A 71,145-nucleotide genomic window follows, 5' to 3' on the forward strand; every position below is an offset into this window, starting at 1 on the left:
CCCATTCAGGTCCTCCTCCTCCAACTCAGGTTCCTCCCATTCAGTCCTCCTCCTCCAACTCAGGTTCCTCCCATTCAGTCCTCCTCCTCCTACTCAGGTTCCTCCCATTCAGGTCCTCCTCCTCCAACTCAGGTTCCTCCCATTCAGGTCCTCCTCCTCCAACTCAGGTTCCTCCCATTCAGGTCCTCCTCCTCCAACTCAGGTTCCACCCATTCAGGTCCTCCTCCTCCAACTCAGGTTCCTCCCATTCAGGTCCTCCTCCTCCTACTCAGGTTCCTCCCATTCAGGTCCTCCTCCTCCAACTCAGGTTCCTCCCATTCAGGCCCCCATTTATAGAGCAAAACCAAGATCAGATCGGCAAGTAAAAATAATTGACAGAACAGCCACTGATGAAGCGTTTAGATTCATTAGCTAAGATTGCATCCTACTTAGACTTTCATCTCTCCAGACGAGTGGAAAGCTTACTAAACACTTATTCTTATAGCAGTTCAACCTGTAGCAATCCAATGAAGGCTCCTATATAAATTTAATAATTAAGGTCCCAAGAAAGCTGACTGGGTTATTTATGTATGCAACCACAGCAGCTAGAACTTTATTTGCACAGAAGTGGAAAGAGGGAGGATTGGCTTATGAAACTGGGGGAATCTGCTGAAATGGTGAAATTACCTGCTAAACTAAGAGGACATGAGGATGAATCTTTTCAGGAAGAATGGAGACCATTGATATCTTATTTGTCAAACTATCATCCATACATGAAGTCAAAGGCAGGATTTGAAATATAAGCAGCGGATGACTGAAATACGACATTGGGGCTTTGATAATAAAAACATGTTTTTTAAAACATCTGATAAAAAGAAGTAATAAAAACAAACATAGAGAATGGGGGGTGGGGAGTCAAGAAGAAATTGTGTGGGGTTTTTTGTTTTAAACTGTATGCGAAGACAAGTGATTGGAATATCTGTGGAGACTTAATAATATATATTTTTTTAATGTAGTAAAGAAAGCATTCACCCAGATTCTTAGTAAGTTGAGGTAATTTGATTCTGTTTTATTATTTTAACTTTTGGAAGGCCTCCTCCTCCAACTCAGTTTCCTCCCATTCAGGTCCTCCTCCTCCAACTCAGGTTCCTCCCATTCAGGTCCTCCTCCTCCAACTCAGGTTCCTCCCATTCAGGTCCTCCTCCTCCAACTCAGGTTCCTCCCATTCAGGTCCTCCTCCTCCAACTCAGGTTCCTCCCATTCAGGTCCTCCTCCTCCTACTCAGGTTCCTCCCATTCAGGTCCTCCTCCTCCTCCTCCTACTCAGGTTCCTCCCATTCAGGTCCTCCTCCTCCAACTCAGGTTCCTCCCATTCAGGTCCTCCTCCTCCTACTCAGGTTCCTCCCATTCAGGTCCTCCTCCTCCAACTCAGGTTCCTCCCATTCAGGTCCTCCTCCTCCAACTCAGGTTCCTCCCATTCAGGTCCTCCTCCTCCTACTCAGGTTCCTCCCATTCAGGTCCTCCTCCTCCTACTCAGGTTCCTCCCATTCAGGTCCTCCTCCTCCTCCTCCTACTCAGGTTCCTCCCATTCAGGTCCTCCTCCTCCTCCTCCTCCTCCTCCTCAGGTTCCTCCCATTCAGGCCCCATTTATAGAGCAAAACCAAGATCAGATGGGAAGTGAAAATAATTGGCAGAACAGCCACTAATGAAGCATTTAGAATAGGTTAATTAGCCAAGATTGCACCCTACTTAAACTTTCAACACTTCAAATTGGTGGAAAGCTTACTAAGTTCTCAGTCTTATAGCAATTAAACCTGTAGAATTCCAATGAAGGGTGCAATATAAAATTAATTAGTAAAGGTCCTAAGAAAGCTGACTAGTTTATGTATGTATGCAACCACAGCAGCTAGAACTTTATATGCACAGAAATGGAAAGAGTTCCCCACCAAGGAGGAATGGCTTATGAAACTGGGGGAATATGCTGAAATGGTGAAATTACCTGCTAAAATTACCATCCAAAATGACCATCCAAAATGATGGATTGTTTAAGGAAGAATGGAGATCAGGGATATATTATCTGTCAAACCATCATCCATACATGAAGTCAAAGGCAGAGGATTATTGAAATACGACATCGGGGCTTACATAATAAAAGCATATATATTTTAAAACATCTGATAAAAAGGAGTAATAAAAACAAACATCGAGAAAGGAGAGGTGGGGAGTCAAGAAGAAATTATGTATTTATTTTTACCAGTTGTATAAGAAGAAAGGTGTTTTGGAATATCTATGGAGACTTTATTAAATTTATTGTTATAAAAAATATATTTTCGTTAAGGATCCACCCAGATTCTTAGGAAGTTGAGGTAATTTGAGTCTGTTTTATTATTTTAACTTTTTGTATGTTCTGAAGTAAGTTTGTAAACTTTTTATGATTGTTACATAAAGCGCTTTGGGAGTTATTGGCCTAACCCTGTGGTACGTGGATTTTATGCAAGAGATGAAATGAGTAAGTAAGAAAGAAGTAAATATTAATAAATAAATGGATAAAGAATAATAAAACTGCTAGAATGCTAGCCTGGTGCCACGGGCTTGGCGCCTCAATGTGCCTGCTCTTTCTTACATATATTGCCCCCACCTCACTGAACCACCCTTAAAACCAATGCTAACTATCCCAGAGTATTCTGTAGGGGACCTGGGTGTGGGGGATAACCAGTGAGCTGGAGTCTCAAGCAGATGTTTTTCAAATAACAATAAAGATTTATTTTAAAACAAGGTAGTATAATACAAGTGGAGAAACTTAGGTTACTTCAATAATAATACGCTAGTTCAATTCATTTTCACAGGTTTCAGCTTGCTAGTTTGGTCCTTTCTAAGGCGGTACTTTCCTTCAGTTAAAGATAAAGGGACCCCTAACAGTTATGTCCAGTCGCGGACGACTCTGGGGTTGCGGCGCTCATCTCGCTTGGCCGAGGGAACCAGCATTTGTCCGCAGATCATGTGGCCAGCATGTCTGGGTCATGTGGCCAGCATGACTAAGCTGCTTCTGGCGAACCAGAGCAGCGCACGGAAACGCCGTTTACCTTCCCACCGGAGTGGTACCTATTTATCTACTTGCACTCTGATGTTCTTTCAAACTGCTAGGTTGGCAGGAGCAGGGACCGAGCAGCGGGAGCTCACCCCGTCGTGGGGATTCGAACCACCGACCTGGGCAAGCCCTAGGCTCTGTGGTTTAGACCACAGCACCACCCGCGTCCCTCTTTTCCTTCAGTTACCCACCCCTTTAACAAATCCAGCTCCTGAGGGACTTTCAGTAACAGTCTTAAGGGTTCACCACACGCACCCTTCCTTCACTGGGTTTTGGAAGTCTCTTCTTTCCTCAGAAGAGTCTCTCCCCTCCAGACGAGTTTGAGACCTAAGTAGATCTCAGCTCCTACTTCTGTCTCAGCCTCAGTCTCCCAGCAAGATCTGGTCCTATTACTCCCGCAGGACACTACACTCAGACACTACACTCAGTCCTTCACTGTACAGTGGAGTGGACCTTTTCTCCAGAACCAACTCTGCCTCCTCAACCCTCGTTGTATTTCAACCTCACTCCTATCCTATCTCCCTACCTAACTCCCAACCTCCTTCCTCAACCAGCTCAACTCAACCAACCACACCACCCTCAACAGCCCAACTCCCTGTCTCACTCCAACGTCTCTCTTTTTAAACTCTCCCTCCTGGAACTTCAGCCAATCAGAGGCTGCCGTTCTTTCACCATTTCCTGGCAGGAGATAAAAGTAAAAAAGAAATACTTATGGAACCAACTTTTCCGTCACACCTGGCTTCTGCACATGCAATTGTTTACAAGTAGAGAAGTTTCTGCTCAAAGTCAAGGAGCAAGTTGGCTCCATGTGCAACAGAAGCTCTCCTTCCGCAGAACATGTCGAAGGGGAAGGGAGAGTCAAAAGTTCAGAGCAACCTTTCTCCCCTCCACCAACCCCAGAGAGCTTCCCTCTGTTGGAGAAGCCTTTCAAAGATGGGGTGGAAATTCACTTGAAATGGCTTCAAAGCCACCAAGGTGCTACTTCCCTTCCAGGGGAGAACCAGAAGAGAGCGGCAGGAATCAAGCAGCCCAGACCCACCCAAAGTGGCCAGACGGTGGGCTTGAGAAAACCCTCCCCATCGCAGGCTCCACCAGTCTCTGTTTCTAGCAGCCTCCAGGAAACAAGATCCCACCACCATGTATCCCGTTCACAGTACTGAGGATGGCATTTCTCAGCATTCTTCATTTATTCATTTTTATTTATTCATATTTATTCCTTTATTTATTGATGTACTGAATCTATATACCGCTCTCTCCCTGGAGGTCTCAGGGCGGTTCACAGAACAAAATCAAAATATAAAACCACAACATATATAATCAAAATAAAAACAACACCCCAATAATGTCCCCCCCGAACCCCCACATTTTAAAAGGGCTTAGGATGCCCGGGATTCAAGGCTGGGACTCCTTCATCTGGCTGTTGTCCATCCCTGACCTTCCCACCTCTTCTTAAAAACCTCCAATGAATCATAGAATGGGAGACTTGGAAAGGGACCCCAAGGTCCTCTAGTCCAACCCTCTGCAATGCTAAATCATCCCTAACAGATGGCCATCCAAACTCTGCTTCAAAACCTCCAAGGAAGGAGAGTCCATGGTCAGATCCAGCTCCTTCTTTGGTCCTTGGGAGCAAAGTTCAGGCCAAACTTCCAACTCCCAAACACACCCCTTGACTTCTGTGCACCATGTTTTTCTCCAGCTCTGCACCTGCTGCTTGAGCCATTCAAGACTCCAGAAAGTTTTTGTGATGAAACTTATTCCACTTGGAATAATAAAAATTATAGTCTTCTCATCTTCTGAAAGCTCAGGAGATATTTCTGTAGATTGCATGAGCCTCGGAAAGCAACATGACAATATTAATTGCACTGTGTCTGGGGGGGAAAAGTTGGTGCAGAGAATATTTCCTGTGATGGAGACAGACCGAGTGAAGATGCAGAGCTGGAGAAAGAGGGAGGTGCCTGCCTTGTGCTTCCAAGCTCTGAAGGTAGAGTTGAAAGCCACCCAGATTGGGAAAGCCCACCCAGTCTGGCCTTGCAAGAGTCTTTGGGTTCTTCTGCTTTGCCTCCTTGGCAGGTAAGAGGAGGAGGAGGCAGAGCCAGAATGAGATCCCTGCTCCTTCTGTTGCTGCTTCTGCTGCTCATGGTGTCCTTTGGAGTCTGCAAGAACCACAAGGCGAAATGCCCCTTGAATCTGGTCAGGGATCAAACGGATGCTCGCAATTACTACCGGCCTGGACACTTTTTCATCAGTGGGATCATCTCTCCAAAACGCTTTGTTGAGGAAACGCCATACAACTTTTCTCAGACACCCTTCGCCAGGACTGAAGTGTATGCACTTATATGCAGATGGTTTCATGGTCCTCCACTCCTTATAATGGTTCCTGTTTATCAAGGAAATAGCCCCTTTCTCAGGGCTGGGGAGCCAAGGGCTGGTGTTGCAGGACTACCCTGCCCTGACCATTGGGCTTGCTGTTGGAGGAGCTGGGAGCTGGGGAGGGGTGTCTAGTAAAAGATTCTAGTAAAGGGAGGTGTGCTCATTCGTGTAGTTTCTGATCCAGAATATGGACAAAATTATAATTTTACCACACAGTCAAACCTGCAAGCCACCAGGCCCCATATGTAAGTAAAAGGGGACTGAGGTATTTGGTGCTTCTCTTCTGTCAATAAAATGGTCTCTTACCTACCTATAGTCTAGCCCCTTGGAAGAAGCCAAAGACCACTGCAAGAAAAGCAGCCTTTGCAGCAACTTCCCAGTATATCACAATTTTTGAGGGCCCCCTTCATTTCTTACTCATAAAACCACAGTAGAATAGAATCATAGAGTGGTAGAGATGGAAGGGACCCGGAGGAATCTCACCTGAAGCATCCATGACACATGGTCACCTTCGGAGGGAGTCCGTTCCACTGTTGAACAGCTCTGTGTGCTTCAAAGGTGCTGTAATGGAGCAGAGATTTCCAAATTCTTCCTCTATGCTAGACAGGAAAAGATTTGATGTCAATGCAGAAGGATGGAAAAACAAAGAAACAAACAAATATTAATCTTTGTGGATCATATAATGTCCCCACCCCCATTCATACGAATGCCAGTTGCACTCTGTTTAAAGGGTTCATTTATTGCAGGGAGGCAGCTAGGTTCTACTGGCACATGTTGTCTTTCCTGTTCACCATTCAAGAGATCAACCAGGATCTCAGGCTCTTACCCAACATCACCCTGGGCTACAACATCTATGAGAACTATTTTGATGCAAGGATGACTTCGGACGCCATGCTAGAGCTGCTTGCAGGCAGTGGATGCAATATTCCCAATTATCACTGTGGAGAACAGAATCAGCTGCTGGCTGTTCTTGAAAGAAGCAACACTTTCATCTCAAGAGTGATTTCAGCCTTGTCAGGCATCTACAAAATCCCACAGGTAAGTAGTGGGAGAGCATGGAAGCACAGAGAATTCCAACTGTGTAAAATTCTATTTTCTCTTGGGAGGGGTCAAGTGAGGATATTTTTCAAAATGGGAAAATCCTGAGCTATGGATTCAACATCCCTTTTTCAAAACTGAGCCTTTACCAACTTGGCACCTCCAGATGTTTCCGACTAAAACTCCCATCAGCCTCAGCCAGCAGAGATTTAGATATCAGGCAATTCAGATGATTAAATACCCATTATGCTGAAAGTAAAATAAATTGCTGATCTTTGCTTTGCTTGCTAGATCAGTTATGGCTTCACTTCCCAGGTTCTCGAAGGTAAAACCCTGTTCCCTTTTGTCTACCGGATGAGTCCCAAAGAGGAAAGTCAGTACCAGGGGATTGTTGAATTGCTCCTGCATTTTGGATGGACGTGGATTGGCCTCTTCACTCCAGACAATGACAGTGGAGAAAGATTTGTGAGCGCTGTGAAACCTCTGCTGCTCAGCAAAGGGATCTGCATTGCTTTATCAAAAAGAGTACCAGAAAATGATCTAAATCAATTTATCAGGCCTGGGGAACCTTTTTTCCTATGGAGACAAGTTGGGGTATTTGTTTCCTATATAACCAATTCACAGACTATCGTAATCCTCATGGCAATACACTTTATCTATGAGAAGGAAATAGGGGCAAAAGTCTGGATCACAACATCTTTGCTAGAAATCAGAAATGGCTTTTACATCCCTCCAAATTTATTCCAGCACCTCCATGGTTCTCTGTCCTTTGCAATTCAGACCGGAATAAGGAGCAGCAAAGGTGACAAATTGCAGTTCAATCTTAGGGATTATTTCAATCAAGCATTTCAGTGTTCATATTCAAAGCATTTGTTGTCCGTGAAAGGCAGGATAAGATGCAAAGAGGAGGAGAAACTGGAGCCATTATCCCAAGGGGTGCATGAGAGAGCCCTGTCTCTAGACAGCTATGGCACTTACATCCATGTTCAAGCTGTGGCTCAGGCCTTGCATGCTTCGCTTTCCTCGAGATCCCAGAGGAGGCTGATGGTGGAGGAAGGAGAGCAATGGGGACCCCAAAGGCTACAGCCGTGGCAGGTATTTCCTTCCCCTTTTTGCAAACTGCACTCCACACAGATGCTGATCTTGACTGGGGATAGACCTGCAACATATCATAATTACTATTAGTATTAGTAATAGTAGCAGACCGCCCAACATTTCTCTGATGAAAATAGGGACATACCATCTGTCCCTATACAGATACTGTTGATACCTAGGGCTTTTTTACTGGGGGGTCGGGACTCACTCAAACTCAGTTCTGGCACCTCTCAGGCGGGTACCATTGCCATTCTCAGAGGGAGGTGTTCATGGTGATTTCCGGCACCCTTTTTGCTAGAAATATATCACTGTTTATACCCCACACATCTTTTTGGCTTGCCTCAGCACTCTGGGCAGCTCCCAAAATAAAGAAATTCATACTAAAATATAAAACATATTAAAATTCCCGATACAGAATTGGACGGCTTGTGGGTTGGATAACTCCACATCTGCCAACTTTTCTCCAATGAAGAAAAGGAAAAGTGGGGAATTTCGGGATCAAATGAAAAACTGACTCTAATCCAGGGACATCCCTGGAAAATTGGGGCACTTGCAGGGTCTGTAGTAATAAAAATGGCTGAATAGGAATTCCAGTCTACATGAGATACACCCAGGCCCCAAATCATAAGAGATTGAAGTGAGTAGGACTGAGATATCCATCTTGGCTTCCAGGTTTCTCAGTGCTGGTGCTTTCCCCTGTCATTCCAGCTTCACCCTTTCTTGAGAGAAATCCAGTGTTTGAATACTTCCAGAGGCAGGCTGTGCTTGGATGAGAACTGGGAGCTGCCAGCAGACTTTGATATTGTGAACTGGGTGATCTCTCCCAATAAGTCTTGTGTCGTTATTGGGAATATAAGGAGAGAGACGTCTGCTAGCATAAAGTTCACCATTAACCCAGAAGCCATTGAGTGGCCCAAGAAATTCAACAAGGTAGGGGGAATCACAGAGAGGGGAGGCTAGGAGATCCTGAATATGCTTTTCCTTGAACAACTGCTGCAAAATGACTATATCAGGTTGACCAATGATGTATTGACCGTCCAATAACAGCTGCAACGGCCACTCCTTCTTTCCACAGCAGCTGAGATAGGTGGGAAATTTGGGATGCTCACAGAAAGCATAGAGCCCAGAGGTCCTCAGAGAAGACACCATTCACAGTTGTTGGTGAAAGATGATAATTTAAAAAAACAACAACCCTATTGTAATATAAGGTTAACGTTAAGAAATGGCATGTAAACTAGAAATAACTAGGGAAATAGATCAGCGACAAGAGGAAACCTTGCATCCCTCAAGAACAGAGTGAGGGAAACCAATATTTGGAAAAGTCATATTAAATTTATCTAAATTAGTGGTTGAGAGATTATCAGAATCCTGAAAATTGGGGAAATCACATTTCAGACTCCATTGCTATCTTCTTTGAAGATTTTTTAAGCAGGGAAGCAGGTAAACGGAGAAGAGGAATCAGAGTTCTGTGGCGCAAACCTCAGTTGTCCTGAACGAAGAACAAGATATTCTGGTCACCCCAATGGTCAGTGGGGGGTTGAAAGGACCCTGATGAGGGGTCAAAGGCTGCAGTCCAGAGATCAGTTTCAATTCACCCTATGAGTGAATTACATACCCACAAATACTCCTAACTGTTCCTCTTTGTTGCACCTTCTTGTCTTTCTGGTTAGGCCGTACCTCGTTCCAGGTGTACAGAAAGATGTCGACCTGGATATGCCAAGGTGGTTCTGGAAGGAAAGCCCGTTTGCTGCTATGCTTGTGCTCGGTGTGCGGAAGGGACCTTCTCCGCCCAGGAAGGTGGGTGACTCCAAGGGGAAGGTATTTGTCAGGGAACTGCCATCGGAGCCAGAGCGAGAGGGAGGGCTCCAGAGGGATTCTGGAGAGCGTCCCGGGAGGGAGAGAAGCAGCCCATCTTCTGGGGAAGGAAATCAGCGTAGCACCAGTGGAGAAGGGGGGCAGATTGGGGAATCGGCGAGGTGGCTCCATGACTCCTCGCCAGAGACCTGCAGGGAGAGCATGGGTCCTCCGCTGCCAACACCCTCCCTGCGCAGAAGGCTTCCGCGCAGGGAGAGTAGGCGGAGACTAGGTGTCAAAGAGCTTCTTTGCTGGAAGAAGTTCAAGAAACGCCCACTGACGGATTCTGCCAGCGATTGAGACAGCCACAGGTGAGTGGCTCTCCGGACAGAAAGGGTTCACTCAGACAACTCAGCAAGGTGTGGCGCCGATTTATGCACGAGCAACCCCTAGAACCATTACAGTATTCCGAGAGAGAGTAAACACTGGGCAGTAATCCAGTCTCACACACTTTTTGTGAGAATTCTGCAGATATTGGGGCTCCTTCCTCAACTTCTTTAGGATTAATCAACTTTATTACATCCAGGAAGTGAGTTGATAGGAATGACCATGAGGAAGACATCTCTGGGGTTGAAAGTGGGCAGCTGTGAGAGGAATGCCCATAAAGCATTCCTTTTTTATTTTTCATACCAAGTCACCCCAAAAAGGAAATCATGTTGACATTTATAAAGAGTAATGGACAGGTGATGCAAACCAGCAAATTTTTAATAGCAAAAGCACAATAAAAAATGAACAATACTTCATATGAAAATTATTACAATATAATCAATGGACTGTTTTGATCTCACTACTATGAACATTGCATGGAAGCAACAGAAAACTGCATTTCAAATGTCAAGTTAAAGAGCTGTTTCTTCAGGATTAGGCAGGATCCAAACAATGCAGTTAACAGAAGTGGAGTGCTCATTGCTACTCAGTTTATCCTACCTCACAATTTTTGCTTTACCTCATTTAGCATTCTTATTTCCTGAGGTCCACCACAGAGTTTTTCAAAACGTAGCAGAGCACAGATCCTTAGGGATGTAACTGATGCTGCAGCCACTCTTTTTCCACTTCCTCAGATGCAGAACATTGCACCAAATGTTCAGAAGATCAGTATCCAAACAAGGACAGAAATCAATGTGCCCCCAAGATTATCATCTTCCTGGCTTATGAAGAATATTTGGGAATGGTGTTAGCTTCCATTGCCCTCTTCTTGTCCTTAACAGCAGGCATTGTGTTGGGAATCTTCATTAAATACAAGGACACTCCCATAGTCAAAGCCAACAACCGGGACCTCTCCTACATCCTCCTCGTCTCCCTCCTGCTTTCCTTTTTGTCCTCCTTCCTCTTCATCGGGCGCCCAAGGAAAGAGACCTGCCTTCTCCGACAAACGGCCTTCAGCATCATCTTCTCAGCTGCTGTTTCTTCTGTCTTGGCAAAGACCATCACGGTGGTGCTGGCCTTTCTGGCCACAAAGCCCGGGAACAGGGTGAGGAGATGGCTGGGCAAGAGTCTGGCCAACTCCATTGTCATCTCCTGTTCTGGGGGGCAAGTTCTCATCTGCACCATCTGGCTGGGCTCTTCTCCCCCATTCCCAGAGCCCGACATGCTCTCCCAGGTGGAAGAGATCATCCTGCAATGCAACGAAGGGTCTGTGGCCATGTTTTACGTTGCCCTCGGCTACATGGGCTTCTTGGCTGCCACCTGCTTCACGGTGGCTTTCCTAGCCAGGAAGCTGCCTGGCTCCTTCAACGAAGCCAAGCTGATCACCTTCAGCATGCTGGTCTTCTGCAGCGTTTGGGTCTCTTTTGTGCCCACCTACCTGAGCACCAAGGGCAAGTACATGGTGGCCGTGCAGATCTTCTCTATGGTGGCCTCCAGTGCTGGGCTTCTGGGCTGCATCTTCCTTCCCAAGTGCTACATGATTGTGCTGAGGCCTGATCTGAACACAAAGGAGCACCTGACAACCAGAAATTAAGGGAACACCTGATTCTAAAAATAGTCCATGTTCCTGTTGCCTAGAAGTGCATAAAGGAAACACAGCTACTCCTCCATGTTGCTCCTTCTCCATCTCTGAAAGAGATTGTGTTCCTTCTTAGCCCAGGTTTTAGGAAGTCCTGTTGACATGAACCGTAAGATGGGAGGAAATGTTTTGCTACCTTGCTTTGCCAAGGACTACAATGAGTCCTGATCTACTGCCCTTAGTTTGTAAAGTTTTATCATTTAATCATTTTTTGCTTTCAGAAGTTATATTTATCTGACAACCAGATAGGCTGGAGGGAGAGAGGAGTTAGGTCTTTGAGTGTGATTCCTTTGTCCTAACTACCTATTAACCATATCAATTCTGATATTCCACAATACTGTTTGGTTATGCCAGTTCTATGTATTCAATTTTCTATGCTCCATTTCCCGCATTTATGCGCTATCATTCATAAGCTCACTTCACATCATTTTGTTCTCCTAAGCTTTGTATATCAATAAACTGAGAAATTCATTTAAGTTCTCTTCTGTGGTTCGTTGGTTTAATTTCTGTATTGTGTAAGCTCTGCTCCCTGTTCCAGAGAATAGCAACGGACCTTAGCCAAGCCTTGACTGGGATCCAGTGAACTTTATTGCATTGACCAGGGTTAGGAATAGGGTTAGGGGCGGGCGAGGCAGGCGGGAAGAGAGGGGAGCGGGAACTCCGGCGCTCATGGGAGTGGCAGGCTGCCTATGCCAATCTGGGCGAGTCATTGTGAAAGGAGGTGGGGAGAGTAGAGCTGGGGAAGGCAATGGGTCACAAAAGGCAGCAGTGGAAAGCGGGGAGAGGTGGGGCGGGGTTTAGTGGAGAGTGGTCACGCCCACTAGGCTGGGCAAGGCAAAGCTGGGAGGAGCCTCTGGCTTGACTTATTTCATTATTATTACTAATATTAATTAGTAATGAAATATTAATTTGGGGGAATGTATTATAATATCATATAATTAATATAATATAATATAATTATATTATTATACAGGGTGATTCATAATAAAATATACAGTTTCAACACCCTATAAAAAAGAATATAATATATTTCATGTTACCTGTGACAGAATTGTAGGGGAATGTTTAAAGTATTTTAGAAACAGTCAGAGATGTTCTATGTGTGCACCCTTTGTCACACGACACACATCACAATCGAAAATGCCGTTGCACAACAAACTCCATTTTGCTGAATTCAAGAACCCAAAACGCCTTCTCCACTGCAGACGCCGCCATTTCGCCTGACTAGTCACGTGACACGCGCACTCTCACCTCCATCACTTCCCTCAGTCGCGGAAGACAAACTGTATCAGTACATCTACCTCACGGTTCGCAGCTGTTTTCCGTGTCGGCGCCTGTCTTACAGGATCTGGAAAATGTATATTTCATTATGAATCACCCTGTATTATATTATTTCGGTGTCCAATCACAGCATTACTATAGGATTTTTCATTTCAATCAATCAAATCTTTATTACGGTAGTAGACCAGCATCAGTAGGGTGGGGTACAGTCATTTCCAAACTGTAAAACGTAAAGCTAAAAAGTATTAAAACACAAAGTATACATAAAAGTCTAAAAGAAGCGAAAAGAGGGGTTTCGGAGCATTAAACAGATGTGGAAGAGCATAAAAGGTTCGTATATAAAAGACTCTGGCCCTCCATTTCCAGGGCACTCTGAGATGAGTGTTCATTCAATCTAGTGTCACAACAACCACCATTTCTTTCTACCCCACCATCTGGCTTGGTTTCCCCAGCCACTCAGGGCGGCTCCCAATAGAATATGAAAAACACGATAAATACATCCAACATTGCAAACTTCCCTGAACAGGGCTACCTTCAGGTGTCTTCTAAAAGTCAGGTAGTCGTTTCTTTCCTTGACATCGGCTGGGAGGGCGCCACCACCAAGAAGGCCCTCTGCCTGGTTCCCTCTTTGTGGCGCAGGTCATCATCCGATGAATTGGGAGCGTCATTTATTTCTGTGTTCATAATTAAAGAAAACGTGCATTTTAAAAGTATTGCACCTTGATTGTAATATTAAGAATGCACTTAAAATTACTACGCACAACAATGAATAAGTGATTGAAATGCACACAGAGCTAATTAGTATAAATATGTGTGAACAATGTTCTTAAAAACATTTGTTAACCAAGTCTAATATTACTATCTTGTTGTGATTATTGTTACTTTTATTGCTACTAATCCCAGTGGCTTACAAGACTGAGCTCCATTCTGCCTTGGTCAGACGCCAGCTGGAATACTGTGTCCAGTTCTGGGCACCACAATTTAAGAAGGATGTTGACCAATGGGAAGAAACCCCTCACCCCCCAGAGAGATGCTGGCTCAAAGAGCCCCCTGAGCTTAGACTACGAAGCCTCTGAGGGCGTGCAGAGTGCAAATCCCCCAGGGGCCCCTCTCTCTCCCGGGCCCACCTGGGGGCCTTCCCCCTGCCAGCCTCTCCGGCCTCTGAGGGCGTGCAGAGTGCAGATCCCCCCAGGGGCCCCTCTCTCTCCTGGGCTCACCTGGGGGCCCTGCCCCTGCCAGCCTCTCCGGCCTCTGAGGGCGTGCAGAGTGCAAATCCCCCGAGGGCCCCTCTCTCTCCCGGGCTCACCTGGGGGCCTTCCCCCTGCCAGCCTCTCCGGCCTCTGAGGGCGTGCAGAGTGCAAATCCCCCCAGGGGCCCCCCTCTCTCCCAGGCTCTCCAGCCTCTGAGGGCGTGCAGAGTGCAAATCCCCCCAGGGGCCCCTCTCTCTCCCGGGCTCACCTGGGGGTCCGTGCCCTGCCAGCCTCTCCAGCCTCTGAGGGCGTGCAGAGTGCAAATCCCCCCAGGGGCCCCTCTCTCTCCCAGGCTCACCTGGGGGCCCTGCCCCTGCCAGCCTCTCCGGCCTCTGAGGGCGTGCAGAGTGCAAATCCCCCCAGGGGCCCCTCTCTCTCCTGGGCTCACCTGGGGGCCCTCCCCCTGCCAGCCTCTCCGGCCTCTGAAGGCGTGCAGAGTGCGAATCCCCCCAGGGGCCCCTCTCCCTCCCGGGCTCACCTGGGGGCCCTGCCCCTGCCAGCCTCTCCGGCCTCTGAGGGCGTGCAGAGTGCAAATCCCCCGAGGGCCCCTCTCTCTCCCGGGCTCACCTGGGGGCCCTGCCCCTGCCAGCCTCTCCGGCCTCTGAGGGCGTGCAGAGTGCAAATCCCCCCAGGGGCCCCTCTCTCTCCTGGGGGTCCTGCCCCTGCCAGCCTCTCCGGCCTCTGAGGGCGTGCAGAGTGCAGATCCCCCCAGGGGCCCCTCTCCCTCCCGGGCTCACCTGGGGGCCCTGCCCCTGCCAGCCTCTCCGGCCTCTGAGGGCGTGCAGAGTGCAAATCCCCCCAGGGGCCCTTCTCTCTCCCGGGCTCACCTGGGGGCCCGGCCCCTGCCAGCCTCTCCGGCCTCTGAGGGTGTGCAGAGTGCAAATCCCCCCAGGGGCCCCTCTCTCTCCCGGGCTCACCTGGGGGCCCTGCCCCTGCCAGCCTCTCCGGCCTCTGAGGGCGTGCAGAGTGCAAATCCCCCCAGGGGCCCCTCTCTCTCCTGGGCTCACCTGGGGGCCCTGCCCCTGCCAGCCTCTCCGGCCTCTGAGGGCGTGCAGAGTGCAAATCCCCCGAGGGCCCCTCTCTCTCCCGGGCTCACCTGGGGGCCTTCCCCCTGCCAGCCTCTCCGGCCTCTGAGGGCGTGCAGAGTGCAGATCCCCCCAGGGGCCCCTCTCTCTCCTGGGGGCCCTGTCCCTGCCAGCCTCTCCGGCCTCTGAGGGCGTGCAGAGTGCAAATCCCCCCAGGGGCCCCCCTCTCTCCCAGGCTCTCCAGCCTCTGAGGGCGTGCAGAGTGCAAATCCCCCCAGGGGCCCCTCTCTCTCCCGGGCTCACCTGGGGGCCCTGCCCCTGCCAGCCTCCCCGGCCTCTGAGGGCGTGCAGAGTGCAGATCCCACCCGGGGCCCCTCTCTCTCCCAGGCTCACCTGGGGGCCCTGCCCCTGCCAGCCTCCCCGGCCTCTGAGGGCGTGCAGAGTGCAGATCCCACCCGGGGCCCCTCTCTCTCCCGGGCTCACCTGGGGGTCCTGCCCCTGCCAGCCTCTCCGGCCTCTGAGGGCGTGCAGAGTGCAAATCCCCCCAGGGGCCCCTCTCTCTCCCAGGCTCACCTGGGGGCCCTGCCCCTGCCAGCCTCTCCGGCCTCTGAGGGCGTGCAGAGTGCAAATCCCCCCAGGGGCCCCTCTCTCTCCCAGGCTCACCTGGGGGCCCTGCCCCTGCCAGCCTCTCCGGCCTCTGAGGGCGTGCAGAGTGCGAATCCCCCCAGGGGCCCCTCTCTCTCCTGGGCTCACCTGGGGGCCCTCCCCCTGCCAGCCTCTCCGGCCTCTGAGGGCGTGCAGAGTGCGAATCCCCCCAGGGGCCCCTCTCCCTCCCGGGCTCACCTGGGGGCCCTGCCCCTGCCAGCCTCTCCGGCCTCTGAGGGCGTGCAGAGTGCAAATCCCCCGAGGGCCCCTCTCTCTCCCGGGCTCACCTGGGGGCCCTGCCCCTGCCAGCCTCTCCGGCCTCTGAGGGCGTGCAGAGTGCAAATCCCCCCAGGGGCCCCTCTCTCTCCTGGGGGCCCTGCCCCTGCCAGCCTCTCCGGCCTCTGAGGGCGTGCAGAGTGCAGATCCCCCCAGGGGCCCCTCTCCCTCCCGGGCTCACCTGGGGGCCCTGCCCCTGCCAGCCTCTCCGGCCTCTGAGGGCGTGCAGAGTGCAAATCCCCCCAGGGGCCCCTCTCTCTCCCGGGCTCACCTGGGGGCCCGGCCCCTGCCAGCCTCTCCGGCCTCTGAGGGTGTGCAGAGTGCAAATCCCCCCAGGGGCCCCTCTCTCTCCCGGGCTCACCTGGGGGCCCTCCCCCTGCCAGCCTCTCCGGCCTCTGAGGGCGTGCAGAGTGCAAATCCCCCCAGGGGCCCCCCTCTCTCCCAGGCTGACCTGGGGGCCCTGCCCCTGCCAGCCTCCCCGGCCTCTGAGGGCGTGCAGAGTGCAAATCCCCCCAGGGGCCCCCTCTCTCCCGGGCTCACCTGGGGGTCCGTGCCCTGCCAGCCTCTCCGGCCTCTGAGGGCGTGCAGAGTGCAGATCCCCCCAGGGGCCCCTCTCTCTCCTGGGCTCACCTGGGGGTCCTGCCCCTGCCAGCCTCCCCGGCCTCTGAGGGCGTGCAGAGTGCAAATCCCCCCAGGGGCCCCCTCTCTCCCGGGCTCACCTGGGGGTCCGTGCCCTGCCAGCCTCTCCGGCCTCTGAGGGCGTGCAGAGTGCAAATCCCCCCAGGGGCCCCTCTCTCTCCCGGGCTCACCTGGGGGCCCGTGCCCTGCCAGCCTCCCCGGCCTCTGAGGGCGTGCAGAGTGCAAATCCCCCCAGGGGCCCCTCTCTCTCCCGGGCTCACCTGGGGGCCCTGCCCCTGCCAGCCTCTCCGGCCTCTGAGGGCGTGCAGAGTGCAAATCCCTCCAGGGGCCCCTCTCTCTCCCGGGCTCAACTTGGGGGCCCTGCCCCTGCCAGCCTCCCCGGCCTCTGAGGGCGTGCAGAGTGCAGATCCCCCCAGGGGCCCCTCTCTCTCCTGGGGGCCCTGCCCCTGCCAGCCTCTCCGGCCTCTGAGGGCGTGCAGAGTGCAGATCCCCCCAGGGGCCCCTCTCTCTCCTGGGGGCCCTGCCCCTGCCAGCCTCTCCGGCCTCTGAGGGCGTGCAGAGTGCAGATCCCCCCAGGGGCCCCTCTCTCTCCTGGGGGCCCTGTCCCTGCCAGCCTCCCCGGCCTCTGAGGGCGTGCAGAGTGCAAATCCCCCAGGGGCCCCTCTCTCTCCTGGGCTCACATGAGGGCCCTGCCCCTGCCAGCCTCTCCGGCCCCTGAGGGCGTGCAGAGTGCAAATCCCCCCAGGGGCCCCTCTCTCTCCCGGGCCCACCTGGGGGCCCTGCCCCTGCCAGCCTCCCCGGCCTCTGAGGGCGTGCAGAGTGCAGATCCCCCCAGGGGCCCCTCTCTCTCCTGGGGGCCCTGCCCCTGCCAGCCTCTCCGGCCTCTGAGGGCGTGCAGAGTGCAGATCCCCCCAGGGGCCCCTCTCTCTCCCGGGCTCACCTGGGGGCCCTGCCCCTGCCAGCCTCTTCGGCCTCTGAGGGCGTGCAGAGTGCAAATCCCCCCAGGGGCCCCTCTCTCTCCCGGGCTCACCTGGGGGCCCTGCCCCTGCCAGCCTCTCCGGCCTCTGAGGGCGTGCAGAGTGCAAATCCCCCCAGGGGCCCCTCTCTCTCCCGGGATCACCTGGGGGCCCTGTCCCTGCCAGCCTCTCTGGTCTCTGAGGGCGTGCAGAGTGCAAATCCCCCCAGGGGCCCCTCTCTCTCCCGGGCTCACCTGGGGGCCCTGCCCCTGCCAGCCTCTCCGGCCTCTGAGGGCGTGCAGAGTGCAAATCCCCCCAGGGGCCCCTCTCTCCCGGGCTCACCTGGGGGCCCGTGCCCTGCCAGCCTCTCCGGCCCCTGAGGGCGTGCAGAGTGCGAATCCCCCCAGGGGCCCCTCTCTCTCCCGGGCTCACCTGGGGGCCCTGCCCCTGCCAGCCTCTCCGGCCTCTGAGGGCGTGCAGAGTGCAAATCCCCCCAGGGGCCCCTCTCCTCCCGGGCTCACCTGGGGGCCCTGCCCCTGCCAGCCTCTCCGGCCTCTGAGGGCGTGCAGAGTGCAAATCCCCCAGGGGCCCCTCTCCTCCCGGGCTCACCTGGGGGCCCTGCCCCTGCCAGCCTCTCCGGCCTCTGAGGGCGTGCAGAGTGCAAATCCCCCGAGGGGCCCCTCTCTCTCCCGGGCTCACCTGGGGGCCCGTGCCCTGCCAGCCTCTCCGGCCCCTGAGGGCGTGCAGAGTGCGAATCCCCCCAGGGGCCCCTCTCTCTCCCGGGCTCACCTGGGGGCCCTGCCCCTGCCAGCCTCTCCGGCCTCTGAGGGCGTGCAGAGTGCAGATCCCCCCAGGGGCCCCCCTCTCTCCCGGGCTCACCTGGAGGCCCTGCCCCTGCCAGCCTCTCTGGCCTCTGAGGGCGTGCAGAGTGCAAATCCCCCCAGGGGCCCCTCTCTCTCCTGGGGGCCCTGCCCCTGCCAGCCTCCCCGGCCTCTGAGGGCGTGCAGAGTGGAGATCCCCCCAGGGGCCCCTCTCTCTCCCGGGCTCACCTGGGGGCCCTGCCCCTGCCAGCCTCTCTGGCCTCTGAGGGCGTGCAGAGTGCGAATCCCCCCAGGGGCCCCTCTCTCTCCTGGGCTCACCTGGGGCCCCTCCCCCTGCCAGCCTCTCTGGCCTCTGAGGGCGTGCAGAGTGCAGATCCCCCCAGGGGCCCCTCTCTCTCCTGGGGGCCCTGCCCCTGCCAGCCTCTCCGGCCTCTGAGGGCGTGCAGAGTGCAGATCCCCCCAGGGGCCCCTCTCTCCCGGGCTCACCTGGGGGCCCTGCCCCTGCCAGCCTCTCCGGCCTCTGAGGGCGTGCAGAGTGCAAATCCCCCAGGGGCCCCTCTCCTCCCGGGCTCACCTGGGGGCCCTGCCCCTGCCAGCCTCTCCGGTCTCTGAGGGCGTGCAGAGTGCAGATCCCCCCAGGGGCCCCTCTCTCTCCTGGGGGCCCTGCCCCTGCCAGCCTCCCCGGCCTCTGAGGGCGTGCAGAGTGGAGATCCCCCCAGGGGCCCCTCTCTCTCCCGGGCTCACCTGGGGGCCCTGCCCCTGCCAGCCTCTCTGGCCTCTGAGGGCGTGCAGAGTGCGAATCCCCCCAGGGGCCCCTCTCTCTCCCTGGCTCACCTGGGGGCCCTGCCCCTGCCAGCCTCTCCGGCCTCTGAGGGCGTGCAGAGTGCAAATCCCCCCAGGGGCCCCTCTCTCTCCTGGGGGCCCTGCCCCTGCCAGCCTCTCCGGCCTCTGAGGGCGTGCAGAGTGCAAATCCCCCCAGGGGCCCCTCTCTCTCCCGGGCCCACCTGGGGGCCCTGCCCCTGCCAGCCTCCCCGGCCTCTGAGGGCGTGCAGAGTGCAGATCCCCCCAGGGGCCCCTCTCTCTCCCGGGCTCACCTGGGGGCCCTGCCCCTGCCAGCCTCTCCGGCCTCTGAGGGCGTGCAGAGTGCAGATCCCCCCAGGGGCCCCTGCCCCTGCCAGCCTCTCCGGCCTCTGAAGGCGTGCAGAGTGCAAATCCCCCCAGGGGCCCCTCTCTCTCCTTGGGGCCCTGCCCCTGCCAGCCTCTCTGGCCTCTGAGGGCGTGCAGAGTGCAAATCCCCCCAGGGGCCCCTCTCTCTCCCGGGCTCACCTGGGGGCCCTGCCCCTGCCAGCCTCCCCGGCCTCTGAGGGTGTGCAGAGTGCAGATCCCCCCAGGGGCCCCTCTCTCTCCCGGGCTCACCTGGGGGCCCTGCCCCTGCCAGCCTCTCCGGCCTCTGAGGGCGTGCAGAGTGCAGATCCCCCCAGGGGCCCCTATCTCACCTGGGGGCCCTGCCCCTGCCAGCCTCTCCGGCCTCTGAGGGCGTGCAGAGTGCAGCTGGTGTCCCTGGCGGAGGCAGAGGCAGGAGGGCCATGGAGCCAGGCTTTGAGATCCCCTCGGAGGGGAAGGGGCCACCTTCCAAAGGCCCTGCGACTCCCGCCAGCCTCTGCCAGCCTGGTCCACACTGGGAGGGGGGGCAGACTTCCCAGCATGCACTGCCAGCTCTGCCAGGCCAATGGTCGATTCCCAGCCTCAATAAATTTGAAATTTGCTGGTTTTTCCAGTGTATAACCAAATCAATCAATCTCAAGGTGTCTTTTGTTCGGTTTCACTATTTAGCTTTATGGATAAATTAACCTCTATTACGTTTCATTTCCCTCACGTCCTTCCTCCCAGCATGCTTTGCTGCCCCTTCTTCTCACAAACAAGGATCCTGTTTCCTGTAATTGAAATTTACCCTTTTTCCAGTGTATAACTCAATAAATAAGCCCCAAGATGTCTTCTGTTAGGCTTCACTTATTAGCTTTATTGATAAATTATCCTTCATTAGGTTTCATTTCATTTCCCTCACGTCCTTCTTCCCAGCATGCTTTGCTGCCCCTTCTTCTCACAAACAAGGATCCTGTTTCCTATAATTGAAATTTACCGTTTTTCCAGTGTATAACTAAATAAATAAGCCCCAAGATGTCTTCTGTTAGGCTTCACTTATTAGCTTTATTGATAAATTATCCTTTATTCGGTTTCATTTCATTTCCCTCACGTCCTTCCTCCCAGCATGCTTTGCTGCCCCTTCTTCTCACAAACAAGGATCCTGTTTCCTGTAATTGAAATTTACCCTTTTTCCAGTGTATAACTGAATGAATAAATCCCAAGATGTCTTCTGTTAGGCTTCACTCATTAGCTTTATTGATAAATTATCCTTTATTAGGTTTCATTTCATTTCCCTCACGTCCTTCTTCCCAGCATGCTTTGCTGCCCCTTCTTCTCACAAACAAGGATCCTGTTTCCTGTAATTGAAATTTACCCTTTTTCCAATGTATAACTAAATAAATAAGCCCCAAGGTGTCTTCTGTTAGGCTTCACTTATTAGCTTTATTGATAAATTATCCTTTATTAGGTTTCATTTCATTTCCCTTACGTCCTTCTTCCCAGCATGCTTTGCTGCCCCTTCTTCTCACAAACAAGGGTCCTGTTTCTTATCATTTTATTTTTCTCTTATTCTTCCATTTCAACTTGATGGAGGGGCAGAGCGATGGAGAAAGAGAGAAGGCTTTTCCTCACAGCCTTTCCCTCGCCCTTCCCAGGCTGCCCTGCGCAACCTTCCTCCTGGCCTGCTAATAAACTAATAACAACCAATTATTATACTCATAAACCCCCATAACCCAGGAAGTCGCGAAGAGACCTCGTCCTTTTCCTCATGCCCTGGGAGGCACCTAGAACGGCTTCCCCCTTTTCCCCACCTCCAGCGGCTCCTGCGCCCTGGACAACAGAGGCCAAAATGGCGCTGGCCACCCGCCAGTTGTTTTACCTGCAATTTAGAGCTCCCAAAATGCTTTAAATGCATGTTGTGGCTGTGATTTTTATAGTGCTTTTAATATTCTGTTGGGAGCCGCCCAGAGTGGCCTGGGAAACCATTATTATTATTATTATTATTATTATTATTATTATTATTATTATTATTATCTCACCGCCTTGATTGCAATGAAACCTAAAGCAGACCCATTGAAATGCAATTCTTAACTTCGTTTCGGGTTTACACCAACCATTCTTCGTTTCGCAGTTGAGACTGACCATTCACTTTCTTCTGATTGGTACCTGATTGATAAACTCACTCTTTAACGTCATCTGAATCTCTGTAACCCGACGTTAAGAAATGGCATGTAAACTAGAACTAACGAGGGGAATCCCATTTCAGACTCCATTGCCATTTTCTTTGAAGATTTATTCAGCAGGGAATCAGGTCAACGGAGAAGAGGAATCAGAGTTCTGTGGCGCAAAACTATGCCCTCGGCTCCCTGGGCTTCTGGGCTGCCACCTGCTTCACGGTGGCTTTCCTAGCCAGGAAGCTGCCCGGCTCCTTCAACGAAGCCAAGCTGATCACCTTCAGCATGCTGGTCTTCTGCAGCGTTTGGGTCTCTTTTGTGCCCACCTACCTGAGCACCAAGGGCAAGTACATGGTGGCCGTGCAGATCTTCTCTATGTTGGCCTCCAGTGCTGGGCTTCTGGGCTGCATCTTCCTTCCCAAGTGCTACATGATTGTGCTGAGGCCTGATCTGAACACAAAGGAGCACCTGACAACCAGAAATTAAGGGGACATCTGATTCTTAAAATATTCCATGTTCCCGATGCCCAGAAGTGCATAAAGGAAACACACTTGCTCATCCATGTTGCTCCTTCTCCATCTCTGAAAGAGATTGTGTTCCTTCTTAGCCCAGGTTTTGTGTAGTCCTGTTGACATGAACCGTAAGATGGGAGGAAATGTTTTGCTACCTTGCTTTGCCAAGGACTACAATGAGTCCTGGTCTACTGCCCTTAGTTTGTAAAGTTTTATCATTTAATCATTTTTTGCTCTGAGAAGTTATATTTATCTGACAACAAGATAGGCTGGAGGGAGAGAGGAGTTAGGTCTTTGAGTGTGATTCCTTTGTCCTAACTACCCATTAACCATATCAATTCTGATATTCAACAATAGTTTCTAGTTATGTCATTTCTATTTATTGAATTTTCTCCATTTTCTACATGTATGCTGTATCATTCATAAGTACACTTCACGTCATTTTGTTCTCCTATGCTTTGTATATCAATAAACTGAGAAATTCATTTAAGACATCTTCCGTAGTCTGTTGGTTTAATTTCTGTATTGTGTAAGCTCTGCTCTCTGTTCCAAAAAGTAGCAACTGACCTTAGCCAAGCCTTGACTGGAGACCAATGGGTTTTATTACACTGGCCTGGATGTGACATGTTGTGCACTGATGTTGAGTGGATCACCAGATTACGAGTGAGCAAGCAACAAGTTTAGCATTGGAGGAAAGCAATGAGACGATGCCAGATAAGTTGTATTCCCTGCCTGCCAAACCTTTTAAGAGGAGGCATCTTATGCTCAGTCAGGAAGGAATAGGGAGAGGCCTCCGCCTCCAACTCAGGTTCCTCCCATTTAGGTCCCCATTATAGAGCAAAGCCAAGATCAAAAGGGCAAGTAAAAATAATTTACAGATCAGCCACTGACAAAGCATTTATATTAATTAGTCAAGATTGCATCCTACCTAAACTTTCATCACTTCAAATTGGTGGAAACTCTCATTCTTATTACGATTCAACTTGTAGCATTCCAATGAAGGGTGCTATATAAATTTAAGCTGGGAGCAGCCTCTGGCTTGACTTATTTCATTATTCTTACTAATATTAATAAGTAATAAAGTATGAATTTGGGGGGAGGGGAATACATTACATTAGTGTCCAGTCATTGCATTTCTATAGGATACTTCATTTCAATCAATCAATCAATCAATCAATCAATCAAATCTTTATTACAGTAGTAGACCAGCATCAGTAGAGTGGGGTACAATCATTTTCAGTCTGTAAAACGTTTCGGAAAGCGAAAAAGTATTTAACACAAAGTATATATAAAAGTCTAAAAGACGCTAAAAGAAGGGTTTGGGAGCATTAAACAGATGTGGAAGAGCATAAAAGGTTAGTATATAAAGACTATGGCCACCAATTTACAGAGCACTCTGATATGAGTGTTCATTAAATCTAGCACAGGGGTCTGCAACCTTTAAGACAAAAAGAGCCACTTGGACCCGTTTCCGAAGAAAAAACAACAACTGGGAGCCGCAAAACCATTGCGACATTTAAAACAAATATAACACTGTGAACGGCTTACCGTGCTTGACTATTTCCTGAGCGGCTACAAAACTAGCATATGTTGTGGAATTTGCAGACTTCACCCAATTCTTGAAATTATTTTTGCTCCTATCAACCTTCCTCATAAGTTCTGCAATGGCTTTTCGTCTCTCATCTCCATCTGGATATTTTTCAGCAAAGGCTGTGTGTTTATTCTGGAAATGTCTTGCAATATTTGACTTTTTGTTGTTTGCAAATTTCTCACCACATATTAAGCATACTGGTAAACCAGTCTTGTCAGTAGAGAAGGCAAATTATTCTGTCCATGTATCATTAGACATTCTGTTTTCTTCAGAAATTTTTCTTTTCTTGCCTTTATCCATGGCTGGCCTACCGGGGGTCCAAAAGAGGGACGTAACTAGAAATCAGAGGGCCCCATAGCAAAATTTGCTATGCCCAATAATCAATGCCCCAAAATGCCATAGAAAATTAATCAGGGCCCCAGTGTACCATAAATCCTAATCAGTGCCTGATGTAAATAATAATTAATAATGAGGGCCCAATGTCATCCTCGTCATTTTAAAATAACTTTTTTGACACTTTTTTATTATTTTTTTGTTTGACCCCTCAGAATTACTCCTCCTCATAGAAATAAAGGTTAAATTAACAAGTTACCTTTTTTTGAGTGTGTGTTCTTCACTCCCCTTCAAAACAGTGACCAGCTTACATGCCCCCTTTCAATGCAGCCTGCTTACAGCCCTCAACCAAAATGGCCGCTCCCGCGACTCCCACGTGCGCCCACAAAGATGGCGCCGACGATTTTCCCTTATCGGTGCCCTTTAAAGAAATGGCCGCCGCAGCTTCAACCCACGCCTAGAGGAGGCTAGAGAGGGAGGAAAGCGGGGGGCGGGGGGGAGGAAAGCAGCGAGGACGGCGGAGAAGGACTGCCGGGAGTGGAATCCCACACACCGCGAGGGGAAGGAAGGGAGAGGGTGCGAGCTGGAACGGGGCAAAGAGGGCGGTCCGATTGGCGGGCAGGGTTGCAGGCACGCCCGGGGATTCCCCTGTTCTCGCGGGGGCAAAAGGCCAGCCCCCGCGAATGGAGTGTGGGAGGGGTTAGCTCGCAACCCCCTCTCCTCTCTAGCTCGGAAATGGCTTTGCGGAACATGCGCCTCCTCCCCTCGCCTCCGCCCCGGAGCCGCGGCAAAGGCGTTAAAGAGCCGCATGCGGCTCCGGAGCCGCGGGTTGCCGACCCCTGATCTAGCATAATAATAGTAATGAAAAGGTGTGGCAATGGAGGAGTGCAGGGAAAAGAAAACTCCTGGCACTCATTCTTTCTTGCTACAGAATGAAAAGATTTCTCTGCTTTTCTCCTTCTTTTTCCCTTGGGTGGTGTGTTCAGCGGTCACCCTCAGGGGAAACAGGTGTCCCCCCCCCCCTTGGAGGAAATGGACTGATCGGAACCTGGCTGTGACATCGGCTCAGAATCCCAGCCTCACTTTGCAGTTGAGGCCAACAGCCTTTTGGTGGTTTCTCTGCAAGTGAATCAGAGAAAACTGTGATTAGACACCGAGAAAGCAAAGCCTGAAGACTGACGTCTGGGGAAATGGTGAGGGGACCAGCAGGAAACTGCTAAGGGAGTTTTGAGTCCTTTTATTCTGTTGCAGTTGCAGAGAAAGGAGGGTGGGGGGTGGGGGGTGGGGTCCGCCCCAGGTGTCATCACTGAGGGGGGTGGCAAAAGGACAGAAAGCTGTGTTTAAAATAAAAATAAAAATTGGGCTCACCAAACCTTTTAGTTGAGTCAAAAAACGCGGCTGGCACTGGGCGCCACACCGCGGGGCCTGGCACTTACCGGGGGGGGGGTGCAGAGGGCCTGATCCACGCATCTCTCCTGGGGGTGACTTGGTGGCTTGGGCCCCTGCAGGCTGGACGCTGCCTGAAACAGAAGCGTGGGGCTTGCGTCTGCCCCCTGCCTCTCCCTCAGCCGCCCTACAGCTGGGGGGGAGGCAGAGGATAGGCTCCAGAAAGCCCACAGGACCCCCCCGCGTTGAACCGGGCACCCAAGCAGCTGGCTATACCGCTGTTCTGTTGTTTGAATTATGGGTGCCTTGAGAGTGAATGTGCTGTGCTTGCTGCCCCACTTGTCCTGATGGACCAGCCCCCCATGTCCCTGGCTAGCGACTCAATGTGGGCAGGAGAGTTTGCCTTCTGGGTTCCTCTCTCATTTTGGGATGCTCTCTTTCTCCTCTCTCCCCACCGTCAACTCTGGGGTCCTGTCTCTGCTAGCAGTCTGCCATCGAGGAGGACATTCCCAATGTCAAGGAGGACGAAGGAAAAGGCGAGGAGGAGACAACCGCAAGACGGCTGGATCTCCTCAGCCCTGACTGGGTAGGTAGCAGTGGCCTAAGTGGTGATTGGCAGAAGGGGAGGGGGGCATATCAATTGTAGGATGAGACTGTTGTTTCAGTTATGGGTGCCTTGAGTTTTAACGTTTGGTTGCGTTTTTTAATTGCTCGTTTTTTGCATCTTTTCCTTGCAGGTTCCAAGTATGTCACCATTTTCCAGTGTTTCCTCCCTGTCCTCCCTGGATTCCCTTTGGGACTCCCTCAATGAGGTACGTAGCAGACAGAGCAGGAGGGAAGCCCTGCTGAGCTGCACATGGGCAACCCTGAGGCTGGGGAGGAGGAGGAAGAGGAGGATGCTGGCTGGCTGACCGGCCAGGCCACCTTCTGGACGGTTGAGAGCAAGGGGGCAAACAGGCAGGGGGCTGCTAAGGGCAGACCATGCTTGCTGCCCCACTCCTCCTGATGGACCAGCCCCCCATGGCGCCAGGGCTGTAGGGCTTCCCTGGCTAGCGACTCAATGTAGGCAAGAGAGTTTCCCTTCTGGGTTCCTCTCTCATTTTGGGATGCTCTCTTTCTCCTCTCTTCCCACCGTCAACTCTGGGGTCCTGTCTCTGCTAGCAGTCAGCCACCGAGGAGGACATTCCCAATGTCAAGGAGGACGAAGGAAAAGGCGAGGAGGAGACGACCGCAAGACGGCTGGATCTCCTCAGCCCTGACTGGGTAGGTGGCCGTGGCCTAAGTGGTGATTGGCAGAAGGGGAGGGGGGCATATCAATTGTAGGATGAGACTGTTGTTTCAGTTATGGGTGCCTTGAGTTTTAACGTTTGGTTGCGTTTTTTAATTGCTCGTTTTTTGCATCTTTTCCTTGCAGGTTCCAAGCATGTCACCATTTTCCAGTGTTTCCTCCCTGTCCTCCCTGGATTCCCTTTGGGACTCCCTCAATGAGGTACGTAGCAGACAGAGCAGGAGGGAAGCCCTGCTGAGCTGGAGAACCCTGAGGCTGGGGAGGAGGAGGAGGAGGAGGAGGAGGAAGAAGCCGGCTGGCCGGTCAGGCCACCTTCTGGACTGGTCGTGAGCAAGGGGGCAGGCAGGCAGGCAGGCAGGGGGCTGCTAAGGGTATGCTTGCTGCCCTACTTGTCCTGATGGACCAGCCCCCCATGGCGCCAGGGCTGTAGGGCTTCCCTGGCTAGCGACTCAATGTGGGTTCCTGTCTCATTCTGGGCTGCTCTCTTTCTCCCCTCTCCCCACCACCAATGCCACCACCTCTGGGGTCCTGTCTCTGCTGGCAGGCAGCCTCTGAAGTGGCTATCAAGGAGGAAGAGCACCAGGAAGTACCAGAGAGCCCCCCAGAGGAGGACGGGGAGGACAAGGAGGACAAGGAGGCCCTTTATTCGCCGTGCCCCCCACCTGGAGAACACCTGGAGGCAAGCATAATCGAGGTCAGACGAAACACACATTCATTCATGACATTTGAAAAGCTTCCCTGAACAGGGCTGTCTTCACATGTCTTCTAAAAGTCAAATAGTTGTTTATTTCTTTGACATCTGGCGGGAGGGCGTTCCACTGGGCGGGTGCCACCACCGAGAAGGCCCTCTGCCTGGTTCCCTGTAACTTCACTTATCGCAATAACTTCACTTATTTTGTATTTTTATGCTGTAAGCCGCCCTGACAGCTTCAGATGAAGGACGGCATACGGATTTAATCAATCAATTGTTTGATTGATTGATTAATGATTGCGGCATTTTCCCAGAATCTGGAGGTGAATTGTTTACTTTTCTCACAGGACTGCGAGGAAGAGAGGCCCCCGAAGACCCCCACTTGCCTGGGCTCCATCATCTCCCGGATTCGCAAGATCTTCAGAAGAGCGCTGCCGCCAGCACCACCAGTGCCACCAGAGCGACCCAGTACAAGAGGCAGCAGTGGGGCGCAGGGGGAAAGGAGGCCACTCTGCACGTGGCTCAGGCGCTGGATGCGGCAGCATCGCAGCTGTGTCCACCCTGAACCCAGATGAGGAGGAGTTGGGAGGCTTGCACCGATCCGCCCAGGGGGATTTTGCCACCCCCCCTGGGATGACACTTGGGGCGATACCCCCCCACACCCCACCTTCCTCCGCCAGTGGTGGCAGGGGAAGTAGCACCTGGAGGCACCCGAGTCCCTAAGGGACATTTCCTTTTTGTTGTCCTTGCACAGGTCTTAATCCTTGTGGTCCAAACTGGAGAGGAGGAATAAAAGATCTGAGCGCGGAGGCAAGCGGGGCGAGAAACCCAACCCCATGTGGCCCTACGCTGGCATCCCACACGGCCAGCCCATCCTAGAGCCCGACACCTTTTGAGATTGCGGAGCAGAACGGAGAAGACAGCGGGCAAAGGGTGGACGGCGAAGGAGAAGTGCGAGAGAACGACAGCGTCTACGGTGGCGGAGGAGAAAGAGAAGGCAGGACTGAGAGGGGAACGATCCTGAAAGGTGGCTTGAAAAGAAAGGGCAAAGACTCTCCTCCCTGAAAGAGAGGGGAGTGGTTGTGGGCGGGAACCCGAGCACCGCCCAGCAGGGGGCGTTGCCCCCTGCCTCCCGCTCACCTGGCTGGCACTCACGCCCCCCCCCCCGGTGGCCACCCAACCAGGTGCCGTGGTGGGGGCGTGTTCAGCAGCCTTTTGCTGCAGTGCCAGCCTTTCCCTGGCCTCATTCCTCATCGTCGTCCCGTCACGAGTCACCCACCCTCCACTCCCTTTTAGTTAGGGCTTAGGTCATTGGCCTTGCTATGGACCTTAGGTTGGTCGCCCTGGTTGCCTGGGGGGCCTGGTAGGAGTTTTTCCATTTGGCAATAGGCTTTTTGGTTTTTTCGCCTACCTCGTAGCAATCGTCACAACTTTTGTGGTATTGGTGGGTAGGTTAGGCATTGGAATAATGTGTTGTGGTGTGTCGAAGTGCTAGGTGTGGCCATCGCCTATGCCTTCAATTTTTAGGGGTATTCCGTTAAAGGAATCTGGCGGTCGTGTATTCTGTCCGATGCCTGCTTGGCGGGAGGCCATGGCACGACCCGCGGTGACAGCAGGGGTGAGCCTATAGTTGGATTAGCATCAACAGGTGATGAACGCCTGGTGAATAAACCCACTTGTTTCGATCCAATGCCTAAGCCAATACCTTTTCATTGCTGTAATCAATAAAGTTGTGGCCTTTTCTAGCCCATTAACCTTATATCACGTGTCCTTGTGTCTTCATTTCACTTCGTGGGGGTCGGGCCCTCGAACCACAATATGGCGTAGGAAAACTGCTAGCTCACGCTGCCCACGCCCAAAGGAGGAGGAGGAAGGAAAGGAGGAGAGCAAGCGAGCAAGAAGGGACAGCTAAAGAAAGAACTGAGAAAAGAGACAGTGAGACCTTCTGGGGGTCAAAGAAATTACCATAAGAAGGAAACTGAGAGTTTTTAGGTTGCGCTCCGCGGCAACCTGGAAGTAACAAAACGCATTATTTCCGGGTTTTGCCATTCGCGCATGCGCAAACGCTCAAAATGATGTCACGCACATGCGTGGAAGCAGCGAATCGACCAGCACACGTATCATTCATAAGCTCACTTCACATCATTTCATTCTCCTAAACTTTGTATATTAATAAATTGAGAAAATCATTTAAATTATCTTCCGTAGTCTGCTGGCTTAATTTCTGTATTGTGTAAACTCTGCTCCCTGTTCCAAAGAGTAGCAACTGACCTTAGCCAAGCCTTGACTGGAGTACAATGGATTTTATTGCGTTGTCCAGGATCTGACACATTGTGCACTGATGTTGAGTGGATCACCAGATTACGAGTGAGCCAGCAACAAGTTTAGCATTGGAGGGAAGCAATGAGACGATGCCAGATAGTTGTATTCCCTGCCTGCCAAACCTTTTCAGAGGAGGCATCTTATGCTCAGTCAGGAAGGAAGAGCGAGAGGCCTCATCCTCCAACTCAGGTTCCTCCCATTCAGGTCCTCCTCCTCCAACTCAGGTTCCTCCCATTCAGGTCCTCCTCCTCCAACTCAGGTTCCTCCCATTCAGGTCCTCCTCCTCCAACTCAGGTTCCTCCCATTCAGGTCCTCCTCCTCCAACTCAGGTTTCTCCCATTCAGGTCCTCCTCCTCCAACTCAGGTTCCTCCCATTCAGGTCCTCCTCCTCCTACTCAGGTTCCTCCCATTCAGGTCCTCCTCCTCCAACTCAGGTTCCTCCCATTCAGGCCCCCATTTATAGAGCAAAACCAAGATCAGATCGGCAAGTAAAAATAATTGACAGAACAGCCACTGATGAAGCATTTAGATTCATTAGCTAAGATTGCATCCTACTTAGACTTTCATCTCTCCAGACGAGTGGAAAGCTTACTAAACACTTATTCTTATAGCAGTTCAACCTGTAGCAATCCAATGAAGGCTCCTATATAAATTTAATAATTAAGGTCCCAAGAAAGCTGACTGGGTTATTTATGTATGCAACCACAGCAGCTAGAACTTTATTTGCACAGAAGTGGAAAGAGGGAGGATTGGCTTATGAAACTGGGGGAATCTGCTGAGATGGTGAAATTACCTGCTAAACTAAGAGGACATGAGGATGAATCTTTTCAGGAAGAATGGAGACCATTGATATCTTATTTGTCAAACTATCATCCATACATGAAGTCAAAGGCAGGATTTGAAATATAAGAAGCGGATGACTGAAATACAACATTGGGGCTTTGATAATAAAAACATGTTTTTTAAAACATCTGATAAAAAGAAGTAATAAAAACAAACATAGAGAATGGGGGGTGGGGAGTCAAGAAGAAATTGTGTGGGGTTTTTTGTTTTAAACTGTATGCGAAGACAAGTGATTGGAATATCTGTGGAGACTTAATAATATATATTTTTTTAATGTAGTAAAGAAAGCATTCACCCAGATTCTTAGTAAGTTGAGGTAATTTGATTCTGTTTTATTATTTTAACTTTTGGAAGGCCTCCTCCTCCAACTCAGTTTCCTCCCATTCAGGTCCTCCTCCTCCAACTCAGGTTCCTCCCATTCAGGTCCTCCTCCTCCAACTCAGGTTCCTCCCATTCAGGTCCTCCTCCTCCTACTCAGGTTCCTCCCATTCAGGTCCTCCTCCTCCTACTCAGGTTCCTCCCATTCAGGTCCTCCTCCTCCTACTCAGGTTCCTCCCATTCAGGTCCTCCTCCTCCTACTCAGGTTCCTCCAATTCAGGTCCTCCTCCTCCTACTCAGGTTCCTCCAATTCAGGTCCTCCTCCTCCTACTCAGGTTCCTCCCATTCAGGTCCTCCTCCTCCTACTCAGGTTCCTCCCATTCAGGTCCTCCTCCTCCAACTCAGGTTCCTCCCATTCAGGTCCTCCTCCTCCTACTCAGGTTCCTCCCATTCAGGTCCTCCTCCTCCTACTCAGGTTCCTCCCATTCAGGTCCTCCTCCTCCTACTCAGGTTCCTCCCATTCAGGTCCTCCTCCTCCAACTCAGGTTCCTCCAATTCAGGTCCTCCTCCTCCTACTCAGGTTCCTCCCATTCAGGTCCTCCTCCTCCTACTCAGGTTCCTCCCATTCAGGTCCTCCTCCTCCTACTCAGGTTCCTCCCATTCAGGTCCTCCTCCTCCTCCTCCTCAGGTTCCTCCCATTCAGGCCCCATTTATAGAGCAAAACCAAGATCAGATGGGAAGTGAAAATAATTGGCAGAACAGCCACTAATGAAGCATTTAGAATAGGTTAATTAGCCAAGATTGCACCCTACTTAAACTTTCAACACTTCAAATTGGTGGAAAGCTTACTAAGTTCTCAGTCTTATAGCAATTAAACCTGTAGAATTCCAATGAAGGGTGCAATATAAAATTAATTAGTAAAGGTCCTAAGAAAGCTGACTAGTTTATGTATGTATGCAACCACACCAGCTAGAACTTTATATGCACAGAAATGGAAAGAGTTCCCCACCAAGGAGGAATGGCTTATGAAATTGGGGGAATATGCTGAAATGGTGAAATTACCTGCTAAAATTACCATCCAAAATGACCATCCAAAATGATGGATTGTTTAAGGAAGAATGGAGATCAGGGATATATTATCTGTCAAACCATCATCCATACATGAAGTCAAAGGCAGAGGATTATTGAAAGACGACATCGGGGCTTACATAATAAAAGCATATATATTTTAAAACATCTGATAAAAAGGAGTAATAAAAACAAACATCGAGAAAGGAGAGGTGGGGAGTCAAGAAGAAATTATGTATTTATTTTTACCAGTTGTATAAGAAGAAAGGTGTTTTGGAATATCTATGGAGACTTTATTAAATTTATTGTTATAAAAAATATATTTTCGTTAAGGATCCACCCAGATTCTTAGGAAGTTGAGGTAATTTGAGTCTGTTTTATTATTTTAACTTTTTGTATGTTCTGAAGTAAGTTTGTAAACTTTTTATGATTGTTACATAAAGCGCTTTGGGAGTTATTGGCCTAACCCTGTGGTACGTGGATTTTATGCAAGAGATGAAATGAGTAAGTAAGAAAGAAGTAAATATTAATAAATAAATGGATAAAGAATAATAAAACTGCTAGAATGCTAGCCTGGTGCCACGGGCTTGGCGCCTCAATGTGCCTGCTCTTTCTTACATATATTGCCCCCACCTCACTGAACCACCCTTAAAACCAATGCTAACTATCCCAGAGTATTCTGTAGGGGACCTGGGTGTGGGGGATAACCAGTGAGCTGGAGTCTCAAGCAGATGTTTTTCAAATAACAATAAAGATTTATTTTAAAACAAGGTAGTATAATACAAGTGGAGAAACTTAGGTTACTTCAATAATAATACGCTACTTCAATTCATTTTCAGAGGTTTCAGCTTGCTAGTTTGGTCCTTTCTAAGACGGTACTTTCCTTCAGTTAAAGATAAAGGGACCCCTAACAGTTATGTCCAGTCGCGGACGACTCTGGGGTTGCGGCGCTCATCTCGCTTGGCCGAGGGAACCAGCATTTGTCCGCAGATCATGTGGCCAGCATGTCTGGGTCATGTGGCCAGCATGACTAAGCTGCTTCTGGCGAACCAGAGCAGCGCACGGAAACGCCGTTTACCTTCCCACTGGAGTGGTACCTATTTATCTACTTGCACTCTGATGTTCTTTCAAACTGCTAGGTTGGCAGGAGCAGGGACCGAGCAGCGGGAGCTCACCCCGTCGTGGGGATTCGAACCACCGACCTGGGCAAGCCCTAGGCTCTGTGGTTTAGACCACAGCACCACCCGCGTCCCTCTTTTCCTTCAGTTACCCACCCCTTTAACAAATCCAGCTCCTGAGGGACTTTCAGTAACAGTCTTAAGGGTTCACCACACGCACCCTTCCTTCACTGGGTTTTGGAAGTGTCTTCTTTCCTCAGAAGAGTCTCTCCCCTCCAGGCGAGTTTGAGACCTAAGTAGATCTCAGCTCCTACTTCTGTCTCAGCCTCAGTCTCCCAGCAAGATCTGGTCCTATTACTCCCACAGGACACTACACTCAGACACTACACTCAGTCCTTCACTGTACAGTGGAGTGGACCTTTTCTCCAGAACCAACTCTGCCTCCTCAACCCTCGTTGTATTTCAACCTCACTCCTATCCTATCTCCCTACCTAACTCCCAACCTCCTTCCTCAACCAGCTCAACTCAACCAACCACACCACCCTCAACAGCCCAACTCCCTGTCTCACTCCAACGTCTCTCTTTTTAAACTCTCCCTCCAGGAACCTCAGCCAATCAGAGGCTGCCGTTCTTTCACCATTTCCTGGCAGGAGATAAAAGTAAAAAAGAAATACTTATGGAACCAACTTTTCCGTCACACCTGGCTTCTGCACATGCAATTGTTTACAAGTAGAGAAGTTTCTGCTCAAAGTCAAGGAGCAAGTTGGCTCCATGTGCAACAGAAGCTCTCCTTCCGCAGAACATGTCGAAGGGGAAGGGAGAGTCAAAAGTTCAGAGCAACTTTTCTCCCCTCCACCAACCCCAGAGAGCTTCCCTCTGTTGGAGAAGCCTTTCAAAGATGGGGTGGAAATTCACTTGAAATGGCTTCAAAGCCACCAAGGTGCTACTTCCCTTCCAGGGGAGAACCAGAAGAGAGCGGCAGGAATCAAGCAGCCCAGACCCACCCAAAGTGGCCAGACGGTGGGCTTGAGAAAACCCTCCCCATCGCAGGCTCCACCAGTCTCTGTCTCTAGCAGCCTCCAGGAAACAAGATCCCACCACCATGTATCCCGTTCACAGTACTGAGGATGGCATTTCTCAGCATTCTTCATTTATTCATTTTTATTTATTCATATTTATTCCTTTATTTATTGATGTACTGAATCTATATACCGCTCTCTCCCTGGAGGTCTCAGGGTGGTTCACAGAACAAAATCAAAATATAAAACCACAACATATATAATCAAAATAAAAACAACACCCCAATAATGTCCCCCCCGAACCCCCACATTTTAAAAGGGCTTAGGATGCCCGGGATTCAAGGCTGGGACTCCTTCATCTGGCTGTTGTCCATCCCTGACTCTCCCACCTCTTCTTAAAAACCTCCAATGAATCATAGAATGGGAGACTTGGAAAGGGACCCCAAGGTCCTCTAGTCCAACCCTCTGCAATGCTAAATCATCCCTAACAGATGGCCATCCAAACTCTGCTTCAAAACCTCCAAGGAAGGAGAGTCCATGGTCAGATCCAGCTCCTTCTTTGGTCCTTGGGAGCAAAGTTCAGGCCAAACTTCCAACTCCCAAACACACCCCTTGACTTCTGTGCACCATGTTTTTCTCCAGCTCTGCACCTGCTGCTTGAGCCATTCAAGACTCCAGAAAGTTTTTGTGATGAAACTTATTCCACTTGGAATAATCAAAATTATAGTCTTCTCATCTTCTGAAAGCTCAGGAGATATTTCTGTAGATTGCATGAGCCTCGGAAAGCAACATGACAATATTAATTGCACTGTGTCTGGGGGGGAAAAGTTGGTGCAGAGAATATTTCCTGTGATGGAGACAGACCGAGTGAAGATGCAGAGCTGGAGAAAGAGGGAGGTGCCTGCCTTGTGCTTCCAAGCTCAGAAGGTAGAGTTGAAAGCCACCCAGATTGGGAAAGCCCGGGCAGTCTGGCCTTGCAAGAGTCTTTGGGTTCTTCTGCTTTGCCTCCTTGGCAGGTAAGAGGAGGAGGAGGCAGAGCCAGAATGAGATCCCTGCTCCTTCTGTTGCTGCTTCTGCTGCTCATGATGTCCTTTGGAGTCTGCAAGAACCACAAGGCGAAATGCCCCTTGAATCTGGTCAGGGATCAAACGGATGCTCGCAATTACTACCGGCCTGGACACTTTTTCATCAGTGGGATCATCTCTCCAAAACGCTTTGTTGAGGAAACGCCATACAACTTTTCTCAGACACCCTTCGCCAGGACTGAAGTGTATGCACTTATATGCAGATGGTTTCATGGTCCTCCACTCCTTATAATGGTTCCTGTTTATCAAGGAAATAGCCCCTTTCTCAGGGCTGGGGAGCCAAGGGCTGGTGTTGCAGGACTACCCTGCCCTGACCATTGGGCTTGCTGTTGGAGGAGCTGGGAGCTGGGGAGGGGTGTCTAGTAAAAGATTCTAGTAAAGGGAGGTGTGCTCATTCGTGTAGTTTCTGATCCAGAATATGGACAAAATTATAATTTTACCACACAGTCAAACCTGCAAGCCACCAGGCCCCATATGTAAGTAAAAGGGGACTGAGGTATTTGGTGCTTCTCTTCTGTCAATAAAATGGTCTCTTACCTACCTATAGTCTAGCCCCTTGGAAGAAGCCAAAGACCACTGCAAGAAAAGCAGCCTTTGCAGCAACTTCCCAGTATATCACAATTTTTGAGGGGCGCCTTCATTTCTTACTCATAAAACCACAGTAGAATAGAATCATAGAGTGGTAGAGATGGAAGGGACCCAGAGGAATCTCACCTGAAGCATCCATGACACATGGTCACCTTCGGAGGGAGTCCGTTCCACTGTTGAACAGCTCTGTGTGCTTCAAAGGTGCTGTAATGGAGCAGAGATTTCCAAATTCTTCCTCTATGCTAGACAGGAAAAGATTTGATGTCAATGCAGAAGGATGGAAAAACAAAGAAACAAACAAATATTAATCTTTGTGGATCATATAATGTCCCCACCCCCATTCATACGAATGCCAGTTGCACTCTGTTTAAAGGGTTCATTTATTGCAGGGAGGCACCTAGGTTCTACTGGCACATGTTGTCTTTCCTGTTCACCATTCAAGAGATCAACCAGGATCTCGGGCTCTTACCCAACATCACCCTGGGCTACAACATCTATGAGAACTATTTTGATGCAAGGATGACTTCGGACGCCATGCTAGAGCTGCTTGCAGGCAGTGGATGCAATATTCCCAATTATCACTGTGGAGAACAGAATCAGCTGCTGGCTGTTCTTGAAAGAAGCAACACTTTCATCTCAAGAGTGATTTCAGCCTTGTCAGGCATCTACAAAATCCCACAGGTAAGTAGTGGGAGAGCATGGAAGCACAGAGAATTCCAACTGTGTAAAATTCTATTTTCTCTTGGGAGGAGTCAAGTGAGGATATTTTTCAAAATGGGAAAATCCTGAGCTATGGATTCAACATCCCTTTTTCAAAACTGAGCCTTTACCAACTTGGCACCTCCAGATGTTTCCGACTAAAACTCCCATCAGCCTCAGCCAGCAGAGATTTAGATATCAGGCAATTCAGATGATTAAATACCCATTATGCTGAAAGTAAAATAAATTGCTGATCTTTTGCTTTCCTTGCTAGATCAGTTATGGCTTCACTTCCCAGGTTCTCGAAGGTAAAACCCTGTTCCCTTTTGTCTACCGGATGAGTCCCAAAGAGGAAAGTCAGTACCCGGGGATTGTTGAATTGCTCCTGCATTTTGGATGGACGTGGATTGGCCTCTTCACTCCAGACAATGACAGTGGAGAAAGATTTGTGAGCGCTGTGAAACCTCTGCTGCTCAGCAAAGGGATCTGCATTGCTTTATCAAAAAGAGTACCAGAAAATGATCCAGGTCAATTTATCAGGCCTGGGGAACCTTTTTTCCTACGGAGACAAGTTGGGGTATTTGTTTCCTATATAACCAATGCACTAGGTATCATAATACTCCTGTCAATAAACATGGTATATGAGAAGGAAATAGGGGCAAAAGTCTGGATCACAACATCTTTGCTAGAAATCAGAAATGGCTTTTACATCCCTCCAAATTTATTCCAGCACCTCCATGGTTCTCTGTCCTTTGCAATTCAGACCGGAATAAGGAGCAGCAAAGGTGACAAATTGCAGTTCAATCTTAGGGATTATTTCAATCAAGCATTTCAGTGTTCATATTCAAAGCATTTGTTGTCCGTGAAAGGCAGGATAAGATGCAAAGAGGAGGAGAAACTGGAGCCATTATCCCAAGGGGTGCATGAGAGAGCCCTGTCTCTAGACAGCTATGGCACTTACATCCATGTTCAAGCTGTGGCTCAGGCCTTGCATGCTTTGCTGATGGTGGAGGAAGGAGAGCAATGGGGACCCCAAAGGCTACAGCCGTGGCAGGTATTTCCTTCCCCTTTTTGCAAACTGCAGTCCACACAGATGCTGATCTTGACTGGGGATAGGCCTGCAACATATCATAATTACTATTAGTATTAGTAATAGTAGCAGACCGCCCAACATTTTTCTGATGAAAATAGGGACATACCATTCCATAATGAAAATTTTACTGTTGATACCTAGGGCTTTTTTACTGGGGGGTCGGGACTCACTCAAACTCAGTTCTGGCACCTCTCAGGCGGGTACCATTGCCATTCTCAGAGGGAGGTGTTCATGGTGATTTCCGGCACCCTTTTTGCTAGAAATATATCACTGTTTATACCCCACACATCTTTTTGGCTTGCCTCAGCACTCTGGGCAGCTCCCAAAATAAAGAAATTCATACTAAAATATAAAACATATTAAAATTCCCGATACAGGATTGGACGGCTTGTGGGTTGGATAACTCCACATCTGCCAACTTTTCTCCAATGAAGAAAAGGAAAAGTGGGGAATTTCGGGATCAAATGAAAAACTGACTCTAATCCAGGGACATCCCTGGAAAATTGGGGCACTTGCAGGGTCTGTAGTAATAAAAATGGCTGAATAGGTATTCCAGTCTACATGAGATACACCCAGGCCCCAAATCATAAGAGGTTGAAGTGAGTAGGACTGAGATATCCATCTTGGCTTCCAGGTTTCTCAGTGCTGGTGCTTTCCCCTGTCATTCCAGCTTCACCCTTTCTTGAGAGAAATTCGGTGTCTGAATACTTCCAGAGGCAGGCTGTGCTTGGATGAGAACTGGGAGCTGCCAGCGGACTTTGATATTGTGAACTGGGTGATCTCTCCCAATAAGTCTTGTGTCGTTATTGGGAATATAAGGAGAGAGACGTCTGCTAGCATCCTCCTCCAACTCAGGTTCCTCCAATTCAGGTCCCCATTATAGAGCAAAGCCAAGATCAAAAGGGCAAGTAAAAATAATTTACAGATCAGCCACTGACAAAGCATTTATATTAATTAGTCAAGATTGCATCCTACCTAAACTTTCATCACTTCAAATTGGTGGAAACTCTCATTCTTATTACAATTCAACTTGTAGCATTCCAATGAAGGGTGCTATATAAATTTAAGCTGGGAGCAGCCTCTGGCTTGACTTATTTCATTATTCTTACTAATATTAATAAGTAATAAAGTATAAATTTGGGGGGAGGGGAATACATTACATTAGTGTCCAGTCATTGCATTTCTATAGGATACTTCATTTCAATCAATCAATCAATCAAATCTTTATTACAGTAGTAGACCAGCATCAGTAGAGTGGGTTAGTATATAAAGACTATGGCCACCAATTTACAGAGCACTCTGATATGAGTGTTCATTAAATCTAGCACAGGGGTCTGCAACCTCTAAGACAAAAAGAGCCACTTGGACCCGTTTCCGAAGAAAAAACAACAACTGGGAGCCGCAAAACCATTGCGACATTTAAAACAAATATAACACTGTGAACGGCTTACCGTGCTTGACTATTTCCTGAGCGGCTACAAAACTAGCATATGTTGTGGAATTTGCAGACTTCACCCAATTCTTGAAATTATTTTTGCTCCTATCAACCTTCCTCATAAGTTCTGCAATGGCTTTTCGTCTCTCATCTCCATCTGGATATTTTTCAGCAAAGGCTGTGTGTTTATTCTGGAAATGTCTTGCAATATTTGACTTTTTGTTGTTTGCAAATTTCTCACCACATATTAAGCATACTGGTAAACCAGTCTTGCCAGTAGAGAAGGCAAATTATTCTGTCCATGTATCATTAGACATTCTGTTTTCTTCAGAAATTTTTCTTTTCTTGCCTTTATCCATGGCTGGCCTACCGGGGGTCCAAAAGAGGGACGCAACTAGAAATCAGAGGGCCCCATAGCAAAATTTGCTATGCCCAATAATCAATGCCCCAAAATGCCATAGAAAATTAATCAGGGCCCCAGTGTACCATAAATCATAATCAGTGCCTGATGTAAATAATAATTAATAATGAGGGCCCAATGTCATCCTCGTCATTTTAAAATAACTTTTTTGACACTTTTTTATTATTTTTTTGTTTGACCCCTCAGAATTACTCCTCCTCATAGAAATAAAGGTTAAATTAACAAGTTACCTTTTTTTGAGTGTGTGTTCTTCACTCCCCTTCAAAACAGTGACCAGCTTACATGCCCCCTTTCAATGCAGCCTGCTTACAGCCCTCAACCAAAATGGCCGCTCCCGCGACTCCCACGTGCGCCCACAAAGATGGCGCCGACGATTTTCCCTTATCGGTGCCCTTTAAAGAAATGGCCGCCGCAGCTTCAACCCACGCCTAGAGGAGGCTAGAGAGGGAGGAAAGCGGGGGGCGGGGGGGAGGAAAGCAGCGAGGACGGCGGAGAAGGACTGCCGGGAGTGGAATCCCACACACCGCGAGGGGAAGGAAGGGAGAGGGTGCGAGCTGGAACGGGGCAAAGAGGGCGGTCCGATTGGCGGGCAGGGTTGCAGGCACGCCCGGGGATTCCCCTGTTCTCGCGGGGGCAAAAGGCCAGCCCCCGCGAATGGAGTGTGGGAGGGGTTAGCTCGCAACCCCCTCTCCTCTCTAGCTCGGAAATAGCTTTGCGGAACATGCGCCTCCTCCCCTCGCCTCCGCCCCGGAGCCGCGGCAAAGGCGTTAAAGAGCCGCATGCGGCTCCGGAGCCGCAGGATGCCGACCCCTGGGTTAGGCCGTACCTCGTTCCAGGTGTACAGAGAGATGTCGACCTGGATATGCCAAGGTGGTTCTAGAAGAAAAGCCCGTTTGCTGCTATGCTTGTGCTCGGTGTGCGGAAGGGACCTTCTCCGCCCAGGAAGGTGGGTGACTCCAAGGGGGAAGGTATTTCTGGAGAGAGTAAACACAGGGCAGTAATCCAGTCTCACCCACTTTTTGTGAGATTTCTGCAGACATTGGGGAATGTGGATTCTTCCTCGACATCCATAGGATTAATCAACTTTATTACATCCAGGAAGGGAGTTGAAAGGAGTAGTCATAAGGAAGAAATCTCTGGGGTTGAAAGTGGGCAGCTGTGAGAGGAATGCCCATAAAGCATTCTTTCTTTATTTTTTATACCAAGTCACACCAAAAAGGAAATCATGTTGACATTTATAAAGAGTAATGGACAGGTGATGCAAACCAGCAAATTTTTAATAGCAAAAGCACAATAAAAAATGAACAATACTTCATATGAAAATTATTACAATATAATCAATGGACTGTTTTGATCTCACTACTATGAACATTGCATGGAAGCAACAGAAAACTGCATTTCAAATGTCAAGTTAAAGAGCTGTTTCTTCAGGATTAGGCAGGACCAAACAATGCAGTTAACAGAAGCGGAGTGCTCATTGCTACTCAGTTTATCCTACATCACAATTTTGCTTTACCTATTTTAACATTCTTATTTACTGAAGTCCACCACAGAGTTTTTCAAAACGTAAAAGAGCACAGATCATTAGGGATGTAACTGATGCTGCAGCCACTCTTTTTCCACTTCCTCAGATGCAGAACATTGCACCAAATGCTCAGAAGATCAGTATCCAAACAAGGACAGAGATCAATGTGTCCCCAAGATTATCATCTTCCTGGCTTATGAAGAATATTTGGGAATGGTGTTAGCTTCCGTTACCCTCTTCTTATCTATAACTGCAGGCATTGTGTTGGGAATCTTCATTAAATACAAGGACACTCCCATAGTCAAAGCCAACAACCGGGACCTCTCCTACATCCTCCTCGTCTCCCTCCTGCTTTCCCTTTTGTCCTCCTTCCTCTTCATCGGGCGCCCAAGGAAAGAGACCTGCCTTCTCCGACAAACGGCCTTCAGCATCATCTTCTCAGCTGCTGTTTCTTCTGTCTTGGCAAAGACCATCATGGTGGTGCTGGCCTTTCTGGCCACAAAGCCCGGGAACAGGTTGAGGAGATGGCTGGGCAAGAGTCTGGCCAACTCCATTGTCATCTCCTGTTCTGGGGGGCAAGTTCTCATCTGCACCATCTGGCTGGGCTCTTCTCCCCCATTCCCAGAGCCCGACATGCTCTCCCAGGTGGAAGAGATCATCCTGCAATGCAACGAAGGGTCTGTGGCCATGTTTTACGTTGCCCTCGGCTCCCTGGGCTTCTTGGCTGCCACCTGCTTCACGGTGGCTTTCCTAGCCAGGAAGCTGCCTGGCTCCTTCAACGAAGCCAAGCTGATCACTTTCAGCATGCTGGTCTTCTGCAGTGTTTGGGTGTCTTTTGTGCCCACCTACCTGAGCACCAAGGGCAAGTACATGGTGGCCGTGCAGATCTTCTCTATGTTGGCCTCCAGTGCTGGGCTTCTGGGCTGCATCTTCCTTCCCAAGTGCTACATGATTGTGCTGAGGCCTGATCTGAACACAAAGGAGCACCTGACAACCAGAAATTAAGGGGACATCTGATTCTAAAAATAGGCCATGTTCCTGATGTCCAGAAGTGCATAAAGGAAACACAGCTACTCCTCCATGTTGCTCCTTCTCCACCTCTGAAAGAGATTGTGTTCCTTCTTAGCCCAGGTTTTGTGTAGTCCTGTTGACATGAACCGTAAGATGGGAGGAAATGTTTTGCTACCTTGCTTTGCCAAGGACTACAATGAGTCCTGGTCTACTGCCCTTAGTTTGTAAAGTTTTATCATTTAATCATTTTTTGCTTTGAGAAGTTATATTTATCTCACAACAAGATAGGCTGGAGGGAGAGAGGAGTTAGGTCTTTGAGTGTGATTCCTTTGTCCTAACTACCTATTAACCATATCAATTCTGATATTCCACAATACCATTTGGTTATGCCAGTTCTATGTATTCCATTTTCTATGCTCCATTTCCCACATTTATGCGCTATCATTCATAAGCTCACTTTACATCATTTCGTTCTCCTAAGCTATGTATAATAAACTGAGAAATTCATTTAAGACATCTTCCGTAGTCTGTTGGTTTAATTTCTGTATTGTGTAAGCTCTGCTCCCTGTTCCAAAGAGTAGCAACTGACCTTAGCCAAGCCTTGACTGCGGTCCAATGAATTTTATTGCACTGGCCAGGGTTAGGGGCGGGCAAGAGGGAAGAGAGTGGAGAGGGAACTCCGGCGCTCACGGGAGTGGCAGGCCGCCTACGCCAATCTGGACGAGTCATTGTGAAAGGAGGTGGGGAGAGTAGAGCTGGGGAAGGCAATGGGTCACGAAAGGCAGCAGTGGAAAGTGGGGAGAGCTGGGGCGAGGTATATTATTATTATATTATATTATATTATATTATATTATATTATATTATATTATAATTATTACATTGGGACACGGGTGGTGCTGTGGGTCAAACCACAGAGCCTAGGGCTTGCCGATCAGAAGGTCGGCAGTTGGAATCCCCGCGACGGGGTGAGCTCCTGTTGTTTGGTCCCAGCTCCTACCAACCTAGCAGTTCGAAAGCAAGTCAGAGTGCAAGTAGATAAATAGGTACCACTCCGGCGGGAAGGTAAACGGCATTTCCGTGTACTGCTCTGGTTTGCCAGAATGAGCATGCTGGCCACATGACCCAGAAGCTGTACGCCGGCTCCCTCGGCCAGTAAAGCAAGATGAGCGCTGCAACCCCAGAGTCGGCTACGACTGGACCTAAGGGTCAGGGGTCCCTATTATATTATTATATTATATTATATTATATTATATTATATTATATTATATATTATATTATATTATATATTACATATTACTGTATTTTACCATGTAGAACATGCCCCTGTGTATAAGACAACCCCTATTTTTGGGAACTGAAAATTAAGAAAAAGGGGAGGGTCCCATTTTACTCGTCTCATACACGGAAAAGTACGATATATTATATTATGTTATGTTATGTTATGTTATGTTATGTTATGTTTTATGTTATTATGCAGAGTGATTCATAATGCAGTATACAGTTTCAACACAATATAAAAGAGAATATAATATATTTCATGTTACCTGTGACAGAATTGTAGGGGAATGTTTAAAGTATTTTAGAAACAGTCAGAGATGTTCTATGTGTGCACCCTTTGTCACACAACACACATCACAATCGAAAATGCCGTTGCACAACAAACTCCGTTTTGCTGAATTCAAGAACCCAAAACGCCTTCTCCACTCCAGACGCCGCCATTTCGCCTGACTAGTCACGTGACACGCGCACCATCACCTCCATCATTTTATGAGTACATCTACCTCACGGTTCGCAGCTGTTTTCCGTGTCGGCGCCTGTCTTACAGGATCTGGAAAATGTATATTTCATTATGAATCACCCTGTATTATATTATTTCGGTGTCCAATCACAGCATTACTATAGGATTTTTCATTTCAATCAATCAAATCTTTATTACGGTAGTAGACCAGCATCAGTAGGGTGGGGTACAGTCATTTCCAAACTGTAAAACGTAAAGCTAAAAAGTATTAAAACACAAAGTATACATAAAAGTCTAAAAGAAGCGAAAAGAGGGGTTTCGGAGCATTAAACAGATGTGGAAGAGCATAAAAGGTTCGTATATAAAAGACTCTGGCCCTCCATTTCCAGGGCACTCTGAGATGAGTGTTCATGAAATCTAGTGTCACAACAACCACCATTTCTTTCTACCCCACCATCTGGCTTGGTTTCCCCAGCCACTCAGGGCGGCTCCCAATAGAATATGAAAAACACGATAAATACATCAAACATTGCAAACTTCCCTGAACAGGGCTACCTTCAGGTGTCTTCTAAAAGTCAGGTAGTCGTTTCTTTCCTTGACATCGGCTGGGAGGGCGTTGCACAGGGCGGGCGCCACCACTGAAAAGGCCCTCTGCCTGGTTCCCTCTTTGTGGCGCAGGTCATCATCCGATGAATTGGGAGCGTCATTTATTTCTGTGTTCATAATTAAAGAAAACGTGCATTTTAAAAGTATCGCACCTTGATTGTAATATTAAGCATGCACTTAAAATTACTACGCACAACAATGAATAAGTGATTGCAATGCACACAGAGCTAATCAGTATAAATATGTGTGAACAATGTTCTTAAAAACATTTGTTAACCAAGTCTAATATTACTATCTTGTTGTGATTATTATTACTTATATTGCTACTAATCCCAGTGGCTTACAAGACTGAGCTCCATTCTGCCTTGGTCAGACGCCAGCTGGAATACTGTGTCCAGTTCTGGGCACCACAATTTAAGAAGGATGTTGACCAATGGGAAGAAACCCCTCACCCCCCAGAGAGATGCTGGCTCAAAGAGCCCCCTGAGCTTAGACTACGAAGCCTCTGAGGGCGTGCAGAGTGCAAATCCCCCAGGGGCCCCTCTCTCTCCCAGGCTCACCTGGGGACCCGTGCCCTGCCAGCCTCTCCGGCCTCTGAGGGCGTGCAGAGTGCAAATCCCCCCAGGGGCCCCTCTCTCTCCCGGGCTCACCTGGGGGCCCTGCCCCTGCCAGCCTCTCCGGCCTCTGAGGGTGTGCAGAGTGCAAATCCCCCCAGGGGCCCCTCTCTCTCCCGGGCCCACCTGGGGGCCCTGCCCCTGCCAGCCTCTCCGGCCTCTGAGGGCGTGCAGAGTGCAAATCCCCCCAGGGGCCCCTCTCTCTCCCTGGCTCACCTGGGGGCCCTGCCCCTGCCAGCCTCTCCGGCCTCTGAGGGCGTGCAGAGTGCAGATCCCCCCAGGGGCCCCTCTCTCTCCCGGGCTCACCTGGGGGCCCTGCCCCTGCCAGCCTCCCCGGCCTCTGAGGGCGTGCAGAGTGCAGATCCTCCCAGGGGCCCCTCTCTCTCCTGGGCTCACCTGGGGGCCCTGCCCCTGCCAGCCTCTCCGGCCTCTGAGGGCGTGCAGAGTGCAGATCCCCCCAGGGGCCCCTCTCTCTCCCGGGCTCACCTGGGGGCCCTGCCCCTGCCAGCCTCTCTGGCCTCTGAAGGCGTGCAGAGTGCAGATCCCCCCAGGGGCCCCTCTCTCTCCCGGGCTCTCCTGGGGGCCCTGCCCCTGCCAGCCTCTCCGGCCTCTGAGGGCGTGCAGAGTGCAGATCCCCCCAGGGGCCCCTCTCTCTCCCGGGCTCACCTGGGGGCCCTGCCCCTGCCAGCCTCCCCGGCCTCTGAAGGCGTGCAGAGTGCAGATCCCCCCAGGGGCCCCTCTCTCTCCTGGGGGCCCTGCCCCTGCCAGCCTCTCCGGCCTCTGAGGGCGTGCAGAGTGCAGATCCCCCCAGGGGCCCCTCTCTCTCCTGGGCTCACCTGGGGGCCCTGCCCCTGCCAGTCTCTCCGGCCTCTGAGGGCGTGCAGAGTGCAGATCCCCCCAGGGGCCCCTCTCTCTCCTGGGGGCCCTGCCCCTGCCAGTCTCTCTGGCCTCTGAGGGCGTGCAGAGTGCAGATCCCCCCAGGGGCCCCTCTCTCTCCCGGGCCCACCTGGGGGCCCTGCCCCTGCCAGCCTCCCCGGCCTCTGAGGGCGTGCAGAGTGCAGATCCCCCCAGGGGCCCCTCTCTCTCCCGGGCTCACCTGGGGGCCCTGCCCCTGCCAGCCTCTCTGGCCTCTGAGGGCGTGCAGAGTGCAAATCCCCCCAGGGGCCCCTCTCTCTCCCGGGCCCCCCTGGGGGCCCTGCCCCTGCCAGCCTCTCTGGCCTCTGAGGGCGTGCAGAGTGCAGATCCCCCCAGGGGCCCCTCTCTCTCCCAGGCTCACCTGGGGGCCCTGCCCCTGCCAGCCTCTCCGGCCTCTGAGGGCGTGCAGAGTGCAGATCCCCCCATGGGCCCCTCTCTCTCCCGGGCTCACCTGGGGGCCCTGCCCCTGCCAGCCTCTCCGGCCTCTGAAGGCATGCAGAGTGCAAATCCCCCCAGGGGCCCCTCTCTCTCCTGGGGGCCCTGTCCCTGCCAGCCTCTCTGGCCTCTGAGGGCGTGCAGAGTGCAGATCCCCCCAGGGGCCCCTCTCTCTCCCGGGCCCACCTGGGGGCCCTGCCCCTGCCAGCCTCTCTGGCCTCTGAGGGCGTGCAGAGTGCAAATCCCCCCAGGGGCCCCTCTCTCTCCCGGGCTCACCTGGGGGCCCCCCCCTGCCAGCCTCTCCGGCCTCTGAGGGCGTGCAGAGTGCAGATCCCCCCAGGGGCCCCCCTCTCTCCTGGGGGCCCTGCCCCTGCCAGCCTCTCCGGCCTCTGAGAGCGTGCAGAGTGCAGATCCCCCCAGGGGCCCCTCTCTCTCCCGGGCTCACCTGGGGGCCCTGCCCCTGCCAGCCTCTCCAGCCTCTGAGGGCGTGCAGAGTGCAAATCCCCCCAGGGGCCCCTCTCTCTCCTGGGGGCCCTATCCCTGCCAGCCTCTCCGGCCTCTGAGGGCGTGCAGAGTGCAGATCCCCCCAGGGGCCCCTCTCTCTCCTGGGGGCCCTGCCCCTTCCAGCCTCTCTGGCCTCTGAGGGCGTGCAGAGTGCAGATCCCCCCAGGGGCCCCTCTCTCTCCCGGGCTCACCTGGGGCCCCTGCCAGCCTCTCCGGCCTCTGAGGGCGTGCAGAGTGCAGATCCCCCCAGGGGCCCCTCTCTCTCCTGGGCTCACCTGGGGGCCCTGCCCCTGCCAGCCTCTCCGGCCTCTGAGGGCGTGCAGAGTGCAAATCCCCCCAGGGGCCCCCCTCTCTCCCGGGCTCACCTGGGGGCCCTGCCCCTGCCAGCCTCCCCGGCCTCTGAGGGCGTGCAGAGTGCAGATCCCCCCAGGGGCCCCTCTCTCTCCTGGGGGCCCTGCCCCTGCCAGCCTCTCCGGCCTCTGAGGGCGTGCAGAGTGCAGATCCCCCCAGGGGCCCCTCTCTCTCCTGGGGGCCCTGCCCCTTCCAGCCTCTCTGGCCCTTGGGGGACTCTGGCAGGCGCTGGTGTCCCTGGAGGACGAGGAGGGTCACTTGGCCGGGCCTTTCTCTGCCCTCGGAGGGGAAGGGGCCACCTTCCAAAGGCCCTGCGACTCCCGCCAGCCTCTGCCAGCCTGGTCCACACTGGGAGGGGGGGCAGACTTCCCAGCATGCACTGCCAGCTCTGCCAGGCCAATGGTCGATTCCCAGCCTCAATAAATTTGAAATTTGCTGGTTTTTCCAGTGTATAACCAAATCAATCAATCTCAAGGTGTCTTTTGTTCGGTTTCACTATTTAGCTTTATGGATAAATTAACCTCTATTAGCTTTCATTTCCCTCACGTCCTTCTTCCCAGCATGCTTTGCTGCCCCTTCTTCTCACAAACAAGGATCCTGTTTCCTGTAATTGAAATGTACCCTTTTTCCAGTGTATAACTGAATGAATAAATCCCAAGATGTCTTCTGTTAGGCTTCACTTATTAGCTTTATTGATAAATTATCCTTTATTAGGTTTCATTTCATTTCCCTCACGTCCTTCCTCCCAGCATGCTTTGCTGCCCCTTCTTCTCAAAAACAAGGATCCTGTTTCCTGTAATTGAAATTTACCCTTTTTCCAGTGTATAACTCAATAAATAAGCCCCAAGATGTCTTCTGTTAGGCTTCACTTATTAGCTTTATTGATAAATTAACCTCTATTAGGTTTCATTTCCCTCACGTCCTTCTTCCCAGCATGCTTTGCTGCCCCTTCTTCTCACAAACAAGGATCCTGTTTCCTGTAATTGAAATTTACCGTTTTTCCAATGTATAACTCAATAAATAAGCCCCAAGATGTCTTCTGTTAGGCTTCACTTATTAGCTTTATTGATAAATTACCCTTTATTAGGTTTCATTTCCCTCACGTCCTTCTTCCCAGCATGCTTTGCTGCCCCTTCTTCTCACAAACAAGGGTCCTGTTTCTTATCATTTTATTTTTCTCTTATTCTTCCATTTAAACTTGATGGAGGGGCAGAGCGATGGAGAAAGAGAGAAGGCTTTTCCTCACAGCCTTTCCCTCGCCCTTCCCAGGCTGCCCTGCGCAACCTTCCTCCTGGCCTGCTAATAAACTAAAAATAACCAATTATTATACTCATAAACCCCCATAACCCAGGAAGTCGCGAAGAGACCTCGTCCTTTTCCTCATTCCCTTGGAGGCACCTAGAACGGCTTCCCCCTTTTCCCGACGTCCCGCGGCTCCTGCGCCCTGGACAACAGAGGCCAAAATGGCGCTGGCCACCCGCCAGTTGTTTTACCTGCAATTTAGAGCTCCCAAAATGCTTTAAATGCATGTTGTGGCTTTGATTTTTATAGTGCTTTTAATATTCTGTTGGGAGCTGCCCAGAGTGGCCTGGGAAACCATTATTATTATTATTATTATTATTATTATTATTATTATTATTATTATTATTATTTCACCGCCTTGATTGCAATGAAACCTAAAGCAGACCCATTGAAATGCAATTCTTAACTTCGTTTCGGGTTTACACCAACCATTCTTCTTTTCGCAGTTGAGACTGACCATTCACTTTCTTCTGATTGGTACCTGATTGATAAACTCACTCTTTAACGTCATCTGAATCTCTGTAACCCGACGTTAAGAAATGGCATGTAAACTAGAACTAACGAGGGGAATCCCATTTCAGACTCCATTGCCATTTTCTTTGAAGATTTATTCAGCAGGGAATCAGGTCAACGGAGAAGAGGAATCAGAGTTCTGTGGCGCAAAACTATGCCCTCGGCTCCCTGGGCTTCTGGGCTGCCACCTGCTTCACGGTGGCTTTCCTAGCCAGGAAGCTGCCCGGCTCCTTCAACGAAGCCAAGCTGATCACCTTCAGCATGCTGGTCTTCTGCAGCGTTTGGGTCTCTTTTGTGCCCACCTCCCTGAGCACCAAGGGCAAGTACATGGTGGCCGTGCAGATCTTCTCTATGGTGGCCTCCAGTGCTGGGCTTCTGGGCTGCATCTTCCTTCCCAAGTGCTACATGATTGTGCTGAGGCCTGATCTGAGCACAAAGGAGCACCTGACAACCAGAAATTAAGGGGACATCTGATTCTTAAAATATTCCATGTTCCCAGTGTCCAGAAGTGCACAAAGGAAACACACTTGCTCATCCATGTTGCTCATTCTTCATCTGTGAAAGAGATTGTGTTCCTTCTTAGCCCAGGTTTTGTGTAGTCCTGTTGACATGAACCGTAAGATGGGAGGAAATGTTTTGCTACCTTGGTTGTCCAAGGACTACAATGAGTCCTGGTCTACTGCCCTTAGTTTGTAAAGTTTTATCATTTAATCATTTTTTGCTCTGAGAAGTTATATTTATCTCACAACAAGATAGGCTGGAGGGAGAGAGGAGTTAGGTCTTTGAGTGTGATTCCTTTGTCCTAACTACCTATTAACCATATCAATTCTGATATTCAACAATAGTTTCTAGTTATGTCATTTCTATTTATTGAATTTTCTCCATTTTCTACATGTATCCTGTATCATTCATAAGTACACTTCACGTCATTTCGTTCTCCTAAGCTTTGTATATCAATAAACTGAGAAATTCATTTAAGACATCTTCCGTAGTCTGTTGGTTTAATTTCTGTATTGTGTAAGCTCTGCTCTCTGTTCCAAAAAGTAGCAACTGACCTTAGCCAAGCCTTGACTGGAGACCAATGGGTTTTATTACACTGGCCTGGATGTGACATGTTGTGCACTGATATTGAGTGGATCACCAGATTACGAGTGAGCAAGCAACAAGTTTAGCATTGGAGGAAAGCAATGAGACGATGCCAGATAAGTTGTATTCCCTGCCTGCCAAACCTTTTAAGAGGAGGCATCTTATGCTCAGTCAGGAAGGAATAGGGAGAGGCCTCCGCCTCCAACTCAGGTTCCTCCCATTCACGTCCCCATTATAGAGCAAAGCCAAGATCAAAAGGGCAAGTAAAAATAATTTACAGATCAGCCACTGACAAAGCATTTATATTAATTAGTCAAGATTGCATCCTACCTAAACTTTCATCACTTCAAATTGGTGGAAACTCTCATTCTTATTACGATTCAACTTGTAGCATTCCAATGAAGGCTGCTATATAAATTTAAGCTGGGAGCAGCCTCTGGCTTGACTTATTTCATTATTCTTACTAATATTAATAAGTAATAAAGTATGAATTTGGGGGGAGGGGAATACATTACATTAGTGTCCAGTCATTGCATTTCTATAGGATACTTCATTTCAATCAATCAATCAATCAATCAAATCTTTATTACAGTAGTAGACCAGCATCAGTAGAGTGGGGTACAATCATTTTCAGTCTGTAAAACGTTTCGGAAAGCGAAAAAGTATTTAACACAAAGTATATATAAAAGTCTAAAAGACGCTAAAAGAAGGGTTTGGGAGCATTAAACAGATGTGGAAGAGCATAAAAGGTTAGTATATAAAGACTATGGTCACCAATTTACAGAGCACTCTGATATGAGTGTTCATTAAATCTAGCACAGGGGTCTGCAACCTTTAAGACAAAAAGAGCCACTTGGACCCGTTTCCGAAGAAAAAACAACAACTGGGAGCCGCAAAACCATTGCGACATTTAAAACAAATATAACACTGTGAACGGCTTACCGTGCTTGACTATTTCCTGAGCGGCTACAAAACTAGCATATGTTGTGGAATTTGCAGACTTCACCCAATTCTTGAAATTATTTTTGCTCCTATCAACCTTCCTCATAAGTTCTGCAATGGCTTTTCGTCTCTCATCTCCATCTGGATATTTTTCAGCAAAGGCTGTGTGTTTATTCTGGAAATGTCTTGCAATATTTGACTTTTTGTTGTTTGCAAATTTCTCACCACATATGAAGCATACTGGTAAACCAGTCTTGTCAGTAGAGAAGGCAAATGATTCTGTCCATGTATCATTAGACATTCTGTTTTCTTCAGAAATTTTTCTTTTCTTGCCTTTATCCATGGCTGGCCTACCGGGGGTCCAAAAGAGGGACGCAACTAGAAATCAGAGGGCCCCATAGCAAAATTTGCTATGCCCAATAATCAATGCCCCAAAATGCCATAGAAAATCAATCAGGGCCCCAGTGTACCATAAATCATAATCAGTGCCTGATGTAAATAATAATTAATAATGAGGGCCCAATGTCATCCTCGTCATTTTAAAATAACTTTTTTGACACTTTTTTATTATTTTTTTGTTTGACCCCTCAGAATTACTCCTCCTCATAGAAATAAAGGTTAAATTCACAAGTTTCCTTTTTTTGAGTGTGTGTTCTTCACTCCCCTTCAAAGCAGTGACCAGCTTACATGCCCCCTTTCAATGCAGCCTGCTTACAGCCCTCAACCAAAATGGCCGCTCCCGCGACTCCCACGTGCGCCCACAAAGATGGCGCCGACGGTTTCCCCTTATCGGTGCCCTTTAAAGAAATGGCCGCCGCAGCTTCAACCCACGCCTAGAGGAGGCTAGAGAGGGAGGAAAGCGGGGGGCGGGGGGGAGGAAAGCAGCGAGGACGGCGGAGAAGGACTGCCGGGAGTGGAATCCCACACACCGCGAGGGGAAGGAAGGGAGAGGGTGCGAGCTGGAACGGGGCAAAGAGGGCGGTCCGATTGGCGGGCAGGGTTGCAGGCACGCCCGGGGATTCCCCTGTTCTCGCGGGGGCAAAAGGCCAGCCCCCGCGAATGGAGTGTGGGAGGGGTTAGCTCGCAACCCCCTCTCCTCTCTAGCTCGGAAATGGCTTTGCGGAACATGCGCCTCCTCCCCTCGCCTCCGCCCCGGAGCCGCGGCAAAGGCGTTAAAGAGCCGCATGCGGCTCCGGAGCCGCGGGTTGCCGACCCCTGATCTAGCATAATAATAGTAATGAAAAGGTGTGGCAATGGAGGAGTGCAGGGAAAAGAAAACTCCTGGCACTCATTCTTTCTTGCTACAGAATGAAAAGATTTCTCTGCTTTTCTCCTTCTTTTTCCCTTGGGTGGTGTGTTCAGCGGTCACCCTCAGGGGAAACAGGTGTCCCCCCCCCCCTTGGAGGAAATGGACTGATCGGAACCTGGCTGTGACATCGGCTCAGAATCCCAGCCTCACTTTGCAGTTGAGGCCAACAGCCTTTTGGTGGTTTCTCTGCAAGTGAATCAGAGAAAACTGTGATTAGACACCGAGAAAGCAAAGCCTGAAGACTGACGTCTGGGGAAATGGTGAGGGGACCAGCAGGAAACTGCTAAGGGAGTTTTGAGTCCTTTTATTCTGTTGCAGTTGCAGAGAAAGGAGGGTGGGGGGTGGGGGGTGGGGTCCGCCCCAGGTGTCATCACTGAGGGGGGTGGCAAAAGGACAGAAAGCTGTGTTTAAAATAAAAATAAAAATTGGGCTCACCAAACCTTTTAGTTGAGTCAAAAAACGCGGCTGGCACTGGGCGCCACACCGCGGGGCCTGGCACTTACCGGGGGGGGGGGGTGCAGAGGGCCTGATCCACGCATCTCTCCTGGGGGTGACTTGGTGGCTTGGGCCCCTGCAGGCTGGACGCTGCCTGAAACAGAAGCGTGGGGCTTGCGTCTGCCCCCTGCCTCTCCCTCAGCCGCCCTACAGCTGGGGGGGAGGCAGAGGATAGGCTCCAGAAAGCCCACAGGACCCCCCCGCGTTGAACCGGGCACCCAAGCAGCTGGCTATACCGCTGTTCTGTTGTTTGAATTATGGGTGCCTTGAGAGTGAATGTGCTGTGCTTGCTGCCCCACTTGTCCTGATGGACCAGCCCCCCATGTCCCTGGCTAGCGACTCAATGTGGGCAGGAGAGTTTGCCTTCTGGGTTCCTCTCTCATTTTGGGATGCTCTCTTTCTCCTCTCTCCCCACCGTCAACTCTGGGGTCCTGTCTCTGCTAGCAGTCTGCCATCGAGGAGGACATTCCCAATGTCAAGGAGGACGAAGGAAAAGGCGAGGAGGAGACGACTGCAAGACGGCTGGATCTCCTCAGCCCTGACTGGGTAGGTGGCCGTGGCCTAAGTGGTGATTGGCAGAAGGGGAGGGGGGCATATCAATTGTAGGATGAGACTGTTGTTTCAGTTATGGGTGCCTTGAGTTTTAACGTTTGGTTGCGTTTTTTAATTGCTCGTTTTTTGCATCTTTTCCTTGCAGGTTCCAAGTATGTCACCATTTTCCAGTGTTTCCTCCCTGTCCTCCCTGGATTCCCTTTGGGACTCCCTCAATGAGGTACGTAGCAGACAGAGCAGGAGGGAAGCCCTGCTGAGCTGCACATGGGCAACCCTGAGGCTGGGGAGGAGGAGGAAGAGGAGGATGCTGGCTGGCTGACCGGCCAGGCCACCTTCTGGACGGTTGAGAGCAAGGGGGCAAACAGGCAGGGGGCTGCTAAGGGCAGACCATGCTTGCTGCCCCACTCCTCCTGATGGACCAGCCCCCCATGGCGCCAGGGCTGTAGGGCTTCCCTGGCTAGCGACTCAATGTAGGCAAGAGAGTTTCCCTTCTGGGTTCCTCTCTCATTTTGGGATGCTCTCTTTCTCCTCTCTTCCCACCGTCAACTCTGGGGTCCTGTCTCTGCTAGCAGTCAGCCACCGAGGAGGACATTCCCAATGTCAAGGAGGACGAAGGAAAAGGCGAGGAGGAGACGACCGCAAGACGGCTGGATCTCCTCAGCCCTGACTGGGTAGGTGGCCGTGGCCTAAGTGGTGATTGGCAGAAGGGGAGGGGGGCATATCAATTGTAGGATGAGACTGTTGTTTCAGTTATGGGTGCCTTGAGTTTTAACGTTTGGTTGCGTTTTTTAATTGCTCGTTTTTTGCATCTTTTCCTTGCAGGTTCCAAGCATGTCACCATTTTCCAGTGTTTCCTCCCTGTCCTCCCTGGATTCCCTTTGGGACTCCCTCAATGAGGTACGTAGCAGACAGAGCAGGAGGGAAGCCCTGCTGAGCTGGAGAACCCTGAGGCTGGGGAGGAGGAGGAGGAGGAGGAGGAGGAGGAGGAGGAGGAAGAAGCCGGCTGGCCGGTCAGGCCACCTTCTGGACTGGTCGTGAGCAAGGGGGCAGGCAGGCAGGCAGGCAGGCAGGGGGCTGCTAAGGGTATGCTTGCTGCCCTACTTGTCCTGATGGACCAGCCCCCCATGGCGCCAGGGCTGTAGGGCTTCCCTGGCTAGCGACTCAATGTGGGTTCCTGTCTCATTCTGGGCTGCTCTCTTTCTCCCCTCTCCCCACCACCAATGCCACCACCTCTGGGGTCCTGTCTCTGCTGGCAGGCAGCCTCTGAAGTGGCTATCAAGGAGGAAGAGCACCAGGAAGTACCAGAGAGCCCCCCAGAGGAGGACGGGGAGGACAAGGAGGACAAGGAGGCCCTTTATTCGCCGTGCCCCCCACCTGGAGAACACCTGGAGGCAAGCATAATCGAGGTCAGACGAAACACACATTCATTCATGACATTTGAAAAGCTTCCCTGAACAGGGCTGTCTTCACATGTCTTCTAAAAGTCAAATAGTTGTTTATTTCTTTGACATCTGGCGGGAGGGCGTTCCACTGGGCGGGTGCCACCACCGAGAAGGCCCTCTGCCTGGTTCCCTGTAACTTCACTTATCGCAATAACTTCACTTATTTTGTATTTTTATGCTGTAAGCCGCCCTGACAGCTTCAGATGAAGGACGGCATACGGATTTAATCAATCAATTGTTTGATTGATTGATTAATGATTGCGGCATTTTCCCAGAATCTGGAGGTGAATTGTTTACTTTTCTCACAGGACTGCGAGGAAGAGAGGCCCCCGAAGACCCCCACTTGCCTGGGCTCCATCATCTCCCGGATTCGCAAGATCTTCAGAAGAGCGCTGCCGCCAGCACCACCAGTGCCACCAGAGCGACCCAGTACAAGAGGCAGCAGTGGGGCGCAGGGGGAAAGGAGGCCACTCTGCACGTGGCTCAGGCGCTGGATGCGGCAGCATCGCAGCTGTGTCCACCCTGAACCCAGATGAGGAGGAGTTGGGAGGCTTGCACCGATCCGCCCAGGGGGATTTTGCCACCCCCCCTGGGATGACACTTGGGGCGATACCCCCCCCACACCCCACCTTCCTCCGCCAGTGGTGGCAGGGGAAGTAGCACCTGGAGGCACCCGAGTCCCTAAGGGACATTTCCTTTTTGTTGTCCTTGCACAGGTCTTAATCCTTGTGGTCCAAACTGGAGAGGAGGAATAAAAGATCTGAGCGCGGAGGCAAGCGGGGCGAGAAACCCAACCCCATGTGGCCCTACGCTGGCATCCCACACGGCCAGCCCATCCTAGAGCCCGACACCTTTTGAGATTGCGGAGCAGAACGGAGAAGACAGCGGGCAAAGGGTGGACGGCGAAGGAGAAGTGCGAGAGAACGACAGCGTCTACGGTGGCGGAGGAGAAAGAGAAGGCAGGACTGAGAGGGGAACGATCCTGAAAGGTGGCTTGAAAAGAAAGGGCAAAGACTCTCCTCCCTGAAAGAGAGGGGAGTGGTTGTGGGCGGGAACCCGAGCACCGCCCAGCAGGGGGCGTTGCCCCCTGCCTCCCGCTCACCTGGCTGGCACTCACGCCCCCCCCCCCCGGTGGCCACCCAACCAGGTGCCGTGGTGGGGGCGTGTTCAGCAGCCTTTTGCTGCAGTGCCAGCCTTTCCCTGGCCTCATTCCTCATCGTCGTCCCGTCACGAGTCACCCACCCTCCACTCCCTTTTAGTTAGGGCTTAGGTCATTGGCCTTGCTATGGACCTTAGGTTGGTCGCCCTGGTTGCCTGGGGGGCCTGGTAGGAGTTTTTCCATTTGGCAATAGGCTTTTTGGTTTTTTCGCCTACCTCGTAGCAATCGTCACAACTTTTGTGGTATTGGTGGGTAGGTTAGGCATTGGAATAATGTGTTGTGGTGTGTCGAAGTGCTAGGTGTGGCCATCGCCTATGCCTTCAATTTTTAGGGGTATTCCGTTAAAGGAATCTGGCGGTCGTGTATTCTGTCCGATGCCTGCTTGGCGGGAGGCCATGGCACGACCCGCGGTGACAGCAGGGGTGAGCCTATAGTTGGATTAGCATCAACAGGTGATGAACGCCTGGTGAATAAACCCACTTGTTTCGATCCAATGCCTAAGCCAATACCTTTTCATTGCTGTAATCAATAAAGTTGTGGCCTTTTCTAGCCCATTAACCTTATATCACGTGTCCTTGTGTCTTCATTTCACTTCGTGGGGGTCGGGCCCTCGAACCACAATATGGCGTAGGAAAACTGCTAGCTCACGCTGCCCACGCCCAAAGGAGGAGGAGGAAGGAAAGGAGGAGAGCAAGCGAGCAAGAAGGGACAGCTAAAGAAAGAACTGAGAAAAGAGACAGTGAGACCTTCTGGGGGTCAAAGAAATTACCATAAGAAGGAAACTGAGAGTTTTTAGGTTGCGCTCCGCGGCAACCTGGAAGTAACAAAACGCATTATTTCCGGGTTTTGCCATTCGCGCATGCGCAAACGCTCAAAATGATGTCACGCACATGCGTGGAAGCAGCGAATCGCGACCAGCACACGTATCATTCATAAGCTCACTTCACATCATTTCATTCTCCTAAACTTTGTATATTAATAAATTGAGAAAATCATTTAAATTATCTTCCGTAGTCTGCTGGCTTAATTTCTGTATTGTGTAAACTCTGCTCCCTGTTCCAAAGAGTAGCAACTGACCTTAGCCAAGCCTTGACTGGAGTACAATGGATTTTATTGCGTTGTCCAGGATCTGACACATTGTGCACTGATGTTGAGTGGATCACCAGATTACGAGTGAGCCAGCAACAAGTTTAGCATTGGAGGGAAGCAATGAGACGATGCCAGATAGTTGTATTCCCTGCCTGCCAAACCTTTTCAGAGGAGGCATCTTATGCTCAGTCAGGAAGGAAGAGCGAGAGGCCTCATCCTCCAACTCAGGTTCCTCCCATTCAGGTCCTCCTCCTCCAACTCAGGTTCCTCCCATTCAGGTCCTCCTCCTCCAACTCAGGTTCCTCCCATTCAGGTCCTCCTCCTCCAACTCAGGTTCCTCCCATTCAGGTCCTCCTCCTCCAACTCAGGTTTCTCCCATTCAGGTCCTCCTCCTCCAACTCAGGTTCCTCCCATTCAGGTCCTCCTCCTCCTACTCAGGTTCCTCCCATTCAGGTCCTCCTCCTCCAACTCAGGTTCCTCCCATTCAGGCCCCCATTTATAGAGCAAAACCAAGATCAGATCGGCAAGTAAAAATAATTGACAGAACAGCCACTGATGAAGCATTTAGATTCATTAGCTAAGATTGCATCCTACTTAGACTTTCATCTCTCCAGACGAGTGGAAAGCTTACTAAACACTTATTCTTATAGCAGTTCAACCTGTAGCAATCCAATGAAGGCTCCTATATAAATTTAATAATTAAGGTCCCAAGAAAGCTGACTGGGTTATTTATGTATGCAACCACAGCAGCTAGAACTTTATTTGCACAGAAGTGGAAAGAGGGAGGATTGGCTTATGAAACTGGGGGAATCTGCTGAGATGGTGAAATTACCTGCTAAACTAAGAGGACATGAGGATGAATCTTTTCAGGAAGAATGGAGACCATTGATATCTTATTTGTCAAACTATCATCCATACATGAAGTCAAAGGCAGGATTTGAAATATAAGAAGCGGATGACTGAAATACAACATTGGGGCTTTGATAATAAAAACATGTTTTTTAAAACATCTGATAAAAAGAAGTAATAAAAACAAACATAGAGAATGGGGGGTGGGGAGTCAAGAAGAAATTGTGTGGGGTTTTTTGTTTTAAACTGTATGCGAAGACAAGTGATTGGAATATCTGTGGAGACTTAATAATATATATTTTTTTAATGTAGTAAAGAAAGCATTCACCCAGATTCTTAGTAAGTTGAGGTAATTTGATTCTGTTTTATTATTTTAACTTTTGGAAGGCCTCCTCCTCCAACTCAGTTTCCTCCCATTCAGGTCCTCCTCCTCCAACTCAGGTTCCTCCCATTCAGGTCCTCCTCCTCCAACTCAGGTTCCTCCCATTCAGGTCCTCCTCCTCCTACTCAGGTTCCTCCCATTCAGGTCCTCCTCCTCCTACTCAGGTTCCTCCCATTCAGGTCCTCCTCCTCCTACTCAGGTTCCTCCCATTCAGGTCCTCCTCCTCCTACTCAGGTTCCTCCAATTCAGGTCCTCCTCCTCCTACTCAGGTTCCTCCCATTCAGGTCCTCCTCCTCCTACTCAGGTTCCTCCCATTCAGGTCCTCCTCCTCCTACTCAGGTTCCTCCCATTCAGGTCCTCCTCCTCCAACTCAGGTTCCTCCCATTCAGGTCCTCCTCCTCCTACTCAGGTTCCTCCCATTCAGGTCCTCCTCCTCCTACTCAGGTTCCTCCCATTCAGGTCCTCCTCCTCCTACTCAGGTTCCTCCCATTCAGGTCCTCCTCCTCCAACTCAGGTTCCTCCAATTCAGGTCCTCCTCCTCCTACTCAGGTTCCTCCCATTCAGGTCCTCCTCCTCCTACTCAGGTTCCTCCCATTCAGGTCCTCCTCCTCCTACTCAGGTTCCTCCCATTCAGGTCCTCCTCCTCCTCCTCCTCAGGTTCCTCCCATTCAGGCCCCATTTATAGAGCAAAACCAAGATCAGATGGGAAGTGAAAATAATTGGCAGAACAGCCACTAATGAAGCATTTAGAATAGGTTAATTAGCCAAGATTGCACCCTACTTAAACTTTCAACACTTCAAATTGGTGGAAAGCTTACTAAGTTCTCAGTCTTATAGCAATTAAACCTGTAGAATTCCAATGAAGGGTGCAATATAAAATTAATTAGTAAAGGTCCTAAGAAAGCTGACTAGTTTATGTATGTATGCAACCACACCAGCTAGAACTTTATATGCACAGAAATGGAAAGAGTTCCCCACCAAGGAGGAATGGCTTATGAAATTGGGGGAATATGCTGAAATGGTGAAATTACCTGCTAAAATTACCATCCAAAATGACCATCCAAAATGATGGATTGTTTAAGGAAGAATGGAGATCAGGGATATATTATCTGTCAAACCATCATCCATACATGAAGTCAAAGGCAGAGGATTATTGAAAGACGACATCGGGGCTTACATAATAAAAGCATATATATTTTAAAACATCTGATAAAAAGGAGTAATAAAAACAAACATCGAGAAAGGAGAGGTGGGGAGTCAAGAAGAAATTATGTATTTATTTTTACCAGTTGTATAAGAAGAAAGGTGTTTTGGAATATCTATGGAGACTTTATTAAATTTATTGTTATAAAAAATATATTTTCGTTAAGGATCCACCCAGATTCTTAGGAAGTTGAGGTAATTTGAGTCTGTTTTATTATTTTAACTTTTTGTATGTTCTGAAGTAAGTTTGTAAACTTTTTATGATTGTTACATAAAGCGCTTTGGGAGTTATTGGCCTAACCCTGTGGTACGTGGATTTTATGCAAGAGATGAAATGAGTAAGTAAGAAAGAAGTAAATATTAATAAATAAATGGATAAAGAATAATAAAACTGCTAGAATGCTAGCCTGGTGCCACGGGCTTGGCGCCTCAATGTGCCTGCTCTTTCTTACATATATTGCCCCCACCTCACTGAACCACCCTTAAAACCAATGCTAACTATCCCAGAGTATTCTGTAGGGGACCTGGGTGTGGGGGATAACCAGTGAGCTGGAGTCTCAAGCAGATGTTTTTCAAATAACAATAAAGATTTATTTTAAAACAAGGTAGTATAATACAAGTGGAGAAACTTAGGTTACTTCAATAATAATACGCTACTTCAATTCATTTTCAGAGGTTTCAGCTTGCTAGTTTGGTCCTTTCTAAGACGGTACTTTCCTTCAGTTAAAGATAAAGGGACCCCTAACAGTTATGTCCAGTCGCGGACGACTCTGGGGTTGCGGCGCTCATCTCGCTTGGCCGAGGGAACCAGCATTTGTCCGCAGATCATGTGGCCAGCATGTCTGGGTCATGTGGCCAGCATGACTAAGCTGCTTCTGGCGAACCAGAGCAGCGCACGGAAACGCCGTTTACCTTCCCACTGGAGTGGTACCTATTTATCTACTTGCACTCTGATGTTCTTTCAAACTGCTAGGTTGGCAGGAGCAGGGACCGAGCAGCGGGAGCTCACCCCGTCGTGGGGATTCGAACCACCGACCTGGGCAAGCCCTAGGCTCTGTGGTTTAGACCACAGCACCACCCGCGTCCCTCTTTTCCTTCAGTTACCCACCCCTTTAACAAATCCAGCTCCTGAGGGACTTTCAGTAACAGTCTTAAGGGTTCACCACACGCACCCTTCCTTCACTGGGTTTTGGAAGTGTCTTCTTTCCTCAGAAGAGTCTCTCCCCTCCAGGCGAGTTTGAGACCTAAGTAGATCTCAGCTCCTACTTCTGTCTCAGCCTCAGTCTCCCAGCAAGATCTGGTCCTATTACTCCCACAGGACACTACACTCAGACACTACACTCAGTCCTTCACTGTACAGTGGAGTGGACCTTTTCTCCAGAACCAACTCTGCCTCCTCAACCCTCGTTGTATTTCAACCTCACTCCTATCCTATCTCCCTACCTAACTCCCAACCTCCTTCCTCAACCAGCTCAACTCAACCAACCACACCACCCTCAACAGCCCAACTCCCTGTCTCACTCCAACGTCTCTCTTTTTAAACTCTCCCTCCAGGAACCTCAGCCAATCAGAGGCTGCCGTTCTTTCACCATTTCCTGGCAGGAGATAAAAGTAAAAAAGAAATACTTATGGAACCAACTTTTCCGTCACACCTGGCTTCTGCACATGCAATTGTTTACAAGTAGAGAAGTTTCTGCTCAAAGTCAAGGAGCAAGTTGGCTCCATGTGCAACAGAAGCTCTCCTTCCGCAGAACATGTCGAAGGGGAAGGGAGAGTCAAAAGTTCAGAGCAACTTTTCTCCCCTCCACCAACCCCAGAGAGCTTCCCTCTGTTGGAGAAGCCTTTCAAAGATGGGGTGGAAATTCACTTGAAATGGCTTCAAAGCCACCAAGGTGCTACTTCCCTTCCAGGGGAGAACCAGAAGAGAGCGGCAGGAATCAAGCAGCCCAGACCCACCCAAAGTGGCCAGACGGTGGGCTTGAGAAAACCCTCCCCATCGCAGGCTCCACCAGTCTCTGTCTCTAGCAGCCTCCAGGAAACAAGATCCCACCACCATGTATCCCGTTCACAGTACTGAGGATGGCATTTCTCAGCATTCTTCATTTATTCATTTTTATTTATTCATATTTATTCCTTTATTTATTGATGTACTGAATCTATATACCGCTCTCTCCCTGGAGGTCTCAGGGTGGTTCACAGAACAAAATCAAAATATAAAACCACAACATATATAATCAAAATAAAAACAACACCCCAATAATGTCCCCCCCGAACCCCCACATTTTAAAAGGGCTTAGGATGCCCGGGATTCAAGGCTGGGACTCCTTCATCTGGCTGTTGTCCATCCCTGACTCTCCCACCTCTTCTTAAAAACCTCCAATGAATCATAGAATGGGAGACTTGGAAAGGGACCCCAAGGTCCTCTAGTCCAACCCTCTGCAATGCTAAATCATCCCTAACAGATGGCCATCCAAACTCTGCTTCAAAACCTCCAAGGAAGGAGAGTCCATGGTCAGATCCAGCTCCTTCTTTGGTCCTTGGGAGCAAAGTTCAGGCCAAACTTCCAACTCCCAAACACACCCCTTGACTTCTGTGCACCATGTTTTTCTCCAGCTCTGCACCTGCTGCTTGAGCCATTCAAGACTCCAGAAAGTTTTTGTGATGAAACTTATTCCACTTGGAATAATCAAAATTATAGTCTTCTCATCTTCTGAAAGCTCAGGAGATATTTCTGTAGATTGCATGAGCCTCGGAAAGCAACATGACAATATTAATTGCACTGTGTCTGGGGGGGAAAAGTTGGTGCAGAGAATATTTCCTGTGATGGAGACAGACCGAGTGAAGATGCAGAGCTGGAGAAAGAGGGAGGTGCCTGCCTTGTGCTTCCAAGCTCAGAAGGTAGAGTTGAAAGCCACCCAGATTGGGAAAGCCCGGGCAGTCTGGCCTTGCAAGAGTCTTTGGGTTCTTCTGCTTTGCCTCCTTGGCAGGTAAGAGGAGGAGGAGGCAGAGCCAGAATGAGATCCCTGCTCCTTCTGTTGCTGCTTCTGCTGCTCATGATGTCCTTTGGAGTCTGCAAGAACCACAAGGCGAAATGCCCCTTGAATCTGGTCAGGGATCAAACGGATGCTCGCAATTACTACCGGCCTGGACACTTTTTCATCAGTGGGATCATCTCTCCAAAACGCTTTGTTGAGGAAACGCCATACAACTTTTCTCAGACACCCTTCGCCAGGACTGAAGTGTATGCACTTATATGCAGATGGTTTCATGGTCCTCCACTCCTTATAATGGTTCCTGTTTATCAAGGAAATAGCCCCTTTCTCAGGGCTGGGGAGCCAAGGGCTGGTGTTGCAGGACTACCCTGCCCTGACCATTGGGCTTGCTGTTGGAGGAGCTGGGAGCTGGGGAGGGGTGTCTAGTAAAAGATTCTAGTAAAGGGAGGTGTGCTCATTCGTGTAGTTTCTGATCCAGAATATGGACAAAATTATAATTTTACCACACAGTCAAACCTGCAAGCCACCAGGCCCCATATGTAAGTAAAAGGGGACTGAGGTATTTGGTGCTTCTCTTCTGTCAATAAAATGGTCTCTTACCTACCTATAGTCTAGCCCCTTGGAAGAAGCCAAAGACCACTGCAAGAAAAGCAGCCTTTGCAGCAACTTCCCAGTATATCACAATTTTTGAGGGGCGCCTTCATTTCTTACTCATAAAACCACAGTAGAATAGAATCATAGAGTGGTAGAGATGGAAGGGACCCAGAGGAATCTCACCTGAAGCATCCATGACACATGGTCACCTTCGGAGGGAGTCCGTTCCACTGTTGAACAGCTCTGTGTGCTTCAAAGGTGCTGTAATGGAGCAGAGATTTCCAAATTCTTCCTCTATGCTAGACAGGAAAAGATTTGATGTCAATGCAGAAGGATGGAAAAACAAAGAAACAAACAAATATTAATCTTTGTGGATCATATAATGTCCCCACCCCCATTCATACGAATGCCAGTTGCACTCTGTTTAAAGGGTTCATTTATTGCAGGGAGGCACCTAGGTTCTACTGGCACATGTTGTCTTTCCTGTTCACCATTCAAGAGATCAACCAGGATCTCGGGCTCTTACCCAACATCACCCTGGGCTACAACATCTATGAGAACTATTTTGATGCAAGGATGACTTCGGACGCCATGCTAGAGCTGCTTGCAGGCAGTGGATGCAATATTCCCAATTATCACTGTGGAGAACAGAATCAGCTGCTGGCTGTTCTTGAAAGAAGCAACACTTTCATCTCAAGAGTGATTTCAGCCTTGTCAGGCATCTACAAAATCCCACAGGTAAGTAGTGGGAGAGCATGGAAGCACAGAGAATTCCAACTGTGTAAAATTCTATTTTCTCTTGGGAGGAGTCAAGTGAGGATATTTTTCAAAATGGGAAAATCCTGAGCTATGGATTCAACATCCCTTTTTCAAAACTGAGCCTTTACCAACTTGGCACCTCCAGATGTTTCCGACTAAAACTCCCATCAGCCTCAGCCAGCAGAGATTTAGATATCAGGCAATTCAGATGATTAAATACCCATTATGCTGAAAGTAAAATAAATTGCTGATCTTTTGCTTTCCTTGCTAGATCAGTTATGGCTTCACTTCCCAGGTTCTCGAAGGTAAAACCCTGTTCCCTTTTGTCTACCGGATGAGTCCCAAAGAGGAAAGTCAGTACCCGGGGATTGTTGAATTGCTCCTGCATTTTGGATGGACGTGGATTGGCCTCTTCACTCCAGACAATGACAGTGGAGAAAGATTTGTGAGCGCTGTGAAACCTCTGCTGCTCAGCAAAGGGATCTGCATTGCTTTATCAAAAAGAGTACCAGAAAATGATCCAGGTCAATTTATCAGGCCTGGGGAACCTTTTTTCCTACGGAGACAAGTTGGGGTATTTGTTTCCTATATAACCAATGCACTAGGTATCATAATACTCCTGTCAATAAACATGGTATATGAGAAGGAAATAGGGGCAAAAGTCTGGATCACAACATCTTTGCTAGAAATCAGAAATGGCTTTTACATCCCTCCAAATTTATTCCAGCACCTCCATGGTTCTCTGTCCTTTGCAATTCAGACCGGAATAAGGAGCAGCAAAGGTGACAAATTGCAGTTCAATCTTAGGGATTATTTCAATCAAGCATTTCAGTGTTCATATTCAAAGCATTTGTTGTCCGTGAAAGGCAGGATAAGATGCAAAGAGGAGGAGAAACTGGAGCCATTATCCCAAGGGGTGCATGAGAGAGCCCTGTCTCTAGACAGCTATGGCACTTACATCCATGTTCAAGCTGTGGCTCAGGCCTTGCATGCTTTGCTGATGGTGGAGGAAGGAGAGCAATGGGGACCCCAAAGGCTACAGCCGTGGCAGGTATTTCCTTCCCCTTTTTGCAAACTGCAGTCCACACAGATGCTGATCTTGACTGGGGATAGGCCTGCAACATATCATAATTACTATTAGTATTAGTAATAGTAGCAGACCGCCCAACATTTTTCTGATGAAAATAGGGACATACCATTCCATAATGAAAATTTTACTGTTGATACCTAGGGCTTTTTTACTGGGGGGTCGGGACTCACTCAAACTCAGTTCTGGCACCTCTCAGGCGGGTACCATTGCCATTCTCAGAGGGAGGTGTTCATGGTGATTTCCGGCACCCTTTTTGCTAGAAATATATCACTGTTTATACCCCACACATCTTTTTGGCTTGCCTCAGCACTCTGGGCAGCTCCCAAAATAAAGAAATTCATACTAAAATATAAAACATATTAAAATTCCCGATACAGGATTGGACGGCTTGTGGGTTGGATAACTCCACATCTGCCAACTTTTCTCCAATGAAGAAAAGGAAAAGTGGGGAATTTCGGGATCAAATGAAAAACTGACTCTAATCCAGGGACATCCCTGGAAAATTGGGGCACTTGCAGGGTCTGTAGTAATAAAAATGGCTGAATAGGTATTCCAGTCTACATGAGATACACCCAGGCCCCAAATCATAAGAGGTTGAAGTGAGTAGGACTGAGATATCCATCTTGGCTTCCAGGTTTCTCAGTGCTGGTGCTTTCCCCTGTCATTCCAGCTTCACCCTTTCTTGAGAGAAATTCGGTGTCTGAATACTTCCAGAGGCAGGCTGTGCTTGGATGAGAACTGGGAGCTGCCAGCGGACTTTGATATTGTGAACTGGGTGATCTCTCCCAATAAGTCTTGTGTCGTTATTGGGAATATAAGGAGAGAGACGTCTGCTAGCATCCTCCTCCAACTCAGGTTCCTCCAATTCAGGTCCCCATTATAGAGCAAAGCCAAGATCAAAAGGGCAAGTAAAAATAATTTACAGATCAGCCACTGACAAAGCATTTATATTAATTAGTCAAGATTGCATCCTACCTAAACTTTCATCACTTCAAATTGGTGGAAACTCTCATTCTTATTACAATTCAACTTGTAGCATTCCAATGAAGGGTGCTATATAAATTTAAGCTGGGAGCAGCCTCTGGCTTGACTTATTTCATTATTCTTACTAATATTAATAAGTAATAAAGTATAAATTTGGGGGGAGGGGAATACATTACATTAGTGTCCAGTCATTGCATTTCTATAGGATACTTCATTTCAATCAATCAATCAATCAAATCTTTATTACAGTAGTAGACCAGCATCAGTAGAGTGGGTTAGTATATAAAGACTATGGCCACCAATTTACAGAGCACTCTGATATGAGTGTTCATTAAATCTAGCACAGGGGTCTGCAACCTCTAAGACAAAAAGAGCCACTTGGACCCGTTTCCGAAGAAAAAACAACAACTGGGAGCCGCAAAACCATTGCGACATTTAAAACAAATATAACACTGTGAACGGCTTACCGTGCTTGACTATTTCCTGAGCGGCTACAAAACTAGCATATGTTGTGGAATTTGCAGACTTCACCCAATTCTTGAAATTATTTTTGCTCCTATCAACCTTCCTCATAAGTTCTGCAATGGCTTTTCGTCTCTCATCTCCATCTGGATATTTTTCAGCAAAGGCTGTGTGTTTATTCTGGAAATGTCTTGCAATATTTGACTTTTTGTTGTTTGCAAATTTCTCACCACATATTAAGCATACTGGTAAACCAGTCTTGCCAGTAGAGAAGGCAAATTATTCTGTCCATGTATCATTAGACATTCTGTTTTCTTCAGAAATTTTTCTTTTCTTGCCTTTATCCATGGCTGGCCTACCGGGGGTCCAAAAGAGGGACGCAACTAGAAATCAGAGGGCCCCATAGCAAAATTTGCTATGCCCAATAATCAATGCCCCAAAATGCCATAGAAAATTAATCAGGGCCCCAGTGTACCATAAATCATAATCAGTGCCTGATGTAAATAATAATTAATAATGAGGGCCCAATGTCATCCTCGTCATTTTAAAATAACTTTTTTGACACTTTTTTATTATTTTTTTGTTTGACCCCTCAGAATTACTCCTCCTCATAGAAATAAAGGTTAAATTAACAAGTTACCTTTTTTTGAGTGTGTGTTCTTCACTCCCCTTCAAAACAGTGACCAGCTTACATGCCCCCTTTCAATGCAGCCTGCTTACAGCCCTCAACCAAAATGGCCGCTCCCGCGACTCCCACGTGCGCCCACAAAGATGGCGCCGACGATTTTCCCTTATCGGTGCCCTTTAAAGAAATGGCCGCCGCAGCTTCAACCCACGCCTAGAGGAGGCTAGAGAGGGAGGAAAGCGGGGGGCGGGGGGGAGGAAAGCAGCGAGGACGGCGGAGAAGGACTGCCGGGAGTGGAATCCCACACACCGCGAGGGGAAGGAAGGGAGAGGGTGCGAGCTGGAACGGGGCAAAGAGGGCGGTCCGATTGGCGGGCAGGGTTGCAGGCACGCCCGGGGATTCCCCTGTTCTCGCGGGGGCAAAAGGCCAGCCCCCGCGAATGGAGTGTGGGAGGGGTTAGCTCGCAACCCCCTCTCCTCTCTAGCTCGGAAATAGCTTTGCGGAACATGCGCCTCCTCCCCTCGCCTCCGCCCCGGAGCCGCGGCAAAGGCGTTAAAGAGCCGCATGCGGCTCCGGAGCCGCAGGATGCCGACCCCTGGGTTAGGCCGTACCTCGTTCCAGGTGTACAGAGAGATGTCGACCTGGATATGCCAAGGTGGTTCTAGAAGAAAAGCCCGTTTGCTGCTATGCTTGTGCTCGGTGTGCGGAAGGGACCTTCTCCGCCCAGGAAGGTGGGTGACTCCAAGGGGGAAGGTATTTCTGGAGAGAGTAAACACAGGGCAGTAATCCAGTCTCACCCACTTTTTGTGAGATTTCTGCAGACATTGGGGAATGTGGATTCTTCCTCGACATCCATAGGATTAATCAACTTTATTACATCCAGGAAGGGAGTTGAAAGGAGTAGTCATAAGGAAGAAATCTCTGGGGTTGAAAGTGGGCAGCTGTGAGAGGAATGCCCATAAAGCATTCTTTCTTTATTTTTTATACCAAGTCACACCAAAAAGGAAATCATGTTGACATTTATAAAGAGTAATGGACAGGTGATGCAAACCAGCAAATTTTTAATAGCAAAAGCACAATAAAAAATGAACAATACTTCATATGAAAATTATTACAATATAATCAATGGACTGTTTTGATCTCACTACTATGAACATTGCATGGAAGCAACAGAAAACTGCATTTCAAATGTCAAGTTAAAGAGCTGTTTCTTCAGGATTAGGCAGGACCAAACAATGCAGTTAACAGAAGCGGAGTGCTCATTGCTACTCAGTTTATCCTACATCACAATTTTGCTTTACCTATTTTAACATTCTTATTTACTGAAGTCCACCACAGAGTTTTTCAAAACGTAAAAGAGCACAGATCATTAGGGATGTAACTGATGCTGCAGCCACTCTTTTTCCACTTCCTCAGATGCAGAACATTGCACCAAATGCTCAGAAGATCAGTATCCAAACAAGGACAGAGATCAATGTGTCCCCAAGATTATCATCTTCCTGGCTTATGAAGAATATTTGGGAATGGTGTTAGCTTCCGTTACCCTCTTCTTATCTATAACTGCAGGCATTGTGTTGGGAATCTTCATTAAATACAAGGACACTCCCATAGTCAAAGCCAACAACCGGGACCTCTCCTACATCCTCCTCGTCTCCCTCCTGCTTTCCCTTTTGTCCTCCTTCCTCTTCATCGGGCGCCCAAGGAAAGAGACCTGCCTTCTCCGACAAACGGCCTTCAGCATCATCTTCTCAGCTGCTGTTTCTTCTGTCTTGGCAAAGACCATCATGGTGGTGCTGGCCTTTCTGGCCACAAAGCCCGGGAACAGGTTGAGGAGATGGCTGGGCAAGAGTCTGGCCAACTCCATTGTCATCTCCTGTTCTGGGGGGCAAGTTCTCATCTGCACCATCTGGCTGGGCTCTTCTCCCCCATTCCCAGAGCCCGACATGCTCTCCCAGGTGGAAGAGATCATCCTGCAATGCAACGAAGGGTCTGTGGCCATGTTTTACGTTGCCCTCGGCTCCCTGGGCTTCTTGGCTGCCACCTGCTTCACGGTGGCTTTCCTAGCCAGGAAGCTGCCTGGCTCCTTCAACGAAGCCAAGCTGATCACTTTCAGCATGCTGGTCTTCTGCAGTGTTTGGGTGTCTTTTGTGCCCACCTACCTGAGCACCAAGGGCAAGTACATGGTGGCCGTGCAGATCTTCTCTATGTTGGCCTCCAGTGCTGGGCTTCTGGGCTGCATCTTCCTTCCCAAGTGCTACATGATTGTGCTGAGGCCTGATCTGAACACAAAGGAGCACCTGACAACCAGAAATTAAGGGGACATCTGATTCTAAAAATAGGCCATGTTCCTGATGTCCAGAAGTGCATAAAGGAAACACAGCTACTCCTCCATGTTGCTCCTTCTCCACCTCTGAAAGAGATTGTGTTCCTTCTTAGCCCAGGTTTTGTGTAGTCCTGTTGACATGAACCGTAAGATGGGAGGAAATGTTTTGCTACCTTGCTTTGCCAAGGACTACAATGAGTCCTGGTCTACTGCCCTTAGTTTGTAAAGTTTTATCATTTAATCATTTTTTGCTTTGAGAAGTTATATTTATCTCACAACAAGATAGGCTGGAGGGAGAGAGGAGTTAGGTCTTTGAGTGTGATTCCTTTGTCCTAACTACCTATTAACCATATCAATTCTGATATTCCACAATACCATTTGGTTATGCCAGTTCTATGTATTCCATTTTCTATGCTCCATTTCCCACATTTATGCGCTATCATTCATAAGCTCACTTTACATCATTTCGTTCTCCTAAGCTATGTATAATAAACTGAGAAATTCATTTAAGACATCTTCCGTAGTCTGTTGGTTTAATTTCTGTATTGTGTAAGCTCTGCTCCCTGTTCCAAAGAGTAGCAACTGACCTTAGCCAAGCCTTGACTGCGGTCCAATGAATTTTATTGCACTGGCCAGGGTTAGGGGCGGGCAAGAGGGAAGAGAGTGGAGAGGGAACTCCGGCGCTCACGGGAGTGGCAGGCCGCCTACGCCAATCTGGACGAGTCATTGTGAAAGGAGGTGGGGAGAGTAGAGCTGGGGAAGGCAATGGGTCACGAAAGGCAGCAGTGGAAAGTGGGGAGAGCTGGGGCGAGGTATATTATTATTATATTATATTATATTATATTATATTATATTATATTATATTATAATTATTACATTGGGACACGGGTGGTGCTGTGGGTCAAACCACAGAGCCTAGGGCTTGCCGATCAGAAGGTCGGCAGTTGGAATCCCCGCGACGGGGTGAGCTCCTGTTGTTTGGTCCCAGCTCCTACCAACCTAGCAGTTCGAAAGCAAGTCAGAGTGCAAGTAGATAAATAGGTACCACTCCGGCGGGAAGGTAAACGGCATTTCCGTGTACTGCTCTGGTTTGCCAGAATGAGCATGCTGGCCACATGACCCAGAAGCTGTACGCCGGCTCCCTCGGCCAGTAAAGCAAGATGAGCGCTGCAACCCCAGAGTCGGCTACGACTGGACCTAAGGGTCAGGGGTCCCTATTATATTATTATATTATATTATATTATATTATATTATATTATATTATATATTATATTATATTATATATTACATATTACTGTATTTTACCATGTAGAACATGCCCCTGTGTATAAGACAACCCCTATTTTTGGGAACTGAAAATTAAGAAAAAGGGGAGGGTCCCATTTTACTCGTCTCATACACGGAAAAGTACGATATATTATATTATGTTATGTTATGTTATGTTATGTTATGTTATGTTTTATGTTATTATGCAGAGTGATTCATAATGCAGTATACAGTTTCAACACAATATAAAAGAGAATATAATATATTTCATGTTACCTGTGACAGAATTGTAGGGGAATGTTTAAAGTATTTTAGAAACAGTCAGAGATGTTCTATGTGTGCACCCTTTGTCACACAACACACATCACAATCGAAAATGCCGTTGCACAACAAACTCCGTTTTGCTGAATTCAAGAACCCAAAACGCCTTCTCCACTCCAGACGCCGCCATTTCGCCTGACTAGTCACGTGACACGCGCACCATCACCTCCATCATTTTATGAGTACATCTACCTCACGGTTCGCAGCTGTTTTCCGTGTCGGCGCCTGTCTTACAGGATCTGGAAAATGTATATTTCA

The 71,145-nt window shown here is 49.5% G+C and overlaps 3 long non-coding RNA genes across 3 annotated transcripts; all 3 read right to left on the reverse strand.

The window, feature by feature from the left end:
* Positions 1 to 5,919: 5,919 nt before the first annotated feature.
* Positions 5,920 to 20,119, reverse strand: LOC114589916 (uncharacterized). The gene is made up of 4 exons (XR_013391228.1): positions 19,818 to 20,119; positions 13,242 to 13,383; positions 12,680 to 12,776; positions 5,920 to 6,035 (listed from the first exon to the last, which is right to left on the reverse strand). It is a non-coding gene; the product is annotated as an uncharacterized LOC114589916 (long non-coding RNA).
* A 15,807-nt stretch (positions 20,120 to 35,926) lies between these two features.
* On the reverse strand, positions 35,927 to 37,609 carry LOC144326087 (uncharacterized). Its single transcript, XR_013391239.1, has 2 exons — positions 37,461 to 37,609; positions 35,927 to 36,042 (listed from the first exon to the last, which is right to left on the reverse strand). It is a non-coding gene; the product is annotated as an uncharacterized LOC144326087 (long non-coding RNA).
* A 25,631-nt stretch (positions 37,610 to 63,240) lies between these two features.
* LOC144326088 (uncharacterized) lies at positions 63,241 to 64,923 on the reverse strand. Its single transcript, XR_013391240.1, has 2 exons — positions 64,775 to 64,923; positions 63,241 to 63,356 (listed from the first exon to the last, which is right to left on the reverse strand). It is a non-coding gene; the product is annotated as an uncharacterized LOC144326088 (long non-coding RNA).
* Positions 64,924 to 71,145: the final 6,222 nt, after the last annotated feature.

The sequence above is a fragment of the Podarcis muralis genome, chromosome 18, assembly GCF_964188315.1.
Source record: "Podarcis muralis chromosome 18, rPodMur119.hap1.1, whole genome shotgun sequence".
Lineage (NCBI taxonomy): Eukaryota > Metazoa > Chordata > Lepidosauria > Squamata > Lacertidae > Podarcis > Podarcis muralis.